General features: G+C 45.4%; 2 protein-coding genes across 3 annotated transcripts; both read right to left on the bottom strand.

Annotated features, from left to right (window-relative positions):
* Positions 1 to 15,585: 15,585 nt before the first annotated feature.
* LOC119939000 (interleukin-8-like) lies at positions 15,586 to 30,478 on the bottom strand. The gene is made up of 4 exons (XM_038758783.1): positions 30,418 to 30,478; positions 26,724 to 26,853; positions 23,268 to 23,351; positions 15,586 to 15,637 (listed from the first exon to the last, which is right to left on the bottom strand). Exons 1-4 carry the CDS (start codon positions 30,476 to 30,478, stop codon positions 15,586 to 15,588), a joined length of 327 nt encoding a protein of 108 aa, XP_038614711.1.
* A 7,861-nt stretch (positions 30,479 to 38,339) lies between these two features.
* On the bottom strand, positions 38,340 to 42,602 carry LOC119939424 (permeability factor 2-like). 2 transcript variants are annotated; one of them, XM_038759438.1, is made up of 4 exons: positions 42,427 to 42,602; positions 41,223 to 41,358; positions 39,622 to 39,705; positions 38,340 to 38,674 (listed from the first exon to the last, which is right to left on the bottom strand). In XM_038759438.1, the coding sequence occupies exons 1-4, from the start codon at positions 42,548 to 42,550 to the stop codon at positions 38,668 to 38,670; spliced, it is 351 nt and encodes a 116-aa protein (XP_038615366.1). In that variant the 5' UTR covers positions 42,551 to 42,602; the 3' UTR covers positions 38,340 to 38,667. The 2 variants fall into 2 exon arrangements, with proteins under 2 accessions (XP_038615366.1, XP_038615367.1); XM_038759439.1 differs by lacking the exon at positions 38,340 to 38,674 and having other exon boundaries at positions 39,618 to 39,705.
* Positions 42,603 to 72,089: the final 29,487 nt, after the last annotated feature.

Raw genomic sequence — 72,089 nt, 5'->3', positions numbered from 1 at the left:
AAAAGACTGTACTAACCACTTGGGAGAGTAATAATAATGATTGTGGTATTTGTTAAGTGCTTACTGTGTACAGGCACTGTACAAATGCTGGGGTAGATACAAGCAAATTCAGTTGGACACCGTCCCTGTACCATAGGGGGTTCAGTCTCAATCCCATTTGACAGATGAGGTGAAAGGTATCGTTTCACAGAAGTGCGGTGTTCCTCTTTCCGTGACGCGACAGGATACAGATCCGCGTGTTATGTTTCTCCCAGATCCATATCAGTCAATCAATTGTATTTACTGAGTGCTTGTTGTGTGCAAAAGACTGTACTAACCACTTGGGAGAGTGATAATAATGATTGTGGTATTTGTTAAGTGCTTACTGTGTACAGGCACTGTATAAATGCCGGGGGAGATACAAGCAAATTCAGTTGGACACAGTCCCTGTACCATAGGGGGCTCAGTCTCAATCCCATTTTACAGATGAGGTAGCTGAGGCCCAGAGAAGTGAAGTGACCTGCCCAGCATCACACAACAGACAAGTGACAGAGTTGGTAGATACATTTCCAGCCCACAGCGAGCTCCATGCCGACTCTTCTTAGCAGACACGAAGGTTTTTTTTTTTAAATGGTATTTGTTAAGTGCTTACTATGTACAAGACACTGTACTAAGCGCTGGAGTACATAGTACATACAGGCTAATCAGATTGGACACATTGCAGGTTCCACATGGGGCTCCCAATCTTAATCCTCGTTTCACAGAGGAGGTAACTGAGGCACAGAACAGTGAAGTGACTTGTCCAAGGTCATACAGTGGACAAGTAGAGAAGCAGCGTTGCTCAGTGGAAAGAGCCCGGGCTTTGGAGTCAGAGGTCATGGGTTCAAATCCCGGCTCCACCAATTGTCAGCTGTGTGACTTTGGGCAAGTCACTTAATCAATCAATCAATCGTATTTATTGAGCGCTTACTATGTGCAGAACTTCTCTGGGCCTCAGTTCCCTCATCTGGAAAGTGGGGATTAAGACTGTGAGCCCCCCATGGGACAACCTGATCACCTTGTATCCCCCCAGTGCTTAGAACAGTGCTTTGCACATAGTAGGTGCTTAACAAATACCATTATTATTATTATTATTATTAAGTGGCAGAGCCGGGATTAGAACTCAGGCCCTGCTGATTCCCATCCTGTGCTCTTTCCACCAGGTCATGCTTCTTCTCCAGGGTGAATGGTTTCCTAGGTCTGGGTTTGCTACGTGTGCTTGGCTCCCCTTTAATAATAACCGTGCTATTTTTTAAGTGCCTGACATATGTTGGAGAAGAAGCGTGGCTCAGTCGAAAGAGCTCGGGCTTTGGAGTCAGAGATCATAGGTTCGAATCCTGGTTCCGTCACAAGCCTGCTGTGTGACCTTGGGTAAGTCACTTAACTTTTCTGAGCCTCAGTTTCCTCATCTGTAAAATGGTGATTAAGACTGTGAGCCCCACATGGGACAACCTCATTACCTTGTTTCCCCTCCCCAGCGCTTAGAACAGTGCTTTGCACATAGTAAGCACTTAACAAATGCCATTATTATTATTATTATTATTATTATTATTATTATTATTATTATGTGTCAAACACTGTATTAAGTGCTGGACTAGGTATAAGATTATCAGGTGGGGTATGGTCCTTATCCCCCATGGGTGCACAATCTAATGGAGAAGGAGAACAGGAGTTTAACCCCCATTTTACAGATGAGAAAACTGAGGTCCAGAGAAAATAAGCGAATTGTCCAAGGTCCCACAGCAGGCAAATGGCAGAGCCAGGATTAAAACCCAGGCATCCTGACCCCCAGGCCTGTAAGCTTTCCACTAAGTTGTGCTGCCCTTCTGACTGGTTAAAAAGGACGCTGTCCTTTCTTGCCAAATGCAACCCCCACTACAGAGTCAGGAAAAAAACAAAGTTTGGGCTCTGAGGAGCCCACGCTGGATTTGGGGTCTGGTCAGAGTCCAGAGGGAGAAACCGAACCCCACCGCGATCCGGGGGACGTAATTGCTCTGGACGGCGAGTGGCCCTGGCGGCAGCCCAGCTACCACTGGGTTTTCAACCAAAAGAGAAATATTTGCTCAAAATATTTGCTTTGGCTTTGAACCCCTCTCATTCAATTCCCCAGAAAAGGAGAAAATGAAAAGCATTGAGATAGGAATTCATGACCCTTCCTTCCCCTCAAAGCAACAAAACAGAGAAGCAGCGTGGCACAGTGGATGGAGCCCGGGCCTGAGAGGTAGAAGGTCATGGGTTCTAATCCTGGCTCCGCCGCTTGTCTGCCGTGCCACCTTGGGCAAGTCGCTTCACTTCTCTGGGCCTCAGTGACCTCATCTGTAAAATGGGGATTCAGACTTTGAGCCCCGAGTGGGACAGGGGCTGTGTCCAACCTGATTAGTTGGTGTCTACCCCAGTGCTTAGAACAGTGCTTGACAAGTGCTTAATAAATATCATCGTTATTAGAGGGGAGTTTCCAGTTGGGGGAGAAAAACCCCCAACTAATAGCTGGCTGGCACATTCCCTTTCTGCAGTCCATTCCCTCCCAATTCCTAATCCTTCTCCCACACCAAATCCCTGCTTCCTCTTTATCCCAATACTCAAAACGGAAGGATGCCACATATGTGCCTGACCAGCTGGCCCGGAGTTAAGAGCATGGTCCTGGGAATAACAGGAGCTGAGTTCTAATAATAATAATAATAATAATAATAATAATAATGGCATTTGTTAAACGCTTACTATGTGCAAAGCACTGTTCTAAGCACTGGGGAGGTTACAAGGTGATCAGACTGTTCCAAGGGGGGCTCACAGTCTTCATCCCCATTTTCCAAATGAGGGAACTAAGGCACAGAGAAGTTAAGTGACTTGCCCAAAGTCACACAGCTGACAGTTGGCGGAGTCAGGATTTGAACCCATGACCTCAGACTCCAAAGCCCGTGCTCTTTCCACTGAACCACGCTGCTTTTCCCAGTTCTCCCTCTTTTTGAAGGCACATCTCCTCCAAGAGGGCTGCCCTGACTAAACTCTCTTTGTAGAGAGGCAGCGTGGCTCAGTGGAAAGAGCCCGGGCTTGGGAGTCAGAGGTCATGGGTTCTAATCCCGGCTCCGCCACTCGTCAGCTGTGTGACTATGAGCAAGTCACTTCACTTCTCTGTGTCTTGGTTACCTCATCTGTAAAATGGGAATGAAGACTGTGAGCCCCACGTGGGACAACCTGATTACCATGTATGTCCCCCAGTGCTTAGAAAAGTGCTTGGCACTTGGTAAGCGCTTAACAAATACCGTTATTATTATTATTATTATTTTCCTTTTCTTCTACTCCCTATTGCATCACTTTGACTTGCTCCCTTTATTCATCCCCTCCCCCAGCCCCACAGCACTTACGTACATGTCTGTAATTTATTGATTCGTATTAATGTCTTCCCCTCTAGACAGTAAGCTCGTTGTGGGTGGGGAATGTGTCTGTTATAGTGTTATATTGTACTCTCTCGAGCGCTTAGTACAATGCTCTGCACACAGTAAGCGCTCAATAAATACGACTGACTGATTGCTGCTTCACAATTTCTCAGTACCTCAGTTTATTCATCTTTGGCATGAGGGTTCTCCCTCCTACTTAATAATAATGATAATAATAATGGCATTTGTTAAGCGCTTACTATGTGCAAAGCACTGTTCTAAGCACTGGGGGATACAAGGTGGTCAGGTTGTCCCGCACGGGGCTCACAGTCATCATCCCCATTTTACAGATGAGGTAACTGAGGCTCTGAGAAGTTAAGTGACTTGCCCAAGGTCACACAGCAGACATGTGGCGGAGCCGGGATTTGAACCCACGACCTACTTAGACTGTGAGTCCCCAAGTGGGACAGGGCTTGTGTCGGCCCTGACGATCCCGGTGTTTAGTGCGGTTCTTGGCACCTACTAAGCGTTTAACAAATGCCACAATTATTATTGTCATAAATCCTGGGTTACTTTGGGTGTTGCTTCTGGTGTTTGAATAGTGGGATTCCGAAAGCTGCTGCTGAATCAGTCAACCAATCAATCAGTGGTGTCAGTGGGGAAGCAGCGTGGCTCAGTGGAAAGAGCCCGGGCTTGGGAGTCAGAGGTCATGGGTTCTAATCCCGGCTCTGTCACTTCTCAGCTGTGTGACTTTGGGCAAGTCACTTCACTTCTCTGTGCCTCAGTTCCCTCATCTGTACAATGGGGATTAAGATTGTGAGCCCCACGTAGGACAACCTTGATTACCTTGCATCCCTCCAGTACTTAGAATAGTGCTTGGCACGTAGTAAGCGCTTAACAAATATCAACATTATTATTATTTATTGAGCAATGACTGTGTGCAGAGAACTGTATTCAGCACTTAGGAAAGTACAACAGAGTAAGTAGAGCCCGTATTGAACTCTGACACCCCCCACCCTGTGGACAATAAGGATGAAAAATGCTTACCTTGGTTGAACTCACACATACCAGGAAGAAAAACATAACCTCAACAAATCCAGTTTGGCGACCTTAACGGGGAGAAGCAAAAAGGGCCAGGACTCATGAACGTGCAGGATACACATTTCTTCCTTCGATCCAAGGCCAACGCTATCAATCATGATTTTTGCAGGCCAGCAAGCAGACTACATCGTCAGTGATCCTTCTGGCTTTTTCATCCTGTCGGCAGATTTGACGAAATCCTGAAGAGGCCATCCGGCTCCCATTGACCCTGATATTCGGTCAGTCGGATTTATTGAGCGCTTACTGTGTGCCTCGGTTACCTCATCTGTAAAATGGGGATTAAAAGCGTGAGCCCAAGCACTAAGCACCTGGGATATTAGAATACAACAATACACAGACACATTCCCTGCCCACAGTGAGCTTACAGTCTAAACGATCGGGGTAAAACACCACATCGGGTGAAACCAGCCCATAAATTCTCCCCCACTGGGTGGGTCTCCATTAGTTACAACGAATTGGAGAGGGTCTGAGGAACAGCAAGTGGCGTCGACCACCTCATCTTCTCATTCCATCAATCAGTCATATTTATTGAGCACTTAGTGCAGAGCACTCAGCTTAGTGAGTGCAGAGCACTGTACTAAACGCTTGGGGTGATTATGGTATTTGTTAAGTCCTTACTATGTGTAAAGCACTGTTCTAAAGACTGGGATAGACACAAGCTAATCAAGTAGGACAAAGTCCCTGTCCTATATCATCATCATCAATCGTATTTATTGAGCGCTTACTGTGTGCAGAGCACTGTACTAAGCGCTTGGGAAGTACAAATTGGGGGCTTACAGTCTAAAGAGGGTACAACACAATGGAGATGTTAGACATATTCCCCCTGAACCTTCTAGGCTGTGAAGCCCATTGTTGGGTAGGGACCGTCTCTACATGTTGTCGATTTGTACTTCCCAAGCGCTTACTACAGTGCTCTGCACACAGTAAGCGCTCAATAAATATGATTGAATGAATGAATGAATGTCCACAAGGAGCTTGCTGTCTAGAGATATTTCCAGTTAAGGACAGACTTAAGGTTCACGGCCCCGATCGTGAAAGCTCACCTTACTCTCACTAAGCAGCTTGGCTTAGTGGAAAGCACACAGGTTTAGGAGTCAGAGGACATGGGTTCTAATCCCGCCTCTGCCACTTGTCTGCTGTGTGACCTTGGGCAAGTCACTTCACTTCTCTGGGCCTTGGTTACCTCATCTGTAAAATTCATTCATTCATTCATTCATTCATTCATTCAATCGTATTTATGGAGCACTTACTGTGTGCAGAGCACTGGACTACGCACTTGGGAAGTACAAGTTGGCAACATATAGAGACGGTCCCTACCCAACAGCGGGCTCGCAGTCTAGAAGGGGGGGAGACAGACAACAAGACATATTAACAAAATAAAATAGATAGAATAAAATAAGAGTAAATAAAATAAATAGAATGGGGATTAAAATGGGGATTAAAAGTGTGAGCCCCAAGTGAGACAATGTGATTACCCTGTATCTACCCCAGTGCTTAGAACCGTATTCGGCACATGGTAAGTGCTTAGCAAATACCATAATTATTATTTATTATTGTTACCAACAGTAGCACTATCTTTAAAGAAAAGCAACTCAACTCCCAATTCTGGAGGCATTGTAAATCGCCCCCTTTAGAGTGTAAGCTCACTGTGGGCAGGGAATGTGTCTGCTTATTGGTATATTGTACTCTCCAAGCAACTAGTACAGTGTTCTGCACACAGTAAGTGCTTAATAAATACATTTGAATGAATGAACAGTCATCATCATCATTGTCATCATCACTGTCAACAATGGCATTGAGTGAGCAGTGGATAAATTATCCTAAGTGACTTTCAGTGCTGGAACCTGAATATTTTCCTAGACAACCAAGGTCTAAGGTGTTTGAAAACATAATGATGGCATTTATTAAGTGCTTACTATGTGCAAAGCACTGTTCTAAGCTCTGGGGAGGTTACAAAGTGATCAGGTCGTCCCATGTGGGGCTCAGAGTCTTAATCCCCATTTAACAGGTGAAGTAACTGAGGCCCAGAGAAGTTTAGTGACTTGCCCAAAGTCACACAGCTGACAGTTGGAGCCGGGATTTGAACCCATGACCTCTGATTCCAAAGCCCATGCACTTTCCACTGAGCCACGCTGCTTCTCTCCCACTGAAAAACATACCACTGATGTATTATGGACATGGGAGCCCGAGGACTTGGGTTCTAATCCCAGCTCTCCATTGGTCTGCTGTGTGAGGTTGGTCAAGTGAGTCAGTCAGTCAATCGTATTTATTGAGCGCTTACTGTTTGCAGAGCACTGTACTAAGCACTTGGGAAAGTACCATGTCACGGTATAACAGCCACATTCCCTGCCCACAATGAGCCTACAGTCAAGTCACTTATCTTCTCTATGCCTCAGTTTCCTCATCTGTAAGATTCATTCATTCATCCGTATTTATTGAGCGCTTACTGTGTGCAGAGCACTGGACTAAGCACTTGAGAAGTACAAGTCGGCAACATATAGAGACGGTCCCTACCCTACAACGGGCTCATAGTCTAGAAGGGGGAGTCAGACAACAAAACAAAACATAATATAGGGACTCAATACCTGTTCTCCCTCTAAAACTGAGATTCAAACATGGTACAGGGACTGTGTCCAACCTGTTTAACTTGTGTCTACCCCAACGCTTAGAACAATATTTAACGCATAGTAGGCGCTTAACAGATACCACAAATTATTAAAAGAGAAGCAGGGTGAAGCAGTGTGGCTTAATGGAAAGAGCCCGGGCTTGGAAGTCAGAGGTCATGGGTTCTAATTCCGGCTCCGCCAGTTATCAGCTGTGTGACTTTGGACAAGTCACTTCATTTCTCTGTGCCTCAGTTCCCTCATCTGTAAAATGGGGATTAAAACTGTGAACCCCACCTGGGACAACCTGATTACCTTGTACCAACCCCAGTGCTTAGAACAGTGCTTTGCACATAGTAAGCGCTTAACAAATGCCATTATTATTATTATTGCAAGTTTGTCCTGAAAAGAGAATCAGACTTAGGACGAATGGTACTTCAACCTAACAGTTCCTCTTGGTCTGTTTATTCTTATATTGTACTCTCCCAAGTGCTTAGTACAGTGCTCTGCACACAGTAAGCTCTCAATAAATACAGTTGAATGAATGAAAGGAATGCTTGGGTTGTCAAACCTTTGAAAACAGTGCACAAATGCTGGGAAAGAAAGGAAGGAGGGGTCAGTGTGGGAGAAGGTTATTGTGGTGGCAGGATGGGTAATGAGTGGGGATGGTCAGGAAAGTAGTAGTAGTTGTAGTAACAGTATTTACTGAGCACCCACTGAGTATAGTGCACTGTATTGAACACTTGGAAAAATACAAAAGAAGCATAAAACATGTTCCCTGCCCACAGGTTGAGTATATTCTAATGGGAGAGTTCATGAAGTTGATGGTAAAACCCCCTGTGGATGAGGCTGTTTTGGGAGAGAGACACAGAGAGAGCATGAGCGATGGCTTTGGGGAGGCTGGGAAAGCCACAGGGCTGGTAAATGCTCAACAGATTCCACAATTATTATTGTTATTGTTAGGAGAATGTTTCCTGGGCTTAAATAAATTAATGAATAAACTCATTCATTCATTCATTCAATCGTATTTATTGAGTGCTTACTGTGTGCAGAGCACTGTACTAAGCACTTGGGAAGTACAAGTTGGCAACATATAGAGATGGTCCCTACCCAACAACGGGCTCACATTCATTCATTCATTCAATCGTATTTATTGAGCGCTTACTGTGTGCAGAGCACTGTACTAAGCACTTGGGAAGTACAAGTCGGCAACATCTAGAGATGGTCCCTACCCAACAATGGGCTCACAGTCTAGAAGGGGGAGACAGACGGCAAAATAAAACATGGAGACAGGTGTCAAAATCATCAGAACAAATAGAATTAAAGCTGTATGCACATCATTAACAAAATAAATAGAATAGTAAATATGTACAAGGAAAATAAATAGAGGAATAAATCTGTACTAATATATATACAAGTGCTGTGGGGAAGGGAAGGAGGTAGGGCGGGGGGATTGGAAAGGCAGAGAGGAAAAAGGGGGCTCAGTCTGGGAAGGCCTCTTGGAGGAGGTGAGCTCTCAGTAGGGCTTTGAAGGGAGGAAGAGAGCTAACTTGGCGGATGTGTGGAGGGAGGGCATTCCAGGCCAGAGGTAGGACGTGGGCCGGGGGTCGACGGCGGGACAGGCAAGAACGAGGTACAGTGAGGAGGTTAGCGGCGGCAGAGGAGCAGAGTGTGCAGGCTGGGCTGGAGAAGGAGAGAAGGGACGCGAGGTATTCCCATCTCTGTTGACGGCACTACCATCCTTCCCATCTCACAAGCCCGCAACCTTGGTGTCATCCTCGACTCCGCTCTCTCATTCACCCCTCACATCCAAGCCGTCACCAAAACCTGCCGGTCTCAGCTCCGCAACATTGCCAAGATCCGCCCTTTCCTCTCCATCCAAACCGCTACCCTGCTCATTCAAGCTCTCATCCTATCCCGTCTGGACTACTGCACCAACCTTCTCTCTGATCTCCCATCCTCGTGTCTCTCTCCACTTCAATCCATACTTCATGCTGCTGCCTGGATTATCTTTGTCCAGAAACGCTCTGGGCATATTACTCCCCTCCTCAAAAATCTCCAGTGGCTACCAATCAATCTGCGCATCAGGCAGAAACTCCTCACCCTGGGCTTCAAGGCTGTCCATCACCTACCCCCTCCTACCTCACCTCCCTTCTGTCCTTCTCCAGCCCAGCCCGCACCCTCTGCTCCTCCGCCGCTAATCTCCTCACGGTAATCTCCTCACGGTACCTCGTTCTCGCCTGTCCCGCCATCGACCCCCGGCCCACGTCCTCCCCCGGGCCTGGAATGCCCCCAATCCCTCTGCCTATCCGCCAAGCTAGCTCTCTTCCTCCCTTCAAGGCCCTGCTGAGAGCTCACCTCCTCCAAGAGGCCTTCCCAGACTGAGCCCCTTCCTTCCTCTCCCCCTCCTTCCCTTCCCCATCCCCACCGCCTTACCTCCTTCCCTTCCCCACAGCACCTGTATATATGTATATATGTTTGTACATATTTATTACTCTATTTATTTATTTATTTATTTATTTTACTTGTACATATCTATTCTATTTATTTTATTTTGTTAGTATGTTTGGTTTTGTTCTCTGTCTCCCCCTTTTAGACTGTGAGCCCACTGTTGGGTAGGGACTGTCTCTATATGTTGCCAATTTGTGCTTCCCAAGCGCTTAGTACAGTGCTCTGCACACAATAAGCGCTCAATAAATACGATTGATTGATTGATTGATTGAGGGGGCGAGGTGATGGACAGGCTTGAAGCTGAGGGTGAGGAGTTTTCGCTTGATGCATAGGTTGACAGGCAGCCATTGGAGATTTTTGAGGAGGGGAGTAACATGCCCAGAGCATTTCTGCACAAAGATGATCAGGGCAGCAGATTGAAGTATAGACTGAAGTGGGGAGAGACAGGAGGATGAGAGATCAGAGAGGAGGCTGATGCAGTAATTAATTAGTGAACAAACACATGAATGATTAATGATTAATTCATAATAATTGTGATATTTGTTAAGCACTTACTGTGTGCCAGGCACCATACTAAGCGCTGGGGTGGATACAAGCAAATCAGATTGGACACAGTCCCTGTCCCACATAGGGCTCACAGTCTCAATCCCTATTTTACAGATGAGGCCCAGAGAGGTGACATGATTTGCCCAAGGTGACACGGCAGACAAGTGGTCGAGCTGGAATTAGAACCCACAGTCTCCTGACTCCCATATTCCGTGTTCTACCCATTATGCCACGCTGCTAATCAACCAACCCTCGGGGTTGCAATCGTGGTGGAGTGGATTATTTTGCTGTAAAAGAGCATATTCTAAATGATCTCAAATTGGGGGTCGTTCTGGTCTACCCAGGAGCACGGAAAATCTTCTGCCCACAGTCTCCATGGTTCTACTCATCTACTCAACTGGCCACTTAAAACCTGGTCCGCACTAGCAAAAGGAATTGGAGAACTAAGGCAATTTTGTAATGTGACCTACGAGCCTGGAAGTCAGAGGACCTTGGTTCTAACCCTGCTCCGCTACTTTCATTCATTCAATCCCATTTATTGAGCACTTACTGTGTTCAGAGCACTATACTAAAAGAGCTTGGGACAGTACAATATAACAATAAATGCTTAGAACAGTGCTTTGCACATAGTAAGTGCTTAACAAATATCATCATTATTAATAAACAGATTATGTCACCTTGGGCAAATCACTTACCTCCTCTCTGTCTCAATTCCTCATCTGGAAAATGGGGATTTAATAAGAATAATGGCATTTGTTAAGTGCTTACTATGTGCAAAGCACTGTTCTAAGCCCTGGGGGAGATACAAGGTAATCAGGTTGTCCCACGTGGGGCTCACAGTCTTAATCCCCATTTTACAGATGAGGTAACTGAGGCTCAGAGAAGTTAAGTTACTTGCCCAAGGTCACACAGCAGACATGTGGCGGAGTCAGGATTCGAACCCATGACCGCTGACTCCCAAGCCCGGGCTCTTTCCACTGAGCCAGGCTGCTTCTCGTGTCTGACCTGATTAGCATGTATCTACTCCAGCACTTACTACAGTCCTTGTGCATAGTAAGTGCTTAGCAAATACCACTATTGTTTGAACAATCCACATATGAATTTTGGTTTAGTTGCCTGGATGTTTCAGTACATTTAATGTTGGAAATGAACAGGGTATTACCTCTTTTTTCTTCTAGGGGAGTCAGGCCATGGGGTGAATTACTTTTGATCACTTAAGTTTCCAAGAGCAGAGTAGAAAATATATCCCAGGATGGCTCTAATGGGTGCGAATTCCATTATTATTATTATTATTATTATTATCGTTTTCATATTTGAGGAAAGAAATCACACATTTATTTTCAGCCAGTTTTATTTTCCACTGACAAGAATAAGAAAATAACGATTCCAAGATTTCCTAAAATCAATCCAAATAAACCCATCCTTATCCTTAGATTCAGAAAAAGCCTGATTTTGGGCTTAGGACATCATAGGAGTAATGTGTTTCAGTAACTGAGATATCTCTAGATCAAGCCCTTTGAAAAGATATGCATTAGGACAGACCCAGAGTTTAAAAGTAGGAAAGCAATGAGCAATTTTCAGCAGGATCTAAATGATAGCCGCAATAGCTTGGGTTTAGGAGTCAGAGAACATGGGTTCTAATCCTACCTCTGCCACATGTGTGCTGTTTGACCTTGGACAAGTCACTTCTCTGAGCCTCAGTTACCTCATCTGTAAAATGGGGATGAAGACTATGAGCCTCATGTGGAGCAGGGACCGTGTCCGACCTGATTAATTTGTATTTACCCCAGGGCTTAGAACAGTGCTTGGCACATAGCAAGTGCTTAACTAATGCCTCAATCACTATTATTATTATTATTATTCAAGAAAGGTTGGGATAAATTCATTAGATGTCTTAATTGGTCCATCTCTAAGTTTGGAGCATGGATGGTTAGGAAGGCAGTCATTTTATAATTCCTCCCAGCATCTTATGGCCACTACTAGACACAGAATGCTGGAGAGTTCCTTGGTCTAAATCCACTCATGATTTTGGTCAAGGTCTAACATATATTACCCGAAACCACTGCGTTATTGCTCTCACCTATGCATAGACTCAAGGAGCACTTAATCCAGTGGTTTGCACACAGTAAGCACTCCATAAATATGTTCAAATGAATGAAAGGGTCATTCTAAAATATTGTTGCCAAATTATACGCGACTGCATTCGTAATTAAAATCCCGATCCGAATATTCTACACTTGTATTTTGTTCAATATTACATTTTTTCAACGGACAAAATTTCAAAGCTTTAAAATAAGGAAGGAAGAATATCGTCCTGGAAATCCTGATAACAATAACACTGTGAATAATAATAACAATAAATAATAAGAACAATAACAATAATAATGACAAAATCTCATACTAGTCACTTTCCAGCCCCTCAACATTATTACTGTACTCTCCCAAGTGCTTAGTACAGTGCTCTGCATGCTGTAAGCTCTCAATAAATACCGCTGATTGATTATTAAAGAGGAAGGAGTCACGTCTCTAGAGAGGCTATGAAGCTAGTGGGAGAGGAAGGTTGGAAGAGGAAGAACAGGGGAACATAAATCAATCAATCGTATTTATTGAGCGCTTACTGTGTGCAGAGCACTGTACTAAGCACTTGAAGAGACTCAGTGCCAGTTTTCCTGGTATTTGAGCCTGTTTCCCCTTGCCATTTCCTGAAATATAAGCTTGCTCCCTTTATTCACACCTATCCCCATAGCGCTCATGTACACCTACGTAATTTATTTATTTATGTTACCGTCTGTCTCTCCCTCTAAACTATCAGCTCATTGTGAGCAGGGAATGTGTCCGTTATATTATTCACTCATTCATTTAATCGTATTTATTGAGCGCTTACTGTGTGCAGAGCACTGTACTAAGCGCTTGGGAAGTACAAGTTGGCAACATATAGAGACGGTCTCTACCCAACATTATTGTGTTGTACTCTCCCAAGTGCTTAGTACAGCTTCCTGCATACAGTAAGCATTCGGTAAATACGATTGATTAATTGACTGATTTGTGTATACCATAATCTGCAACTGGGAAAGAGTGAGAATAAATGTTCTATGTGGCTTTTTTCCCGTGTGCCCTGCTCAACTGTACCTTCACCTCTCCAAGGTTGGAGGGAGAGAATTTCCAGGTGGGAGGGATTGAGTCCCAAAGGGATTGGGGCCCGTCACAAGCTCCCCCAAAGAGGAGAACTGGGGTTCCTCTCTGCAGGTCCCATCTCAGCCTGAAGATTGCTTCGGTCCCAGCCCCAAACCTGGAACTCTCACAAGCTGCACGAACTCTGGGTTACAAGGAGAAGCAAAGGCAACAAGGAAGCGAGAAATGGTTGTTTTCTTCACTGCTGAGCTGAATTCCTAATCCTATCGTTGATATGGTGTGAATAGTGGAGGTGTCAACTGGAAGCTCTTGGAGACTCGCCGGGTGCAGGGACCATCGTCTGGCGGTGTTGGTTGGCGAGATGGAGGTGGATTTTGGCACCTGAGGACGTCAGTCAGAGGAATTACGATGCCACTGTTACAACCCACTAAGAAATCAATCAATCAATCATATTTATTGAGCGCTTACTGTGTGCAGAGCACTGGAGTAAGCACTTGGGAAGTACAAGTTGGCAACACATAGAGACGGTCCCTACCCAACAGTGGGAAGAAAGAAAGAAAGAAAGAAAGAAAGAAAGAAAGAAAGAAAGAAAGAAGGAAGGAAAGAAAGAAAGAAAGAAAGAAAGAGAAAGAGAGAAAGAAAGAAAGAAAGAAAGAAAGAAAGAAAGAAAGAGAAAGAGAAAGAGAGAAAGAAAGAAAGAAAGAAAGAAAGAAAGAGAAAGAGAGAAAGAAAGAAAGAGAGAGAGAGAGAAAGAAAGAGAGAGAGAAAGAGAGAAAGAAAGAAAAAGAGAGAAAAAGAGAGAGAGAGAGAGAAAGAAAGAAAGAAGAGAGAGAGAAAGAGAGAGAGAAAGAGAGAGAGAAAGAAAGGAAGAAAGGAAGAAAGAAAGAAAGAAAGAAAGAAAGAAAGAAAGAAAGAAAGAAAGAAAGAAAGAAAAAGAAAGAAAGAAAGAAAGAAAGAAAGAAAGAAAGAAATGTGGCCAGCTGCGGGCCTGACTTCCAGGGACCAGGTTTGCATTTTTGGCAGCCCTGGTAATCAATCACTCAACGATACTTATTGAGCCCTCTCTGAGTACCAAGTGCTTGGGGGAGTAAAAGACAACAAGACAATGGAGAAGCAGTGTGGCCTACTGGATAGATCACGGGCCTGGGAGATAGAAGGACCTGGGTTCTAATCCCAGCTCCACCACTGGTCTGCTGTGTGACCTTGGGTAAGTCACTTCTCTGTGTTTCACTTACCTCCTCAGTAAATGGGGATTAGGATTACGAGCCTTATGAAGGATAGGGATTGTGACCAACCTGATTAGCTTGTATCTACCTCAGTAGAGAAGCAGCGTGGCTCAGTGGAAAGAGCCCGGGTTTTGAAGTCAGAGGTCATGGGTTCAAATCCCAGCTCTGCCAACTCTCAGCTGTGTGACTTTGGGTAAGTCACTTCACTTCTCTGTGCCCCAGTTCCCTTATCTGTAAAATGGGGATTAAGACTGTCAGCCCCCCGTGGGACAACCTGATCACCTTGTTACCTCCCAAGTGCTTAGAACAGTGCTTTGCACATAGTAAGCACTTAATAAATGCCATTATTATTATTGTTATTAATATTACAGTGCCTGGTGCATAGTAAGCGCTTAACAAATACCGTAAAAAAAAGTTGATAGACAGGCCCCCTTCCCGCAAAGACCTTACGACCCAGTGGGGGAGAGAGACATTTAAATCACCAAAGGTCCACATCTTCTTCAAGAGACCTTCCCCCAATTAATCTCTCTTCACACTCTCCCCCTCCCTTCTGCACCATCTTTGTACTTGGATCTGTGACCTCTAGGCATTTGATATTTGCCTCAAGGCACTTACGTACATATCTTTAAATTATATATTATAAATTATTTATTCATATTAATGTTGGTCTCCTTCTCTAGACTGTAAGATCATTATATACCTGCGTATATGTATATATGTTTGTATGTATTTATTACTCTATTCTATTTGTACATATTTATTCTATTTATTTTATTTTGTTAATATGTTTTGTTTTGTTCTCTGTCTCCCCCTTCTAGACTGTGAGCCCCTGTTGGGTAGGGACCGTCTCTATGTGTTGCCAACTTGTACTTCCCAAGCGCTTAGTAAAGTGCTCGGCACACAGTAAGCGCTCAATAAATATGATTGAAAGAATGAAATTATGGACAAGGAACCTGTCTGCTAATTAGGTTGTAGCTTCCTCTCCCAAGCGCTTATTACAGTGCTCTGCATATAGTGAGTACTTAATAAATACTATTGATTGATTGATTGATTGATTTAAATCATTTACAGATAGGGGACATGATACTTCTGGTCTTGGCTGTTTATCTTCTTGGAACTTATTCCTTAGGGAATTTAGGGGTCTTGTATTTTGTGTTTTCCGTCAGGCTCGTCATCTTGATTCTTGCTGTTTCAGTCATGAAAATAAATTAAAAAAAATATTAGTTTTACAAGTGTTAGAGTGTGAGGCCTAGACTGCAGGCTCATTATAGGCAGGGAATATTATATTGTTATAACAATATCCTTGAGGACTCTCCCAAGGGCTTAGTACAGTGCTCTGCACACAGTAAGTGCTCAATAAATATGATTGATTGATTGATTGATAAGCTCCTTCTGGGCAAGAAATGGGTCACTTCTTTAAGTTGTGCTTCCCAAACACTTGGCACAGTAATAATAATGACTGTGGTATTTGTTAAGCACTTACTGTGTGCCAGGCACTCTTTTAAGCACTGTAGTGGATACAAGTAAATTGGGTTGGAGACAGTCCCTGTCCCACAATGGGCTCAGAATCTCAAACCTCATTTTACAGATGAGTTAACTGAGGCACAGAGAAGTGAATTGACTTCCCCAAGGTCACACAGCAGACAAGCAGCAGTGCCGGGATTAGAACCCATGACCTTCTGAGTCCCAGGCCCGGATTCTAGCCACTGCCCATGCTGTTTCTCAATCTAGTGGTTGCTCAGTGAATCCATCGATCAATCAATTATTGAGCGCAGAGCACTGTACCAAGCCCTTGGGAGAGCCCAGTACAATAGGGTTGGTAAGTACGTCTCCTGCCCACAGGTAGCTTACAATCTAGAGGGGGAGAGAGTCATTAAAATAAATTATAGATCGGCACTTAAATTATAGATCGGTGCCATGAGGCTGAAGGGGCTGTGAATATCAGGTGCTGCAAAGGGATGGTTCAAGTGCATAGGTGATGCAAATGGGAGAGGGAATCAGGAAAGTGAGGGCTTAGTTAGGAAGGCCTCTTGGAGGAAATGTGATTTTAGGAGGGTTTTAAAGATGGGGATAAATACTACTATTCACTAATTCATTCAGTCGTATTTATTGAGCGCTTACTGTGTGCAGAGCACTGTACTAAGCGCTTGGGAAGAACAAGTTGGTAACATATAGAGACGGTCCCTACCCAACAGTGGGCTCACAGTCTAGAATATTACTACTATTGCTACTACTACTATTGCTATGACTTGATACGAATCAACACTTTTGCGGATACTGACAACAATGCCACCGCACATTCAAAAATATTGAAGCAGCATTGGGAAGCAGCGTGGCTCGGTGGCAGGAGCCCGGGCTTGGGAGTCAGAGGTCATGGGTTCTAATCCCGGTTCCACCACTTGTCAGCTGTGTGACTTCGGGGAAGTCACTTCACTTCTCTGTGCCTCAGTACCTCATCTGTCAAATGGGGATGAAGACTGTGAGCCCCACGTGGGACAACCTGATTACCTTGTAACCTCCCCGGTGCTCAGAACAGTGCTTGGCACATAGTAAGCGCTTAACAAATACCAATATTATCATTACTGTTATTGCTGTTTTAAAATGCAAATTTTATCGGGATCATCTTGTCTCAGAGACAGAGTCTGGCAGCTGGAGGGTTTTGGCATTGGATCTCTTTGACACTGTCGAGGGAAAGTTGTTGACTTTAATACTTTGAGAAATAGTGCAACCCTAGGTGACCCATTTTATCTGTAGCTAATATCTTCAATGATTCACTGTTGACATCACTACCATCCTTCCCATCTCACAAGCCCGCAACCTTGGTGTCATCCTCAACTCCTCTCTCTCGTTCATCCCTCACATCCAAGCCGTCACCAAAACCTGCCGTTCTCAGCTCCACAACATTGCCAAGATCCACCCCTTTCTCTCCATCCAAACCGCTACCCTCCTCGTTCAAGCTCTCATCCTATCCCGTCTGGACTACTGTATCAGCCTCTTTTCCGATCTCCCATCCTCTTGTCTCTCCCCACTTCAATCCATACTTCACGTCGCTGCCCGGATTGTCTTTGTCCAGAAACGCTCTGGGCATGTTACTCCCCTCCTCAAAAATCTCCAGTGGCTACCAATCAACCTAGGCATCAGGCAGAAACTCCTCACCCTGGGCTTCCAGGCTGTCCATCCATCCCCTCACCCCCTCCTGCCTCACCTCCCTTCTGTCCTTCTCCAGCCCAGCCCGCACCCTCTGCTCCTCTGCCGCTAATCTCCTCACCGGGCCTCATTCTTGCCTGTCCTGCCGTCGACCCCTGGCCCACGTCCTCCCCCTGGCCTGGAATGCCCTCCCTCCAAACATCCGCCAAGCTAGCTCTCTTCCTCCCTTCAAGACCCTACTGAGAGCTCACCTCCTCCAGGAGGCCTTCCCAGACTGAGCCCCCTCCTTCCTCTCCCCCTCCTCCCCCTCTCTGTCCCCCCCACCTTACCTCCTTCCCTTCCCCACAGCACCTGTATATATGTATATATTTGTTGGTATTTATTACTCTATTTATTCATTTTACTTGTACATATCTATTCTATTTATTTTATTTTGTTAATATGTTTTGTTTTGTTCTCTGTCTCCCCCTTCTAGACTGTGAGCCTACTGTTGGGTAGGGACCATCTCTATATGTTGCCAACTTGGACTTCCCAAGCGCTTAGTACAGTGCTCTGCACACAGTAAGCACTCAATAAATATGATTGATTGATTGATTGATTTAGGTGCTTTCCCCTCAGCATAATCAGCAGACAATGGGTATAAAATTCCCTGTGGGTCATGAAATCCCTGCTAGCCAGATTTCTGTATCAGGCTGTAGCTACTGAGGTTTCATAGTTTGCCGGCTCTCAGCCAACCAGTGGCATTTATTGAGCACTTACTATGTGCATAGCCCTGTAACAAATGCTTGGGAGAGTACTACAGACTTAACAGATACATTCTCTTCTCCTAATGAGCTTACAGTCTAGAGGACTGAACAATTTGATACTGTTTGTTTGTTTCCATGATTTCTGCCTAGGCAGGTGAAGTGCAGATTTGGGAAAGTAAAGAAGCAGCTTGGCCTAGTGGGTAGAACAGGGGCCCTTGAGTCAGAGTGATCTGGGCTCTGCCGCTTGTCTAATGTATGACCTTGGACAAGACACTTTGCTCTTTTCTGCCTCAGTTACCTCATCTGTCCAATGGGGATTAAGACTGTGAGCCCCGTATGGGACATGGACTGTGTCCACTTTGATTAGCTTTGATTAGCTTCAGTGCCGGGCGCATAGTAAGTGCTTAACGAATACCATAAAAAATTATCTAGTAATAACAATAATAATGATGATGGTATTTGTTAGGTGCTTACTATGTGCAAAGCACCGTTCTAAGCAATGGGGAGGTTACAAGGTGATCAGATTGTCCCACGTGGGGCTCACAGTTTTAATCCCCATCTTACAGATGAGGTAACTGAGGCCCAGAGAAGTTAGGTGGCTTGCCCAAAGTCACACAGCTGACAATTGGTGGAGCTGGGATTTGAACCCGTGACCTCTGACTCCAAAGCCCGTGCTCTTTCCACTGAGCCACACTGCTTCTCCAATCTAGGGAATTTCATTTCCTCTAACCATCCCCAGACAAGTCTCTCCTCTGCGTCACCCTTTCAGCACTTGATATTTACCTCATCCTCAGCCCCTCAGTACTTATGTATATATCATAATTCATTATAATGTTTGTCTTCCCCTAACCCCTCTAGACTATAAGCTCCCCAGACTCCTCAAGAAACTCCAGCGGTTGCCCATCCACCTCCGCATCAACCAGAAACTCCTCACCATTGGCTTTGAAACACTTAATCACCTCACCCCCTCCTACCTCACCCCACTTTTCTCCTTTGACAACCCAGCTCACACAATTCCCTCTTCTTATGCCAACCTTCTCACTGTACGTCGATCTCATCTATTTCTCTGCCTACCTCTCGTCCACGTCCTGCCTCTGGCCTGGAATGCCCTCCCTCCTTATATCTGACAAAGACTCTGCCCCCCTTCAAAGCCTTACTGCAGGCCCATCTCCTCCAAGAGGCCTTCCCTGACTAAGCCCTCCTTTCCTCTTCTCCTACTCCCTTCTGCGTCACCCCGACTTGCTCCCTTTATTCATTTCGCCCTCCCAACAGCAGAGCCCTTATGTCCGTATCTGTCATTTATTTATTTATATTAGTGTCTGTCTCCCTCTCTTGGCTGTAAGCTTGTTGTGGGCAGGAAATGTGTTTAATTTTTTTATTGTGGGCTCCCAGGTGCTCAGTACACTGCTCTGCACACTAGTGCTCACTAGATAGGATTGATTGACTGACAATATGGCCCGGGAATGTGTCTACCACCTCAGTTGTTTGGTAATAATAATAATAATAATAATAATAATAGCATTTATTAAGTGCTTACTATGTGCAAAGCACTGTTCTAAGCCCTGGGGAGTTTATAAGGTGATCAGGGTGTCCCATTGGGGGCTCACAGTCTTAATCCCCATTTTACAGATGAGGTCACTGAGGCACAGAGAAGTTAAGTGATTTGCCCAAAGTCACACAGCTGACAATTGGCGGAGCTAGGATTTGATCCCGTGACTTCTGACTCCAAAGCCTGTGTTCTTTCCACTGAGCCACGCTGCTTCTCTGGTACCAGCCACACTGGTACTTTCCCAACCACTTAGTACAGTGCTCTGCACACCATAAGCACTCAGTAAATACGATTGATTGATCGATTGGTAGACATAAGCTCACTGTGGGCATGGAAAAAGTCTACCAACTGTATTGTATGGGACTCTCCAAAGTGCTTAGTACAGTGCTCTGCATGCAATAAGCACTCAACGAATCCGATAACTGATGTCAAGCTCAAGAGAGGTCCCCTGGCCCAGTTGACTCCAGGTTTTGCATCATCACCAAAATACGCCCTGGCTTTACTTTGCCCTGGTCGACTCATCTCACCTCATCCTCACGGTAGCAAATTTTGGGAGAGAAATCAGCATGGCCCTCTGAGAATAACAATAATAACGATGGTATTTATTAAGCGCTTACTATGAGCCGAGCACTGTTCTAAGTGCTGGGATACATACTAGGTCATCAGGTTGTCCCATGTGAGGCTCACAGTCTTCATCCCCATTTGACAGATGAGGTAACTGAGGCCCGGAGACGTTTAAGTGACTTGCCCAAAGTCACACAGCAGACAAGTGGCAGAGTCAGGATTAGAACCCACAACCTCTGACTCCCAAGCCCGGGTTCTTTCCACTAAGCCAACACTGCTTCTCTGTTTGAGAAGAATGCAGACTTGGGAGTTGGGAGATCTAGGTTTTGATCTCAACTTTGCCATTCGCCCACTGTTGGGTAGGGACTGTCTCTATATGTTGCCAACTTGTACTTCCCAAGTGCTTAGTCCAGTGCTCTGCACACAGTAAGCGCTCAATAAATACGATTGATTGATTGATTGATTGATTCACTTGCTGTGTGACCTCTGGCAAGTCACCTCACAAGCAGCATGGTGCAGTGGCTAGAGAATGGGCTGGGAGGAATGAGGTCATGAGTTCTAATTCTGGCTCTGCCACTTGTCTGCTGTGTGAGCTTAGGTAAGTCACTTCACTTCTCAGTTGCCTCAGTTATCTCATCTTAAAATGGGGATTGAGACTCTGAGCTCCACATGGGACAGGGACTGAGTCCAACCCACTTTGCTTGTATCCATTCCAGTGCTTAGTACAGTGCATGACACATGGTAAATGCTTAGCAAATACCAACATTATGAATATTTTTATTATTATTAGCAATTACCACCATTATTATTGGTGAGCTCCTAGGGTCAAGAATTCTGGCTTCACAGTTAGAGCTGGGCTACCAAATTATTCAGATAATTGGAAAAGCAGCATGGCTCAGTGGAAAGAGCACGGGCTTTGGAGTAAGAGGTCATAGGTTCGAATCCCAGCTCTGCCACTTCAATCAATCAATCAATCAATCGTATTTATTGAGCGCTTACTGTGTGCAGAGCACTGTACTAAGCACTTGGGAAGTACAAGTTGGCAACATATAGAGACAGTCCCTACCCAACAGTGGGCTCACAGTCTAGAAGGGGGAGACAGAGAACAAAACCAAACATACTAACAAAATAAAATAAGTAGAATAGATATGTACAAGTAAAATAAATAAATAGAGTAATAAATATGTACAAACATATATACATATATGCCAGTTGTCAACTGTGTGACTTTGGACAAGTCACTTCATTACTCTGTGCCTCAGTGACCTCATCTGGAAAATGGGGATTAAGACCGTGAGCCTCCTGTGGGACAACCTGATCACCTTGTAACCTCCCCAGCACTTAGAACAGTGATTTGCACATAGTAAGCACTTAATAAATGCCATTATTATAGAAAAGCAGCGTGGCTCAGTGGCAAGAGCCCGGGCTTGGGAATCAGAAGTAATGGGTTCTAATTCTGGCTCTGCCACGTCATCATCAATTGTATCTTTTGAGCGCTTACTGTGTGCAGAGCACTGTACTAAGCGCTTGGGAAGTACAAGTTGGCAACATATAGAGACAGTCCCTACCCAATAGTGGGCTCACAGTCTAAAAGGGGGAGACAGAGAACAAAACCAAACATACTAACAAAATAAAATAAATAGAATAGATATGTACAAGTAAAATAAATAAATAGAGTAATAAATATGTACGAACATATATACATATATACAGGTGCTGTGGGGAAGGGAAGGAGGTAAGATGTGGGGGATGGAGAGGGGGACGAGGGGGAGAGGAAGGAAGGGGCCCAGTCTGGGAAGGCCTCCTGGAGGAGGTGAGCTCTCAGTAGGGCCTTGAAGGGAGGAAGAGAGCTAGCTTGGCGGCCACTTGTCTGCTGTGTGACCTTGGGTGAGTCACTTTACTTCTCTGCCTCAGTTACCTCATCTGGAAACTGGGGATGAAGACTATGAGCCTCATGGGGGACAACCTAATTACCTTGTATCTTCCCCAGCGCTTAGAACAGTGCTGGGCACATAGTAAGCGCTTAACAAATACCATCATCATCATCATGAATGTGCAAAAGAAAAAGAAAATATTGTGAGCTCAATTATCTAGCAGCGAGGCTCAGCCTACTTCATCTCAGATATCCACAGCCACTGAGACCCTCAAAGCCCAGGAATCCAGGCATTTGTGAGAAATAGTAATAAATGTGGCTTATTCTCAAGCGCTTAGTACAGTGCTCTGCACACAGTAAGCACTCAGTCAATGCAATCAATTGATTCTTCTAGAATGTTTCCACGGTTTTTCGATATCCAGAAATCATCTAAAGTGGGAACCATAGCAACATCAACTCTCAAATAACCAGAGTCCTGAGAATTTGGTGCCTTCTCTATGTTGGCGAAACATAATAATAATAATAATGGCATTTATTAAGCACTTACTATGTGCAAAGCACTATTCTAAGCACTGGGGAGGTACAAGGTGATCAGATTGTCCCATGGGGGGCTCACAGTCTTAATCCCCATTTTACAGATGAGGTAACCGAGGCCAAGAGAAGTGAAGTGACTTGCCCAGAGTCACACAGCTGACAATTGGCGGAGCTGGAATTTGAACCCATGACCTCTGACTCCAAAGCCCGGACTCTTTCCACTGAGCCACGCTGCTTGCCAGGAGCTGACGTGAATTGGAACTGATTTTGTATCTATCCCAGAATTAACTGCGCAATGATCTCACGGTCCAAGGTTTTCCCCACATTTGAAAAAAACAAGAGGCATCATGTGATTCGAAAGTGTTTAAAGTGTAGGAACGAGAATCTTCGGCATATACTGCACCTGCTCAAAATCTTTTGGATTATAGCCTTCACCCATTTGGCTTCAGGATCCAAACACACTTCTTTTCCTGTTTTCATCTCTGCTCTGAAATAGAAAGAGACTAGCGGTTGAAAAGAGATTGGAATATTATATCTTGTGAGGGTTGAAAGTTTAGAGGATCTTACACATTTAATTCAACATGCTTTGTAAATATACAAAATACAGCATATGTATAATTGAACCAATAACTCCAACTGCACTAAATATATGGAATATCAGGACAGTGGGTAACTGAATTAATCATAATTCAAAACACTGCCCTTGGTCCTTTCCAATCTATTGTTTATTGTTATATTGTACTTCCCCAAGTGCTTAGTACAGTGTTCAGACTGTGAGCTTTTTGTTGGGTGGGGACCGTCTCTATATATTGCCAACTTGTACTTTCCAAGCGCTTAGCACAGTGCTCTGCACACAGTAAGCGCTCAATAAATATGACTGAATGAATGAATGAATAGGGTAGAGACTGTCTCTATATGTTGCCAATTTGTACTTCCCAAGCGCTTAGTACAGTGCTCTGCACACAGTAAGCACTCAATAAATACGATTGATGATGATGATAAGTTCTCAATAAATAAGACTGACTGACTGAATAAACGAATATCAATTCTGCAACTGGTGATCCCAAATGCTGGCTGGATTTGTTAGATTATAAATTCCTCAAGGGTAGAATTTATGCCTTAGACCTCTACTGAGTTCTCACAAGTGCTTAGCAGGGTGTTGTGCACACAAAATGTACACAATAAGTATTCTTGATTGATTTGTTTCTCCTACTCTACAGGGACTGGTCTCAAGAGTGGAACAAGGATGGACTTGGGAGTCAGAGGTCATGGGTTCTAATCCCGGCTCCGTCACTTGTCAGCTGGGTGACTTTGGGCAAGTCACTTAAATTCTCTTTGCCTCAGTTATCTCATCTGTAAAATGGGAATTAAGATGGTATTTGGGACAATCTGATAACCTTGTATCTATCCCAGCACTTCATGCTCAACACATAGTACGTGCTTAACAAATACCATTATTAGTATTATTATTAATAAGCTGCGTGTGTTCAATCTCATGCTAATTTTTAAAAATTTCAAGAACAACAGTATTCAGTTCCTTTAATCAAAAGGCAAACCATTTGCTCAGTTTAGGAGCAAGTTGATGTTATTTGCCTTTCGCAAAACAATTCCTCTCTTAAAATGGCTTAGGGAGGACCCAGATATTCCAACATCTGGAGTGGTCAAATCGCCAGAGTAGCTTCCAATAGGGACTCCCAATCAAATTCGTTCCTCTCTGGGTTCCCCTATCATTCATTCAATTGTATATATTGAGTGCTTATTATGTGCAGAACACTGTACTAAGCACTTATCCCAAAGGGCTTGATTCTGTTCCATTTAGACTAGATCCTGTGCTGGAGTCTGCCCTCTGTATCTACTGGCTGGTGTGTATGTGTGTATGTGTCTGCTAGTTTCTCTGTGGACCTAACGGCTATCTGGGCTTCTTTCTCCAGGCCTAAAGTCTCACCCAATTCATGCTCTTCGTGGTTCTCATTCTCATTCTTCACTGCCTTCTTTACTGGGAATTACCATTCAATCAATAATAATAATAATAATGGCATTTATTAAGCGCTTACTATGTGCAAAGCACTGTTCTGAGAGCTGGGGAGGTTACAAGGTGATCAGGTTGTCCTACGGGGGGCTCACAGTTTTAATCCCCATTTTACAGATGAGGGAACAGAGAAGTGAAGTGACTTGCCCAAAGTTACACAGCTGACACCTGGTGGAGACAGGATTTGAACCCATGACCTCTGACTCCAAAGCCCAGGCTCTTTCCACTGAGCCACGCTGCTTCTCAATCAGAGGTATTTATTATTATTATTATTGTATTTGTTAAGCACTTACTATATTATTATTATTATTATTATTATTATTATTGTATTTGTTAAGCGCTTACTATATTCTAGGCACTGTACTAGGAGCTGGGATGGATACAAGCCAATCCGGTTGGACACAGTCCCTGTCCCACATGGGGTTCACAGTCTCAATCCCCATTTTACAGGTGTGGCAACTGAAGCCCAGAGAAGTGAAGTGTCTTGCCCAAGGTCACACAGCAAGATAAGCGTCAGAACAGGGATTAGAACCCATGACTTTTTGACTCCCACGTCCACGCGTCTACTATGCCATGCTGCTTATTGAGCGCTTACTATTTCATTCATTCATTCAATCATATTTATTAAGCGCTTACTGTGTGCAGAGCACTGTACTAAGTGCTTGGGAAGTACAAGTTGGCAACATATAGAGACGGTTCCTACTCAAAAGTGGGCTCACAGTCTACTATGTGCAGAGCACTGTACAAAATGCTTGGGAGATTACAATATAACAGAATTAGGGACACGTTCCCTGCCCTTAATAAGTTTACCATCTAGACGAGGAGAGAGACATTAATACAAATAAGGAAGAAATGTATTACACACAATTCAACATAATATATTACAATTTAAAATATGATATAGAATAACAAGACATCGACACAATATAATACATAGGAGCACGGGCTTTGGATTCAGAGGTCGTGGTTTCTGATCCCAGCTCCGCCGCTTGTCAGCTGTGTGACTTTGGGCAAGCCACTTAACTTCTCTGGCCTCAGTTATCTCATCTGTAAAATGGGAATGAAGACTGTGAGCCCCACGTGGGACAACCTGATTACCCTGTATCTACCCCAGTGCTTAGAACAGTGCTTGGTACATAGTAAGTGCTTAACAAATACCATTATTTGTATTATTATTATTTGTCCATCCCCCCATCTTACCTCCTTCCCTTCCCCACAGGACCTGCATATATGTATATATGTTTGTACATATTTATTACTCTATTTATTTATTTATTTTACTTGTACATATCTATTCTATTTATTTTATTTTGTTAATATGTTTGGTTTTGTTCTCTGTCTCCCCCTTCTAGACTGTGAGCCCACTATTGGGTAGGGACTGTCTTTATATGTTGCCAACTTGTACTTCCCAAGCACTTAGTACAGTGCTCTGCACACAGTAAGTGCTAAATAAATACGATTGATTGATTGATTGATTATTATTATTATTCTAAACTGTGAGCCCGTTCTTGGGTAAGGACCGTCTCTATATGTGGCTGATTTGTACTTCCCAAGTGCTTAGTACAGTGCTCTGAAAACAGTAAGCGCTCAATAAACACAATTGAATGGATTATTAGTTCCAGAAGAGAGCTTTCCGGGCCACTAGAATGAGTCTTTTTTGGGCCACGTGTGAATCAACACAAAATGGCCTTCCCCATGGGGTTCAGCTGGGAAATTTAAGGCATTGTTCTCCACCACTCGGTGATCCCAAAACTTACCATGAGCTGGAAGCTCAGATGTGGGAAGCCGAACGCGGAGACGAGGCATACAATGTTTGTTTTTTTCACTTACATGACTTCAGGTGTACTGCAGTGTGGACCCTCAGGAATATACTGGATGTTAGCAATGAATTTGGGATGAATGAAGTCCGAATGGGTTGTAGTACACTGGCAGCGCAGTTCTAGCCCCTCGGAGGATTTTGCTTTGGAAGAAAAAGAAAGCAGAGCCTGCAGTCAGTCAGTCAATAATATTAGGGTTAGGGTTAGAGAAGCAGCGTGGCTCAGTGGAAAGAGCACGGGCTTTGGAGTCAGAGGTCATGGGTTCAAATCCTGGCTCCGCCAAATGTCAGCTGTGTGACTTTGGGCAAGTCACTTCACTTCTCTGGGCCTCAGTTACCTCATCTGTAAAATGGGGATTAAGACTGTGAGCCCGCTGTGGGACAACCTGATCACCCTGTAACCTCCCCAGTGCTTACAACAGTGCTTCGCACATAGTAAGTGCTTAATAAATGCCATTATTATTATTCTTAGAGGTAGGGTTAGATTTAGTGAGTGCTTGCTGTGTGCAGAACACTGTACTAAGCTCTTGGGAGACTACACTTCAACAATAAAAAGATACATACCCTGTCCACAATGAGCTTATAGCCTAGAGGAGAAGACAGTCATTAATATAAATAAATAACTGGCAGATATGGACATAAGTGCTGTGGGCCTGGGATGGGGGGGTGAATAAAGGGAGCAAGTCAGGGCGATGTGGGAGAAGTGGAAAGGAGGGCTTTGTCAGGGAAGACCTCTTGGAGGAGATGTGCCTTCAACAAGGCTGCGAAGGGGACGGGGGAGAGTCATCGTCTGTCAGATTTGAGGAGGGAGGGGCAGGATGCGGGTAAGAGGTCGACGGCGAGATAGATAAGCATGAGGTACAGCGAGAAATAATAATAATAATAATTTTGGTATTTGTTAAGTGCTTACTATGTGCAAAGCACTGTTCTAAGCGCTGGGGAGGATACAAGGTGATCAGGTTGTCCCATGTGGGGCTCACAATCTTAATCCCCATTTTACAGATGAGGGAACTGAGGCCCAGAGAAGTGAAGTGACTTGCCCAAAGTCACACAGCTGACAGTTGGCGGAGCCATGATTTGAACCCATGACCTCTGACTCCAAAGCCCGGGCTCTTTCCACTGAGCCACGCTGCTTCTCTAGCAGCGTTTAGAAGTTTAGCAGTAGTGTCCACCTGTCTACATGCTTTGTTTTGTTGTCTGTCTCCCCCTTCTAGACTGTGAGACCGTTGTTGGGTAGGGACCGTCTCTATCTGTTGCCGACTTGTGCTTCCCAAGAGCTTAGTCCAGTGCCCTGCACACAGTAAGCGCTCAATAAGTACGATTCAAGGAATGAATGAATGAATAGTAGAGCAGAGTGTGCGGTCTGGCGACGCAACCTTTACCGCACCTTTCCACTGTCCGTCTTTCTCCCATTTCTCTGCCTCTCACATGAGAAAAGAAGCAATTCGGAATTCAGTGATGCACCCATTTGCTGGAAGATCTTGGGAAGTGCCTCAGTGAGGAGCCACCTAGGCAGCCCATGCTTCTTTCAGGCCGTTCCTTCAAGGAAGACCAGTGAAGGCCTCCTTCAAAAGTATTCCCTGCTGTATCACAAGCTGAGAATTGCAGCTTCTACTCAAAACTGACCAAACTCCCATTTCTGAATAATAATGAAGGCATTTATTAAGCACTTACTATATGCAAAGTGCTGTTCTCAGCGCCGGGGAGGTTACCAGGCGATCAGGTTGTCCCACGGGGGGCTCACAATCTTAATCCCCATTTTACAGATGAGGTAACGGAGGCACAGAGAAGTTAAGTGACTTGCCCAAGGTCACACAGCTGACAAGCACTGTGCTAAGGACTGAGATTGATACAAAATAATCAGATTGGGTACAAGTCATCTACACGCGCTGCCTCAAATTGTTCTGATCTAGACTGTGAGCCCACTGTTGGGTAGGGACCGCCTCTATATGTTGCCAACTTGTACTTCCCAAGCGCTTAGTACAGTGCTGTGCACACAGTAAGTGCTCAATAAATATGATTGATTGATTGATTGAGGCACAGAGAAGTTAAGTGACTTGCCCAAAGTCACACAGCTGACAATTGGTGCAGTCGGGGCTTGAGCCCATGACCTCTGACTCCAAAGCTCTAATATTTCTTAGTATTCATTCAATTGTATTTATTGAGTGCTTACTGTGTGCAAAGCATTGTACTAAGCACTTGACATCCTACATATAGACTGTAGGATGCAAACTACAGGAAGCTCATTGTGTAGCTTACTAAATGTGTCTACCCACTCTGTTATATCCCACTCTCTCAAGTGCCTAGTACAGTCATAATAATAGTGATAATAATAATAATAATTGTGGTATTTGTTGAGCACTCAATATGTGCTAAGTGTTGTACTAAACACTGGGGTACAAGCCAATCGGGTTGGACACAGTCCCTGTCCCACAGCCTCAATCCCCATTTTACAGATGAGGTGACTAAGGCACAGAATAGTGAAGCGATTTGCCCGGGATCACACAGCAGACAAGCTGTGGAGCTGGGATTAGAACCCATGACCTCCTAATTTCCTGGACCGTGATCTAAACATTACACCATGCCGCTTCTCACCATGCTGTGTTGATTGCATGATAAGCGCTCAATAAATACCCTCGATGATGATGACAGCCCATCTGTCTTAAGCCAACCTATTCACCATTGTTTCATAGCATTCAGGAAGTCACTTAACTGCTCTGTACCTCAGTTTCCTCCTTTGTAAAATGGGAGTTAAATACCTGTTCTTCCTCCCCCTTAGACTGTGAGTCTATTGAGGGAGAGGGACTGTGTTTGATCTGATTGTATTCTATCTACCCCAGTGCTTTGCACAATGCCTGACACAGAACGAGTGTTTGACAAATAACATTATCATTATTATTATCAATAATAAAAATAATAATAGTCGTAGTCATAGTAGCCATAGTGGTATCTCTTAAGCATTTAATCTGTGCAAAGAACTGGGCAAGTCACTTAACTTCTCTGGGCCTCAGTTACCTCATCTGTCAAATGGGGATTGAGACTGCGAGCCCCACGAGGGACAAGGGAATGTGTCCAACCCAATTTGCTTGTAAAATAATAATAATAATAATAATAATAATAATAATGGCATTTATTAAGCGCTTACTATGTGCAAAGCACTGTTCTAAGCACTGGGGAGGTTACAAGGTGATCAGGTTGTCCTGCACGGGGCTCACAATCTTAATCCCCATTTTACAGATGAGGGAACTGAGGCACAGAGAAGTGAAGTGACTTACCCAAAGTCACATAGCTGATAACTGGCGGAGCCGGGATTCGAACCCATGACCTCTGACTCCACGTGCTCTTTCCACTGAGCCACGCCCACCCCAGTGCTTAGTTCATTGCCTGGAACATAGTAAGCGCTTAAAAAATACCACTATTATTATTATTAATAATAAGAACTGGGGTGAAGGAAAATCCTAAAGCCACGGGACCGAAGCTCCTTCATCACACGCCTGTGGGAGAGACACATCCAATTCTACCCAGTTCCATCCAATCCAAATGCGATTCTCTCCGAAATTTTCCATTTTGGACACCGACTTCAGGCCTGTTTCGTTTGGCTGACCTGCTCTCGCCTGTATCAAATACCTTTTCGCAGTTCACGTCCCAGTTGATCTCCATTTCCCTCTGAAATCGGGGGGAGATGACCCAAAGTCATTGTTTGCTTACCAGAGAAAATCAGGAACAGGATGAAAAGCAGCAGCCCTGTGGGTGAGAGCTTGTCGGCCATGGTTTATCTGAGTCTTGCTCAAAAATAGATCAGCCTCACGGCCACCAAGTGGGGCTCCTTTATACCCAGTGGGCCCGCCCCCCTTCCCCCACACCCTTCTACCCCACTGAAAAATGGAAGGAGGAGTTTTAATGATCAAAAGCATACCACAAAGGTGCGAGCCAATAAGGAAACTGATTCTATTTATCAGGAATTTTCTCTTGGGTAAAGGGTTGGGCCTCCAGAAAATTAACTTTGTCCTGTGACTTTCTGGGTGCTGGTCAGCTTCGCTTTGATGAGCCTTTTCTGGGCAACGACTGGAAGTGGTTTGCTCTGCATCCTGAGAAAATCTTGACTTCTTGAGTTCTTTCAAAGGTGGCTTGGCCAACGTTGTACGGGTGAAGGTTTGTTTCGGCACGTATTGGCTTTCACGCTCCGGTGTCTCTATTCAAAAGTTGTCCAACATGCAATAGTCTTTTAGACTGTGAGCCCACTATTGGGTAGGGACTGTCTCTATATGTTGCCAACTTGTACTTCCCAAGCTCTTAGTACAGTGCTCTGCACACAGTAAGCGCTCAATAAATACGATTGATTGATTGATTGATTGATTGAATAGTAGTTGGCCAGATTACCAGTCCATTTCCTCCCAGTCTTGCCAGGGGTAACCAGCCAGTGGCTCAGCACTCTGCAAGAAATTGAGGCAGTGCACTAATCTCACCTCTCCCTCTAATCTGCTGGGTGACCTTGAGCAAGTCACTTTCTCATCTCCCAATAATAATAATAATAATAATAGTATTTGTTAAGTGCTTACTATGTGCAAATCACAGTTCTAAGCACTTGGGAGGTTACAAGGTGATCAGGTTGTCCCACGGGGGGCTCACAGTTTTAATCCCCATTTTACAGATGAGGTAACTGAGGCACAGAGAAGTTACGTGACTTGCCCAAAGTCACACAGCTGAAAGTTGGCACAGCTGGGATTTGAACCCATGACCTCTGACTCCAAAGTCCATGCTCTTTCCACTGACCCACTCTCCCAAATGGGGCATACAGTGCGCTGCCGATCGCAGTGCTTTTGCGGGAAGTAGCAATATGTGCTCAGTTTGGGCAGGGAACATGCCTACCCACAGTGAGCGCTCAATAAATACCACTGATCAATTGACAATAGATCTAGAGAAAAGGTAAGATGAGGCACCAATCCCTTCCTTCCCAGAACACACTGGGACAGCCTCCTTCCTCGCAGCTGGCAGGGACAGGGGACGTGTCTGCCGACTCTTCTCCCAAGTGCTTAGTACACTGCTCTGCGAATAGTAAGCGCTCCATAAATATTATCGAGGATGGTGATTTTGACGTTCAAGTGAGGATAATGTGGTCTGCCAATTCGATGCAGGCTACAGAAGCCCTGCAGAGAGTCACCATTGGCTGGAACTAACAATTTCTGGAGACGCCAGCAATAATAATAATAATGACATTTGTACAGCACTTACTATGTGCAAAGCACTGTTCTAAGCCCTGGGGGGGGGGATACAAGATGATCAGGTTGTCCCACATGGGGCTCACCATCTTAATCCCCATTTTACAGATGAGGTAACAGAGGCTCAGAGAAGTTAAGTGACTTGCCCAAGGTCACACAGGAGACATGTGGCGGAGCCAGGATTCGAACCCATAACCTCTGACTCCCAAGCCCGTGCTCTTTCCACTGAGCCACGCTGCTTCTGCTTCTCAGTAACCACTAGCAGCATGGCCTAGTGGGTAGAGCACCGGCCTGTGAATCAGAAGGACCTGGGTTCTAATCCCGGCTCCGCCACTTGTCTGCTGGGTGACCTTAGGCAAGTCACTCCACTTCTCTGGGCCTCAGTTACCTCATCTGTAAAATGAGGATTAAGAGGGTGAGCCCCATGTGGGACAGGAATGCATCCGACTCTATTAGCTTGTATCTACCCCAGCTCCTAGAACAGTGCTTGTCGCATAGTAAGGCTTAATGAGTACCATCATTAAGCAAGAATTTAATAGCAGAGATCATTGATTGCATTTACTTTATCATCAAAGTATTAATGCAAGAAAGTTAGTAATAAAGTTGGTTCTCCTGCTCTTACTGTGTGTCAAGGAATGCATTAGAACAAGATAATCAGCTGTGATTTAGCTTCCAGGACTAAAAGAGAGGGAGAGCAGAGGGCAGATATCTTATCCCACTTCTATAGTTGAGGAAACTGATGCACAGAAGAGTTAAATGAGTAACCCCAGGTCACCTAGCAGGCAACTGGCCGAGCCAGAACTAGAACTCAGATCCCTTGACTCCCAATTCCGTGATCAATCAATGGTATTTACTGAGCACTTATTCATTCATTCACTCGGATTTATTGAGCGCTTACTGTGTGCAGAGCACTGTACTAAGTGCTTGGGAAATACAAGTTGGCTGTGTGCACAGCATGTACTAAGCTCTTGGGAGAGCGGAATATAACAGAGTGGGTAAACATCCTTGGAGTAGGCCACACTGCCTTTGTGTAGGGGGATAATCAGCCCAACGAACAGAGCAACACAGCAAAGTACAATCGTCGTGTGTGCCCATTCATTCAGTGGTATTTATTGAGTGCTTACTGTGTGTAGTACACTGTTATGTTGCCAACTTGTACTTCCCAAGCGCTTAGTACAGTGCTCTGCACACAGTTAGCACTCAATAAATACAATTGATTGATTGTACTAAGCGCTTAGGAAGTTGGAATTGTGCATCCCCCAATGGCTTTTTCAACGACACAGACTCATAGATGAATTTAATCATCGGCGGCATCGTCTTAAAACACAATGGACGACGATATCAGAGATTGCGACACATCAAAAACTCCCCCGGCTCAGTTTCTCATCAGCCACACTGCCCCAAGTAAACTTTCTCTAGCCACCTTCTTCATCGTTCCCCAGCCCCTCCTTGTCCCTTCGTCCAAGGATCTCTGGCTACTTTATTACATATATTTATGTAATATTACTTAATACTTAATATTATTCAATATTTTCGTGTAATAATATGGGATGGATGGGATCTGGACAACTATAGATGGCAACATGGCCTAATGCAAAGAGCTAGGTTTCCTGAGTCAGGAGACCCAGGTTCTAGGTTTATCCTTGTCCCTGACCTGCTGTGTGACTTTGGGAGAGCCGCTTAACCTCTCTGGGCTACGTTTCTTCATCAGCAAAATGGGATAAAATACCTCCTCTTCCTACCTCTTAGACTGTGGGTCCTAGGTGGGATGAAGATTGTCTGGACCTAGGGAAAGCAGCGTGGACACAGTCGGGTCTGGGAGTTATAAGGTCATGGGTTCAATTCTTGGCTCTGCCACTTGTCTGTTGTGTGACCTTGGGTAGGTCACTTCATTTCTCTGGGCCTCAGTTACCTCATCTGTAAAAGGGGGATTGAGACTGTGAGACCCACCTTGGACAGGGTCTGTGTCCAAACCAATTAACTTGTATCCACCCCAGCTCTTAGTACAATGCCTGTCACATAGTAAGTGCTTAACAATTACCACAATTATTATTATCACCCCAGCACCAAGTATTCACTCATTCAGTCAGTCATTCGATCATATTTACGATGTGCAGAGCACTGTACTAAGCACTTGGGAAGTACAAATTGGCAACATATAGAGACGGTCCCTACCCGACAACGGGCTCACAGTCTAGAAATGAGAGACAGACAATAAAACAAAACAAGTAGACAGGTGTCAATACCATCAGAATAAATAGAGTTATAGCTATATAAACATCATCAATTAATAAAATAAATATAGTAAATATGTACAAATAAAATAGAGTAATAAATATGTACAAATATATACAAGTGCTGTGGGGAGGGGAAGGGGGTTGGGCAGAGGGAGGGAGGGGGTGATGGGAGGGGAGGAGGAGGAGGAGAAGAAAAAGGGGGGCTCAGTTTGGGAAGGCTTCCTGGAGGAGATGAGCTTTCAATAGGGCTTTGAAGGGAGGAAGAGAGCTAGTTTTGGCAGATGTGTGGAGGGAGGGCATTCCAGGCCAGGGGAAGGACGGGGGCTGGGGATCAATGGCAGGATAGGTGAGAAGGAGGCCCAGTGAGGAGGTTAGCGGCAGCAGAGGAGCGGAGGGTGCGGGCTGGGCTGGAGAAGGAGAGAAGTGGGGTGAGGTAGGAGGGGGGCGAGGTGATGGAAAGCCTTGAAGCCGAGAGTGAGGAGTTGGGAGCACGGAACACTGAGCATGGGACTGGCACCTCACAAATAATATGCAGCTTGGGTGAAAAAGAACAGAATCTGTTCTTATCAGGGCTGACCAATCCAACCCTCTCTCTCCCTGGGAATTTCCAGAGGGCAATTCCAGATACTCCCACATCCTGAGGAAAGTGGCCACTTAATCAAAAATACTTCAAAAAGGTTAAAGGGCCTCCCCACTTCCCCTTCCACCTTCACTCACCGCTGTGCCTGCAGGTGGCTGGAAGAGCCTTGGCATTAATCTAAAGCCTTGCTTCATTCCTCCCATGGGGCAGATCTCAATACTTCCTCCTTGCTCTTGTGTTAAAGGAGAACCTGAGAGATAAGATTCAGCCTACACCTGCAGAGTTGGCATGATGTTAACAGATGGTTAACAGATTGAGAAGTCCAAGAGCAACAATCACACATTCCTGGAAGTGCCCCAATCAGTGCCCTGCCCATTCCTTCCTGGAAATGACCCTTGGAGGCCCTAAGCGGAGGGGACATAGAACAGTCCTGGTCAGTCCATTCCTGGCCTGAACCTAGCTGGATCTTTCTTTGGCCCTTTCCAACGCAGCCTTCCCGGGCAGACCATCTCAGGCCCCAAAGACCATCTCGTCTTATGCCGTCAAGTCGTCTCCATCCCGTAGCGATTCCACGAACACATCTCTCCCAGATGCCCCACCTCAATAAATACGACTGGCCAACTGACCAGTCACTGTGCCCAGATGAACTCCCTCACCCCAAAAGGTGCCCCAGGACCCCCTCAGGCATGGGCAGGTTTTCAATTTACTTAAAGCTCTCCATCCCAGGGTTTAGCTTGGCTTGGGCTCACCAGGGCTGATAAAAACTGGCCGTGGTTATTGAAACCTACGTACAAAGCCTTCATGCAAACATATGGTACTCGCAGAGACTGTCTTCTGGTGTACCATCATTTGCCTTTGTAGTCCTTGGTGCCGTTTTCACTTTGCTTCCTTGTTTAGCCAACCCCTTGAACCATCTGCTCGAAAAGAGTCACTCTTTTGTGGATTGTGGCATACTGTGCTGATCCTTCTGCCGTCACGGTCTCCGGGTTCACAGCTGAGATGCGGCGTTGGTCTGAGCCACTGTTTCACTGCAACCTGAAGTTGTTGGAACCGTGCTCTCTCCCTTCTGCATCACCCTTACCCGTTGGAGAGGAAGAGACATCTTGGCTCTCCAGCCTGAAGGCTGAGTAAATCAATAGATCGTATTTATTGAGCTCTAACTGTGTGCAGGGCACTGTACTAAACTCTTGGGAGAGTACAAGACACCTCCCCCATCCCCGAGTACAATATGACAACAGAACAGACACATTCTCTGCCCACAACCACCTTGCAGTCCTAGAGGCTGAGTGGAAGGGGGCACTTCTGATTGTCTCCAGGTTCTTTTTATAATGGTATTTGGTAAGCGCTTACTATGTGCCAAGCACTGTTCTAGACACCGGGTGGGGGGGGATACAAGGGAATCAGTTTGTCCCACGTGGGGCTCAACGTCTTCATCCCCGTTTTACAGATGAGATAACTGAGGCTCAGAGAAGTGACTTGCCCAAGGTCACACAGCAAAGTGGCAGAGCCGGGATTAGAACCCACGACCTCTGACTCCCAAGCCCGGGCTCTTTCCACTGAGTCACGCTGCTTCTCCAGCCACCTGATGGGGAGAGTCCAGGGCCGGGATAGGGCCTGAGGTCCGGAGGGGTAGGGCGATGGGGCCAGGTGGTCCACTGAGGCCGGATGGGGGCAAGGTTGGCGAAGTGAGAAAGTCAACCTCGTCTTTGCTTTCAAATGACTCCTCGCACCTGCATATCATCAATCGTATTTATTGAGTGCTTACTATGTGCAGAGCACTGTACTAAGCGCTTGGGAAGTACAAATTGGACCTGATATCCAGGCATATGACCTGATTTTCAGAATCAACTAGGCACTCTGAATTGACCCCTAGCCTGAAGGTGGCCAGAGACCAAACCCTGTGGTGTAGTGGCTAGAGCCAGAAGGTCGTGGGCTCTAATCCCAGCTCTGCCAAGTGTCTGTTGTGTGACCTTGGGCAAGTCACTTCACTTCTCTGGGTCTCAGGTACCTGATCTGTATAAATGAGGATTGAGGCTGTGAGCCCCCCATAATAATAATAATGATGGCATTTATTAAGCACTTACTATGTGCAAAGCACTGCTCTAAGTGCTGGGGAGGTTACAAGGTGATCAGGTTGTCCCACGGGGGGCTCACAGTCTTCATCCCTATTTTACAGATGAGGTAACTGAGGCCTGGAGAAGTTAAGTGACTTGCCCAAAGTCACACAGCTAATTGGCAGAGCCAGGATTTGAACCCATGATTTCTGACTCCAAAGCCCGGGCTCTTTCCACTGAGCCACGCTGCTTCTCCTACATGGGACAGGGACTGTGAGCCCCACATGGGACAGGGACTTTGTCCAACCTGATTAGCTTGTATCCACCCCAATGCTTATAGTACAGTGACTGGCACGTTGTAAGCACTTAACAAAAACCACAGTTATTATTATTATCATTCAGACGCCCCTGCCACAGAAGGAGGAGCAGAAGCAGAGACTTGCAGAGGGTAATGGATACAAGAGAGATGCTGTCTCAAGTGCCCATTTAACCTCCTCTACTTTTTTCCCATCCTTTCCTTCTTCGTTTCCTCCCCCATCTCTTCTTGCTGGACATAATTCTAGCAATAAGCAATTCTAGAAGCAGTGTGGCTCAGTGGAAAGAGCACAGGCTTGGGAGTCAGAGGTCATGGGTTCCAATCCCGGCTCCGCCAACTGTCAGCTGTGTGACTTTGGGCAAGTCACTTAACTTCTCTGTGCCTTAGTTACCTCATCCGTAAAATGGGGATTAAGACTGTGAGCCCCACCTGGGACAATCTGATTACCTTGTATCTATCCCAGCTCTTAGAACAGTGCTTGGCACATTGTAAGTGCTTAACAAATGCCATTATTATTATTATTACACTTGTTATTAGCAGGGAATACATCCTAATCCAAGTGCTTAGTACAGTTCTCCCCCTTTTAGACTGTGAACCCGTTGTTGGGTAGGGACAGTGTCTATATATTGCCGAATTGTGCTTCCAAGTGCTTACTACAGTGCTCTGCACACAGTAAACGCTCAATAAATACGATTGAATGAATGAATGAATGCTCTGCACATAGCAAGCACTCAATAAATATCATTGATTGATTGATAATTCGTGTATGGTCAACATAATAGCCACACCCCTCTCTTAACGGTGGAAAAAAACAGGAAGAAATTATGCAAGTAATTGTGCAATTAAAAACAGTGGGGCTTGGAAAGTTCTCAGTACAAGTCCCCAGGAATATAGCTTTAGACATTCCCCTCAGCCAAATGACATTTTGGGGATCATTCCCAGAAAATCAATCGCATTGCCATTTTATTTTTAATTTAATTTAATTAGCTAAAGGCAGTCACAGGGGCGTCCAGTTAGCGTGCTCAGGAGTGCTGAAATAACACCACATTGACAAGATGGTGCCGGTTTTGGAGGAACTGAATAGGAAAGCAATCATAGGACCAGACGAAACATGGAGCATTTAAGGAAATCTTTTATTGCATTAGAACTATGACAATTTCTTTACAATAAATACTAAGACATCATTGTGTCTTTCACACAGAAATGACAGTATGCCATACAAGGTAGACATAAAATGTCCATATGTTATTAGAACAATACAGTTCTTAAGATTTCATAATAAATAGCAATGATTTAGAAAATAGAAATAAGTTATCCCTTCAATAAATATTTAAACCCCGTGATTCTCATACATATATTTCTTTAAAAAACATTTCATACTTTATCTTGAAAGCAATAGAACACACCCCTTGTAAAGGATAAATAACATAAATAAAAGCATTGCCGAAGTTCAGTTTTCACACTTTCCCTCCGGTTCCCTTTTCTCTTTCTGTCTGGCACCTTCTGAATGATGGATTCTTGTTCTCCCTCTTCTCCCTCAGCAGGCCATTGTTCAGTTTCTGGAAGAAGAAAGTGATTTTCATTAAAAGCCAAATCAGGAAAACCGTCCTCATCGTATCCACCCACCCACATGCCAGTGGCCAGTGGTCTTCCCCGGGAACAATATGGCTAGCCAGGTTGTGTGTGGTGGTGGTGGTGGGGGGTCTGAATCAATCAATCAATCGTATTTATTGAGCGCTGACTGGGTGCAGAGCACTGTACTAAGCACTTGGGAAGTACAAGTTGGCAACATATACAGACAGTCCAAAAATAGTCGTTTCAGCTTTGATTAGGTCTTGGGAGGAAAAACAGAAACTTCAGAGAGGCGTTTGCATTTCAGAAATATTTAGCGCCTTCCATAAGTGCTTAGAACAGCGCTCTGCACCTCGTAAGAGCTCAACCAATACCACTGATTGCTAAAAGGCAGCTTCTACCATGAGTAATAATAATAATAATGACATTTATTAAGCGCCTACTATGTGCAAAGCACTGTTCCAAGCGCTGGGGAGGTTACAAGGTTGAATGTGGCCTACTGTGTCAGGCGAGTGGCTGTTTGACAGCATTTCGACAAGCAACGTGACACAGAGAGCGGAGCCAATTCTCCAGATAATTCTGACAACCCACTATGCAATGAAGAAACAGAGGGATTCTTAATTGTGTTGGCCCCAAATGACCCAGATTGCCTGTTGGCACTTCTCAGATAATTATCTGATTGGCCTGCGTAGACAAATCTTTAGCAATCCCAGAGGCAACCTGGCTAGACGCTGCGCTTCATGCGTTACGCTGGCACGGAATGCTCCTGCAAAATGATCAGTTTTATGCTGGTTTTGATTCTGGTGTGGAGTTCGAAACGGTGGTCCGGGATGAGTGTGGCCCCGCGCCCCCGCAACTATCCCACCCCAGGGCCTGAAAATCCTCCCTGCAATTCTAGAGCAGGCAGGCCTCAGGCGCTGATTGAACTGCTTACTTGTTTAGGAGTCTATTGATGAGTTTCTTGACCAGGGGGGCTTGGGGGTTCAAGCAGACAATTTGTGAATTCTTCAGCGTGGCTCTGTGAAGAGGAGAGAGCAGACATAGGTGAGACAGCCGCCACTTGGATAACTTTTCCACCTCAATACTGCTGTGCTTGTAACTGTCAATAATGCTCCTGAATATACGGATTGACATTACTGCTAATACTATTTGAGCACTTGCTTTTCCACAAACCCTCCCTTCCGGCCGCCCCCCTCCCGCCCCCTTTTAATGGCATTTCTTAAGCACTTGATAATAATGATGGCACTTGTGAAGCCCTTACTATGTGTCAAGCACTTCTCTAAGCACTGGGGTAGGTACAAGCTAATCAACTTGAGCACAGTCCCTGCCCCACATGGGGCTACCAGTCTTCATTTCCATTTTTCAGATGAGGTCAACGAGGCCCAAAGAAGCGAAGCAATTTGCCCAAGGTCACACAGCAGATGGATGGAGGTTTAGAACCCAGGTCCTCCTGACTTCCAGCCTCCCACGCTCTATCCTTTAAGCCAGTTCCTCCTCCAAACTCTGTATTATTTAGAGATGGTCTCCCCCATTAGGTTGTAAAGCCTGAAGGGTGGGGAGTAGAATCTCCTACCCTACTGCAATAATAATAATGATGATAATAGAGAAGCAGCATGGCTCAGTGGAAAGAGCATGGGCTTTGGAGTCAGAGGTCATGGGTTCAAATCCCAGCTCCGCCAATTGTCAGCTGTGTGACTCTGGGCAAGTCACTTAACTTCTCTGGGCCTCAGTTACCTCATCTGTAAAATGGGGATTAAGACTGTGAGTCCCCCGTGGGACAACCTGATCACCTTGTAACCTCCCCAGCGCTTAGAACAGTGCTTTGCACATAGTAAGCACTTAATAAATGCCATTATTATTAATAATAATGGTATTTGTTAAGCACTTACTATGTGCCAGGCACTGTTCTAAGAGCTGGGGTAGACAAGGTAATCAGGTTGGACACACTCCCTGTCCCATGTGGGGCTCACAGTCTCAACCCCCATTCTACAGATGAGGTAACTGAGGCCTAGAGAAGTTAAGGGACTTGCCCAGGAGACTAAAATCCACTAAGCCACAGTAGAGAAGCAGCATTGCCTAGTGGCAACAGCAGGGCTTGGGAGCCAGAGGTCTTGGGTTCTAATCCTGACTCGGCCACTTGTCTGCCGTGTGACCTTGGGCAAGCCGCTTAACTTCTCTGTGCCTCAGTTCCCTCATCTGTAAAATGGGTATTAAGGCTGTGAGCCCCACATGGGACATCTTGATTACCTTGTATCTATCCAGCACTTAGGACAGTGCCTGGCACATAGTAAGCGCTGAACAAATGCCATCATTATTATTATTATCCCAGCACTTAGAACAGTGCTTAGCACATTGTAAACACTTAACAAATACCATCATCATCATTATTATTATTATCACTGTGTGTTGTCACCCTTTTGGATCACCACTCTACATCCAGTATAGTACTTAATAATGATGATGATGGATGGATGGGCCTGACTAGCTGTTAGGGGGCATGGGGGTGGTTGGGTGGGTGGGTGAGGGGGCACTTACACGACTTCGATGTCCGGGCAGTGGGGTCCGGCGGGGATGACCTCCACAGATTGAATTTTGGAGTGGTGGATCCCTTGCGTAACTTGAATACATCTGCAGCGCAGCTCCGAGAGTGAGAGGAGCTGTCGGGGGGCAGCTGTGAAGAGTGAACCCTGTTAGAGCATGTGCTCATTCATTCATTCTTTCATTCAATCGTATTTACTGTGTGCAGGGCACTGTACTAAGCGCTTGGCCTCTCTCAGCCCAGCCAGGCTTGCTCCCCCAAAGCCAGCTGCCCTGCTCCCCTCCCCCCCCCATCACCCCCCCCACCAAGTCCAGTCCCGGGGGTGAGGATGTTCCAACCCTAATTTTTCCAGAGCCTTCCCACCCTGTTCAGAGACACCACATGCCTCAGTGGAAAGAAGTTTGGGAGGCAGAGGATGTGGGTTCTAATCCCAGCTATGCCACTTGTCTGCTGTGTGATGTTGGGCAAGCCACTTGGCATCTCTGGGCCTCAGTTATCTCATCTGTAAAATGGGGATTGAGACTGTGAACCCTTCGTGGGACAACCCGATTAGCTTGTATCTACCCCAGCGTTTAGAATAGTGTCCGGCACATAGCAAGGGCTTAACAAATACCATTATTATTATTACTATTATAATTATTCCACACCATCCCCGTTCTGGCCTGTTCTCTCCCACCCAGCTCGGTTCCATTCTGTCCTGCTCCATCTCCGTTCTATAGTAATTATGATAATAATAAGCGCTTACTATGTGCCAAGCACTATTCTAAGCGCTGGGGGGATACAAGGTGATCAGGTTGTCCCACATTCACACTCTTAATCCTCATTTTACAGATGAGGTAACTGAGGCCCAGAGAAGTGAAGTGCCTTGCCCAAGGTCACACAGGTGACAAGTGGCGGAGCGGGGATTAGAACTCCCAAGCCCGGGCTCTCCTGCTTCATCCCACCCTGCTCTGTCCCCTTCCATCCCGCTCCATCCTGTGCTCCTCTGTCCTGCTCCATCCATCCATCCATCCATCCATCCATCCATCCATTCATCCATCCATCCATCCATCCCTTCCTTCCTCTCCATCCCGTGCCTCCCCCCTCTTCCCAACGGTGACCCCGCTGTGGGCAGGGATGGTCACCCTCTGCCCCTGACTTGCGGTGGCGGAGCGCTTAGGGCAGTGCTGTGCCCCCCGGGGGCTCCGGGCCGCTTCTCACCTTGGGTGCGCTGGGTGGACACGTGCAGCAGCAGCAGGAGCAGCAGGAGCAGCAGTTTTTGGGGGAGCCCCGGGGAGGAGGAGGAGGAGAAAGGGGAGCAGTGGAGGTCGAGGCCGCGGCTCATGACGGGCAGGGTGGTGGGTCTGTCTGATGGCAGGACTGGAGCTGCTGAATCTTGCAGGTCTGGGAGCTCTGGGCGATCTGGGCGTCTCTCCCAGCTCCCTGGACCTTTATGCGCGAGGCCGGGAAATTCCCAGGCCCGGGCGGGGCATCCTGGTTTTCTTGGCTGACTCAGCTCAGAGGGGTGAGGGGCGGGTTCCTGGGACGGGGAGGGGGATGGATTGAGGGAATTGAGAGTAGGGAGGGGGGAGGAAGGGGCCAGTGTTCCTGGCTTCCTTCCCAGTTTATTGCGTAAAGAACAGGTCCCGAGGGGTCGGGCCTTTCCCGCCCACTGGAAGATTCACGAAGTCACAAACCCAAGTAACTAACGGTGCCCCCACTTTACACACCCGGTCCTCGGACACGGGCTGCCTACAAAACTGCTGGTACAGAAGCCAGGGTGGGCAACCTGTACTTCCCAAGCGCTTAGTCCAGTGCTCCGCACACAGTAAGCGCTCAATAAACACGATTGAATGAATGGGCAGGGCCAGGTTTAGCCAAGGGAGCTCTTGGCCTGTTGGAAATGAGAGAAAGCGTTTCTGGATGTGTGCCTTTGCCTTGGGTGAATTTGTTCCTTCATTCATTCAAATGTATTTATTGAGCGCTTACTGTGTGCAGAGCACTGGACTAAGCGCGTGGGAAGTACAAGTCGGTAACAGATAGAGACGGTCCTTACCCAACAACGGGCTCACAGTCTAGAAGGGGGAGACAGACAACAAAACAAAACATGTAGACGGGTGTCAAAATCGTCAGAACAAATGGAATTAAAGGTATATGCACATCATTAACAAAATAAATAGAATAGTAAATATGTACAAGTAAAATGAATAGAGTAGTAAATCTGTACAAATACATACAAGTGCTGTGGGGAGGGGAAGGAGGTAGGGCAGAGAGGGGGGATGGGGAGGAGGAGAGGGAAAAGGGGGCTCAGTCTGGGAATATGTGGGTTTGCCCCGGGTGAATGAGAAGCGGAACTGTGTTGTGGACAGAGCCCGGGCCTGAAAAGCAGAAGGTCATGGGTTCTAATTCCGCTCCACCCCACTTGTCTGCTGTGTGACCTGGGGTAAATCACTTCAGTTTCTGGGCCTCCGTTACCTCACCTGGAAAAAATGGGGATTAAGAGTGGGAGCCCCATCTGGGACAGGGACTGTGTTCAACCTGATAATTTATATCTACCACAGCACTTAGAACAGTGCTTGGCACATAGTAATAATAATAATGATAATAATGATAATGGCATTTGTTAAGTGCTTACTATGTGCAAAACACTGTTCTAAACGCTGGGGGGGATACAAGGTGATCAGGTTGTCCCACATGGGGCTCACAGTTTTAATCCCCATTTGCCAGATGAGGTAGCTGAGGCTCAGAGAAGTTAAGTGACTTGCCCAAGGTCACACAGCAGACATGTGGTGGAGTCAGAATTCGAACCCATGACCTCTGACTCCAAAGCCTGTGCTTTTTCCACTGAGCCACACCATTTAACAGGTAATAATAATAATGGTATTTGTTAAGCACTTACTATGTGCCAAGCACTTTTCTAAGCACTGGAGTATATATAAGGTAAGCAAGTTGACCCACATGGGGCTCACAGTCTTAATCCCCATTTTACAGATGCGGTAACTGAGGCACAGAGAAGTGAAATGACTTGCCCAAAGTCACACAGCTGTCAAGTGGTGGAGCCGGGATTAGAACCCACACCCTCTGACTCCCAAGCCAGTGTTCTTACCACTAAGCCACGCTGCTTCTCAGGTACCATATTATTATTAAATGTGTTTGTGGGGATGACGATGGTGTTTGTTAGGCGCTTACTATGTGTCAAGCGCTGGGGGAGATATGAGCTAAGTGGGTTGGACACAGTCCCTGCCACACTTGAAGTTCACAATCTTAATCCCCATTTTACAGATAATTAAGGCACAGAGAAGTGAAGTGACTTGCCCAAGGTCACACAGCACACAAGTGGAAGAGGCGGGATTAGAATCCAGGTCCTTCTGACTCCCCAGGCAATGCTCTAACCATTAGGCCATGATGCGCTCCGGCCCCTCAGTGGTACAAAGGGGACCTGTGGTGGAACTGCCTTAGAAGTCAAATATGGGTCTGTAATAGGTCCAGACCTCAAACATAAAAAAATTGGACACTACAGTTGTCCAGCATGCCTTCAACCTCTCACCCGCCTTTGACACTATGGACCACACCCCTCTCCTTAAAATAATAATAATAATGGTATTTATTAAGCGCTTTCTTTGTGCCGAGCACTTTTCTAAGCGCTGGGATAGATACAAGGTGATCAGGTTGTCCTACGTGGGGCTCACAGTCTTAATCCCCATTTTACAGATGAGGGAACTGAGGCACAGAGAATTGAAATGACTTGCTTAAAACATCATCTAACCTTGGCTTTGCTGATATTGTCCTTTCCTGGTTTCCCTCCTATCTCTCTGGCCACTTTTTCTACCTCTTTCGTGGGCTCCTCCTCTACCTCCCACCCTCTAGCTGGCTCAGTCCTGGATCCCCTTCTAGTCTCTCTTTACACCCATTCCCTTAGAGAACTCATTTGTTACCCTGGGTTCAACTTCCATATCGACATAAATGATTCCCAAATCTACTTCTCTAGCCCTGCCCTCTCTCCTTCTCCTCACTTTCGCATTTCCTCCTGTCTCCAGGACATCTCTACTTGGAGGTCCCGCCGACTCCTCAGCATGCCCAAAATGTAACTCCTCATCTTCCCACCCAAACCGTGACCCCCGCCCACACACCAATTTTGCATGACTGTAGACAACACCTCCATCCTCCCTGTCTCACAAGCCTACTTAACCTTGGTATTACCCTTGACTCGTCTCTCTCAGTCAATCCACATATTTGATCTGTCTCCAAATCCTATAAGTTCTACCTTCATAACATTGCTAAAATCCATCCTTTTCTCCATCTAAACTGCTCAGTGGAAAGAGCACGGACTTTGGAGTCAGAGGTCCCGGCTCTGCCAATTGTCAGCTGTGTGACTTTGGGCAAGTCGCTTAACTTCTCTGTGCCTCAGTGACCTCATCTGTAAAATGGGGATAAAGATTGTGAGCCCCCCGTGGGACAACCTGATTACCTTGTAACCTCCCCAGCGCTTAGAACAGTGCTTTGCACATAGTAAGCGCTTAACAAATGCCATTATTATTATTATTATCCAAACACTTAACATATCCCTTCTTGACTACTACATCAGCCTCCTTTCTGAGCTCCCTGCCTCCTGTCTCTCCCCATTCCAGTCCACATTTTACTCCGCTCCTCAGATCATTTTTCTAAATTTTCTAAAACTTTTTTTCTAAAAAAAAATTCAGTCCATGTTTCCTCAAGAACGTTCAGTAGTTGTCCATCCACCCCCAAGCAAACAGAAACTACTTACTATTGGCTTTAATAATAATGATGGCATTTGTTAAGCACTTGCTATGTGTGAAGCATTGTTTTAAGCGCTGGAGGGGGATACAAGGTGATCAGGTTGTTGGGCTCACAGTCTTAATCCCCATTTTACAGATGAGGTAACTGAGGCCCAGAGAAGTGAAGTGACTTCCCCAAAGTCACACAGCTGACAAGTAGCTTGTCCAGGACCTCTGGCTCTCAAGCCCGTGCTCTTACTTTAAAGCATTCATTCATTCATTCAATCATATTTATTAAGCGCTTACTGTGTGCAAAGCACTGTACTAAGCACTTGGGAAGTACAAGTTGGCAACATATAGAGATGGTCCCTACCCAACAGCGGGCTCACAGTCTAGAAGGGGGAGACAGACAACAAAACAAAACATATTAACAAAATAAAATAAATAAAATAAAATAAATAAAAGCACTCAACCCACTTGCCCCCTCCTAACTAACTTCGCTGATTTCCTATGACAACCCAGACTGCTCACTTCATTTCTTTAATGTCGACCTATTCACTGTGTCTCAATCTTATCTAGCTGCCAACTCCTTTCCCACATCCTCCCTTTATGACAGACTTCCACTCTCCCTACCTTCAAAACCTTACTAAATCATATCTCCTCCAAAAGACCCCGATTCCCTCTCCCCTTCTGCATCATCTATGCATTTGGATCTGTATCTTTTAAGCGCTGATATTCACCTCCACTCTCAGCCCCACAGCATTTATATAAACATCTGTAATTTATTTTAATGTCAAGCTCCTACTCTATGCTATAAGTTCATTGTGGGCAGGGAAAATGTCCACAAATATGGTACTTTTCCAAACACTTAATCCAGTGATCTATACACAATAAGTGCTCAATAAATGCCATTGGTTGATTGATAATAATAATATTTGTTAAGCACTTACTATGTGCAAAGCACTGTTCCAAGCTCTGGGGAGGTTATAAGGTGATCAGGTTGTCCCACGGGGGGTTCACAGTTTTAATCCCCCTTTTACAGATGAGGTAACTGAGGCACAGAGAAGTGAAGTGACTTGTCCAAAGTCACACAGCTGACAGTTGGTGGAGCTGGGATTTGAACCCATGACCTCTGACTCCAAAGCCCATGCTCTTTCCACTGAGCCACGCTGCTTCTTAAGCACTTGATACCCAAGCACTTAGAACTGTGCTTGACATGTAGTAAGCATTTAAGAAATACCTAAAAAAAAATGCTTCTCATATCACATCTTCACCGGGTGGGACTTAAGAAGAGAATGAATGACAAGCAGGATACTCAAGCAACTGCTCTAGGGGGAGTTGACTGAACGGGCCGGCGAGTCAGAAGGTCATGGGTTCTAATCCCGGCTCTGCCACTTGCCTGCTGTGTGGCCTTGGGCAAGTCACTTCTCTTCTCTGTGCCGCAGTTCCCTCATCTGTGAAATGGGATTGAGACAGTGAGCCCCACGTGGGACAGAAACGCCTCCAACCCAATTAGCTTGTACCTATCCCAGTGCTTAGTACAATACCTGGCACATAGTAAAGTGCTTAACAAATGCCACAGTTATTATTATTATTGTAACCATAAAAAAGGATGGACCCTTAAAAGAAATAATGAAGCAAAACCTCAAACTCTGTGGTGTAACTGCGGGGAGCCGGACACAGCAGAAGACGGCTTTCAACCCTTGGGATTGGGATGAATCTCTTAGAAAATTGTGATGCTGAGAAACAAAAGCAGTGTCAGGACCCCATGGGCAACAAGTAAAACACTGCTGCATGAAATCATTGTCTGATAACTGTTGATCTTATCAGACACACCTACACACACTGCCAGGGGTATCATCTATGTGTGTATTTGTGCATGTGCAAGTGAGAGAGTGTGTCTGTGTCTTTTGTGTATCTGTGCCTTTTGAATCTTTTGCGTATGTGTGTTTAAAGCATGTATTGTGGAGCTATGTATATAATAATATTCAGCGTGGTATCTGTTATTTGCTTGCTATATACCAAGCAAATTACTTCATGCGCTGGGGTAGATGCAAGATAATCAGTTCCCACATGGGGCTCACAGTTTAAGTAGGAAGGAGAACAGGCATTGAACCCCCATTTTATGAATGAATCAGAGAAGTTAGGCGATTTGCCCAAAGTCACACAGCAGACAAGTGGCAGAGGCAGGATTAGAACCCAGATCCTCTGATTCCCAGGCCCGGGCTCTTCCTACTAGGCCATGCTGCTTCTGTGCTGCTGCTGTTTATGTAAATAAGTGACTATCCTTGTGTTACTTTGTATATTTGTGTGGCCCTATGTAACTGTGGGTGTTTCTCTATTCATATGTGTGTCTGTAGACCTTGAAGTGTGTGGCCAGACACCTAATCTTCTAGACTGTGAGCCCACTGTTGGGTAGGGACCATCTCTATATGTTGCCAACTTGTACTTCACAAGCACTTAGTACAGTGCTCTGCACACAGTAAGCGCTCAATAAATACGATTGAATGAATGAATAATTGTGTAAGTGTGTATGCGTCCATATGGTACGGATGAGTATGCGTGTGTGTGTTTATGCAAACACACAAACAGGTGAGTATATAGGTTTTCTTTGCCAATCTCAGTTTTCTTTGCCAATCAGCTTTGAATACCCAAGCTCAATTCTCAACAAACTTTACTTCACTTGTTTACAATAAAAGCTTACAATAAAGTTTACAATAGTTTGCAATGAATGCAATACAATACAATAGAAACAATTCAATAAAGCCCTCAGTGAAAGTTTACAATAAACTTTATTTTGCTTGTGCATGTTTACTACGCTATTTTATTAATGTTGTACATATAGCTATAATTCTATTTGTTATGACAGTTTTGACACCTGTCTACATATTTTGTTTTGTTGTCTGTCTCCCCCTTCTAGACTGTGAGCCCGCTCTTGGGTAGGGACCTGTCTACATGTTTTGTTTTGTTGTCTGTCTCCCCCTTCTAGACTGTGAGCCCGTTGTTGGGTAGGGACAGTCTCTATATGTTGCCGACTTGCACTTCCCAAGTGCTCAGTACAGTGCTCTGCACTCAGTAAGTGCTCAATAAATACGATTGAATGAATGAATAAACAGTTTGTCCCCCTGGAATATGGTTTTGATAAACCATGATTTTCTAATTTGGAATCTTTGCACACAGTAAGTGCTTAATAAATGTTATTATTATTATTATTATAATGCTTCTCAGCCACTCTGTCAGTAGTTTATTTGCATTACGGCGAACTGGAGCTGTTCTCAGTTTACCATTACCCTATGCTTCCTAAAAATACTCATTTCCAGTAAACCTAGTACCTGTGAACTTTAAACAGTTCCAGGATGAGCCTTGCAAAATGTGCTTGAACTGCATTTTCAGTCAACAACGGAGAAGCACTGGGTTATCTGAGAACTCAGCTGTTAATTGTGAACTAATCTTGAATTTCACTTGTTGTGATGGGAGTTAAACTGTGTGAGTCTTGACTCCCCGCTTTTGGTATTTTGAGAAGCAGTGCAGTCTTCCCAGACTGAGCCCCCGGTCCTTCCTCTCCCCCTCCCACTGCCCTACCTCCTTCCCCTCCCCACAGCACCTGTATATATAAGTTTGTACATATTTATTACTCTATTTATTTTACTGGTACATATTTATTCTATTTATTTTATTTTGTTAATATATTTTGTTTCGTTGTCTGTCTCCCCCTTCTAGACTGTGAGCCCATTGTTGGGTAGGGGCCGTCTCTATATGTTGCTGATTTGTACTTCTCAAGCACTTAGTCCAGTGCTCTGCACACAGTAAGTGCTCAATAAATATGGTTGATTGATTGATTGATTTTGGTATTTATGAAACATTTACTAGCTACCAGGTACTGTGCTAAGGATAATCAGATTGGATCACAGCCCCTGCTCTCGTGGAGCATGAATGAATGAATGAGGTCTAGTGGATACAGCACGAGAGTCACAGGGACCTGGGTTCTAATCCCAGTTTTGCCTCTTGTCTTCTGTGTGACCTTGGGCAAGTCACTTCCCTCCTCTGGGCCTCAGTTGCCTCATCTGTAAAATGGGGATTAAAACTGTGAGCTCCATATGGGACAGGGGCTGTGTTCAACCTGATTAGTTTGAATGAACCCTAGCACTTGGAAGAGTGCCTGGCATATAGTAAGTGCTTAACAAATACCATAAAAAAAGAACTTTCTTCCAGGAGGTTGGCAAGTGAAACCTGTCTTTATTCATGAGTTTGTCTTTGTGTGTGGGTGTGGGTATTTTTGTGTGTGTGAGAGAGACAGAGAGAGAGAGAAAGAACATGAGTGTGTTTATGTGTTGTTCTGTTCTGGTTGGTAAAATAGCCATGCATAACCAGTGTCAGAAACCTGAATTCAGTGTTTATTTAAAGGAGAAAAATGAAGTTCATTGGGGTTTCCCCTATCGGTAAGCCTGCAAACGTTCCTGGCTTTGAAATCCCGGAGTTTCCAGCCGAGAAATCACAACGTCTCGCATTTTGGCTGCATCCCCATATTAACTGGCTTTGGTCCTAACCCCGAGCCAGATCCCGGAAGCCATGAATCTAAATATCCTTGGGAGGTGAAGTGGCTGCCTTGAAGGAAACTCACTGGCCCAGACTCCTTCCCCTGTGTCTATCAGCCTGTCTCTGGCTTCAAACCATATGCCCAGGGCCGTGACATTTTTCTTCTGCCTCTCCTAACGGGCAGAAAGTCTTCTGGTATTTATGAAACATTTACTAGCTACCAGGTACTGTGCTAAGGATAATCAGATTGGATCACTGCCCCTGCTCTCGTGGAGTTCCCAGCCTCAGAGGGAGAGGACACTGCCTCTCTAGGAAAAAAAAAAAACCTGATCATATGCCAGTGGGCAGTGAGGTCATGGTGGATGGAGAGGAGAGGATGATGAGGTGAAAGCCCTCTGTGGGACAGGGACCGTGTCTGATCCAACTATTTCACATCTACCCCAGGATCTTCGAACTATGCTTGGCACATACTAAGCACCTAACAAGTTGTTAGAATTACTATCATCTCCCTACCCTATTTTCTTCATTACTGCATCCTGTTGCCTGATTTGTACTTCCCAAGTGCTTAGTACAGTGCTTTGCACACAGTAAGTGCTCAATAAATATGATTGAATGAATCCCCTGCACACTTGAGCCTTCCTTCCTAAAACCTTAGCTGCTCCCCCATCCCCTCCTTTGATTGAAATGTTAAAAAGGGCTTAATAAATACCAGATTTATTTTTATTATGGACTGATTTAAATTAGCCATGATGGTTACCGTCTCTTCCAGTTCAAATCTTTCGCTAAGGAAATACAATCTGCCCCTTTGTGTAACACCTCTCTTGTGCTCTCTTTTTTTTTCTCTCTCCCATTCTTTTAGCAAAAGTATTATTTAAAGGAACTTTACACTAACTAGCTCCTTTCCAGATGTCACAGCTGAGTTCCAAACTGCTATCCTGGTCCAGCAGCAGGTCTGAACCTCCAACAAATCCTATTTCCTCAGAAACAGAGCATGTCAGAGTTTTTTCACTTCACCTTGTTCCCTCACTGGGAGTTTTTTTTAGTGGTATTTGTTAAGCACTTATTATGTGCCGGGCACTGTACTAAGCGCTGGGGTTACTCCAAGTTAATCAGATTGGACACAGTCCCTGTCCCCCATAGGGCTCACAGTCTTAATCCCCATTTTACTGGTGAGATAACTGGGGCCCAGGGAAGTTAAATCAATCAATCAATCGTATTTAGTGAGCGTTTACTGTGTGCAGAGCACTGTACTAAGCACTTGGGAAGTACAAGTTAAATGACTTGCCCAAGGTCAAACAGCAGGCAGGCGGCGGAGTCGGGATTAGAACCCAGATCCTTCTGATTCCCAGACCCAGGCTCTATCCACTAGGCTACACTACTCTCCTACTCTTCACCACTCAGCTCTACGTGTGACTCCCAAGACGCCACATCTCGTTCTCGGAACTGAACGACATTCTGGGAGTCCATCCCAATCCGGTCCTGCGATGCGATCCCAGTCTGGGAATGCCAGATTCCTGTGCGGCCAGAGGACTACAGAAGCCCTGGGAAGGAAGGTTAAAGCAGGGATGACAGGGATGAGGGAAGAGCCGATTGGACAGTTGGGCAGCCAGACTCAATGTATATCAGAAAGACGGGATGTACCAACAGTGCAGTCGAGCTCAGTATACTTTCATTCAGTCATATTTATTGAGCACTTACTGTGTGCAGAGCACTGTACTAAGCGCTTGGGAAGTACAAGTTGGCAACATATGCTTCTGGCTGCAACTCAAAGCCGAGGCCACCATCCTGAAATGGACACAGTACTTCCCAAGCGACTTGTACTTCCCAAGTGCTTAGTACAGTGCTCTGCACACAGCAAGCGCTCAATAAATATGATTGAATGAATTCATCCAAAGATGATGATGATGATGATGGCATTTATTAAGTGCTTACTATGTGCAAAGCACTGTTCTAAGCGCTGGGGAGGTTACAAGGTAATCAGGGGGCTCACAGCTTTAATCCCCATTTTAAAGATGAGGTAACTGAGGCCCAGAGAAGTGAAGTGACTTGTCTAAAGTCACACAGCTGATCAGTGGCGGAGCCGGGATTAGAACCCATAACCTCTGACTCCCAAGCCCGGGCTCTTTCCACTATGTCACGGTGTTTCTCTAACAGACCAACTCTGTTATAGTGTCCTCTCCCAAGCACTTTGTACATTGCTCCACACACAGCAAGCCCTCAATAAATATGACTTTTTGGCATTTGTTTAAGTGCCTACTCTGTGCCAGACACTGAACTAAGCGCTAAGGTAGAGAGAACCCAAACAGTCCCTGTCCCACACGGGGCTCCCAGTCTTCATCCCCATTTTCCAGATGAGGGAAAGATCTGGGATGCCAAAAGGCAGCATCATAAGGAGAACAGGATGTCAGACCTAATCACAGAGTAGTGGTCCAGTTCCATTTTAGAATGCATTTACAGGATTTTTCCTTCCCCTGCTGACAATATTATGTCTGTAAAATGAATGGCTGGCTTCTGTTCAAGCTCGTTAATTTGATTTAAGCCCTGGGCTGGAACAGCTTGCCAGGGTGTTTAGGTGCGAGAACAAAATGTGACACTAGATTCTCATTTGGAATTCTGATTCTGGTTGAGAGGGCTTGAGGCCTAATGGAAAAGGCATGAGTCTGATAATAATAATAATAATAATGGTATTTGTTCAGTGCTTACTATGTGCCAAGCACTGTTCTAAGCGCTGTGGTAGCTACAAGATAATCAGGTTGTCCCACGTGGTGCGCACAATCTGAATCCCATTTTACAGATGAGGTAACTGAGGCACAGAGAAATTCAGTGACTTGACCAAAGTCACACAGCTGTCAAGAAGCAGAGCCGGGATTAGAACCCACGACCTCTGACTCCCAAGCCGGGGATCTTTCCACTGAGCCACGCTGAATTCTCAGGTGATGTATGTTCTAATCCCAGTCATTCATTCATTCATTCATTCATTCAATTGTATGTATTGAGCGCTCACTGTGTGCAGAGCACTGTACTAAGTGCTTGGGAAGTCCAAGTTGGCAACATATAGAGACAGTCCCTACCCAACAGCGGGCTCACAGTCTAGAAGGGGGAGGCAGACAACAAAACAAAACATATTAACAAAATAAAATAAATAGAATAAATATGTACAAGTAAAATAGAGTAATTTATAAATATGTACAAATATATATATATATATATATATAGGTGCTGTGAGGAGGGGAAGGAGGTAAGGCAGGGAGGATGGGGAGCGGAAGGAGGGGGAGAGGAAGGAGGGGGAGAGGAAGGAGGGGGCTCAATCTGGGAAGGCCTATTATTATTCTGCTGTGTTACCTTGGACAAGTCACTGAAACTCCCCGAGCCACTGCTTCCTCATATAAGCCTGCTGTGGACAGGGATTGTGTCTGTTTATTGTTGTACTGTACTCTTTCAAGTGCTTAGTACAGTGCTCTGCACATAGTAGGTGCTTAATGAATATGGCCGAATGAATAAAATGGGGTTAAAATACTTAATCTCACCCTTTAGATTGTGAGCTCTGGGTTTATTTGGGTTTTTTGGGGGGTATTTGGTAAGTGCTTACTAGGTGCCTGGAACTGTACTAAGCACTGGTGGAGTTCCAAGCTAATCAGGTTGTACACAGTCCCTGTCCCTGCCCCACATGGAGCTCTTAGTCTTAATCCCTATTTTACAGATGGGGTAACTGAGGCCCAGAGAAGTTAAGTGACTTGCCATAGGTCACATAGCAGACTGGTGGCAGAGCAGGGATTAGAACCCGGGTCATTCATTCAATTCATTCAATCATATTGAGCGCTTACTGTGTGCAGAGTACTGTACTAAGCGCTTGGGAAGTACAAATTAGGTGATTTTATATCGTGGAGGAAGGTTCCCCTAGAAACAAAACATCATCTTGAGTGGGCAGTGTGACCAGCCATCGCCATTTATTATCATGTGTCTGCAAAATAATGCCATATTTCCAACAGATTTTCAATTCTGATTTGGGGATCTCAAATGAGAAGATAAACATCATTTAGGAATCTGGGATGAAAGATAAACTCCCAGGCCTGTGCTCTAACCATTAAGCCACACTGCTTCTATCTCACCATGCTGGCTGAGACCAGCACTATCCAATCTGATGATCTATACCTCTCACAGTGCTTTGGTGTCTAGGAAGAGCTTTGTATAATCCCATAATGGATTATACAATGGGATTCCCCCTTCTAGACTGGGAGCCCACTGCTGGGTAGGGACCGTCTCTATATGTTACCAACTTGGACTTCCCAAGCGCTTAGTACAGTGCTCTGCACACAGTAAGTGCTCAATAAATACGATTGAATGAATAATGGCTTCTTTGTGGCTGAGCGGCAAAAAACTCAGAGAACAGAATCAAGTGAGAAACTATTTTTGGAGTATACTAGCCCAAATTCTTTCTAGTCAGTCAACTGTATTTACTGAGCGCATACTGTGTGTGGAGCACTGTACTAAGCGCTTGGGAGAGTACAATAGAGCGATTTAATACACTCCTTGTCCAAATCGAGCTTTCTTCATCTCCCACTCCCTTTTGCCTTGCCCTGACTTGTTCCCCATGCTCTTCCCTATGTTGTCCCATGTGGGACAACCTGATTACTTTGAATCTACCCCAGAGCTTAAAACAGTGCTTGGTACATAGTATGTGCTTAACAAATAAGCGCTTCCTCTCCCCCTCCTCCCCCTCCCCATCCCCCCCGCCTTACCTCCTTCACCTCCCCACAGCACCTGTATATATGTATATATATGTTTGTACATAGTTATTACTCTATTTATTGTACTTGTACATATTTATTCTACTTATTTTATTTTGTTAATATGTTTTGTTTTGTTGTCTGTCTTCCTCTTCTAGACTGTGAGCCCGCTGTTGGATAGGAACTGCCTCTAGATGTTGCCAACTTGTACTTCCCAAGCGCTTAGTACAGTGCTCCGCACACAGTAAGCGCTCAGTAAATACGATTGAATGAATGAATGAATAAGTGAATTCAAATTGATTGTTTAATTGATTCAAACCCTCTTTCTTCTTCCCCCTGCAGCCAAATGTGGTTATGGAAAGCGGGTCTCTCTGGACTTTGGGATCCCGCTCTGAAAAGGGAGCAGCATGGCCTAGTGGATAGAGCACCAGCCTGGGAATCAGACAGTCATGGGTTCTAATCCTGGCTCCACCACTTGTCTGCTGTGTGACCCTGGGCAAGTCATTTCACTTCTCTGGGTCTCAGTTACCTCATCTGTAAAATGGGGATTGAGACTGTGAGCCCCACGTGGGACAGGGACTGTGTCCGACTCGATCCGCTTGTATCCACCCCAGTGCTAAGTACCATGGCGGGCACACGGTAAGCGCTTAATCGTATAATAGCATTTGTTAAGCACTTACTATGTGCAAAGCACTGTTCTAAGCGCTGGGGAGGATACAAGATGATTAGGTTGTCCCACGTGGGGCTCACAGTCTTAATCCCCATTTTACAGATGAGGTAACTGAGGCACAGAGAAGGCTTAACAAATTACCATCATTCCGTTTCCATTCCCTCTTCGATTAGGAGCTCTGTATGGGTCAGAGACGGATGATCTTCTGTCCACCTTAATATTCATTCATTCATTCATTCAATCGTATTTATTGAGCGCTTACTGTGTGCAGAGCACTGTGCTAAGCGCTTGGGAAGTACAAGTTGGCAACATATAGAGACAGTCCCTACCCAACAGTGGGCTCACAGTCTAGAAGGGGGAGACAGACAACAAAACAAAATATATTAACAAAATAAAATAAATAGAATAAATATGTACAAATAAATGGAGTAATTAATCTGTACAAACATATATACATATATACAGCTGGTGTGGGGAAGGGAAGGAGGTAAGGCGGGGGGGATGAGGAGGGGGAGGAGGGGGAAAGGAAGGAGGGGCTGAGTGTGGGAAGGCCTGCTGGAGGAGGTGAGCTCTCAGTAGGGCTTTGAAGGGAGGAAGAGAGCTAGTTTGGCAGATGTGCGGAGGGAGGGCATTCTGGGCAAGGGGGATGACGTGGGCCGGGGGTCGACGGCAGGACAGGCGAGAACGAGGCCCGGTGAGGAGATAGAAAGAATGGGAAGCACCGAGGTCTATTGGAAAGAGCACGGGTCTGCCAGCTGTCTACTATGTGGCCTTGGGCAAGTCACTTCACTTCTCTGGGCCTCTGTTCCCTCCTCTGCAGAATGGGAATTCAATACCTGTTCTCCTTCCTGCTTAGACTGAGAGCATCACATAAAACCTGATGATTTTGTATCTACCCCAGCATTTAGTACAGAGTAGTGGATAGAGCATGAGCTTGGGAGTCTCAGAAGGGCATGGGTTCTAATCCTGACTCAGCCACTTGTCTGCTGTGTGACCTTGGGCATTTCTCTGGGTCTCCGTTACCTCCACCTGTAAAATGGGGGTTGAGACTGTGAGCCCCACGAGGGACAGGGACCGTGTCCAACCCGATTTGCTCATATCCGTCCAGGCACTTAATACAGTGCCTGGCACATAGTAAGCGCTTAACAAAAACCATAATTATTATTACGGTGCTTGGCACGTAGTAAGTGCTTAATGAAGGCCAAAATTATTATTATTTCTCTTGCTTCTCTAGGCTCACTGCTAAAGAGAGGTAGTCCTGCTTCCCACTGACCCTCACTGTCCAGGCCGGGGTAAAGACCACCCAATCCAGTCAGCACCCTTTATCAGGAACTCTTTATCATCATCTTTTAAAGATGCCATCGTTTCAAACTTGTGCGTTTTCCCATTTCCTCTCTTCATTGAGAAGAGATACGTCAGAGCCTGGGCCTGTTGCTAAGTCGACCAGAGAGCAGTTGATAAACCTCATGGCTGTTTTGTTTATTTAACTGTCAGCAGCGGATTTGCCAGGGTGGTGTACTGTTAATCCTCATGGTGACCTCTTCCCCCTTATACCGACTTTGGGCTGTCTCAGCTCTCCGTTGCGGTCCTCAAGAGGAATGATGTTGCAGTTGTCTCACGTGCTATTAATGAGCTGATTAATAGCCGGAGCATCCCGGCTGTGACTTTTTGTAATCCATCTAGGATGAAATGCGCCGTTTAACTGGAAGCCAAGAAGCAAACAGAAGTGGGAGCTGCATTTTCCCTTCTGGTATTTGTTAAGCACTTACTATGGGTCAGACAGTGTTCCAAGCCCTGGAGTAGATGCAAGATAATCAGGTCGAACAAAGTCCCTGTCCCACATGGGGCTCATAGCTTTACAGCTTTACCCCACTGTACAGATGAGGTAACTGAGGCACAGAAAAATAAAGTGACTTGTCCGAGGTCACCCAGCAGACAAGTGGTAAAGTCAACCTTCGAACTCATGTCTTCTGACTCTCAGGCCAGTAATCTTTCCACTAAACGATGCTGCCTTTCATTCCCACTCTGGAATCTAAGAGCCTTGAGAGGAGGGATTGTCTCTACCAACTCTATTGCACTATCCTCTCCCAGGTGCTTAGTACACTGCCCGGCCCTCAGTAAGTGCTCAACAAATATAATTGATTAATTGATTGTATTGGTATATATAAGGGGAAGGGAGTTCTCATTAATCCTCCTGGTTATCGGCCACTTCCTCCTGCTAAACAGAAACTCCTCACTGTCGGCTTTAAAGCGGTCCTCCACCTTGCCCCCTCCTACCTCACCTCGCTTCTCTCCAATCAATCAATCAATCGTATTTATTGAGCGCTTACTGTGTGCAGAGCACTGTACTAAGCGCTTAGCACTGTTCTCTCCAACTACAACCCAGTCCGAACATTTTGCTCCTCTGGTGCCAACCTTCTCACTGTGCTTCCATCTTGCCTGTCTCACCACCAATCGATCCCTCGCCCATATTCTGCCTCTGGTCTGGAATGCCCTCCCTTTTCAAATCTAAGAGACAACAACTCTCCCCACCATCAAAACCTTACTGAAGGCCCATCTCCTCCAAGAGGCCTTCCCAGACTAAACCCCACCGGTCCTCATCTCCCCTGACTCGCTCCCTTCGCTCTTCCCCATCCCGGCCCCACAGCACTTATGTCCGTATCTGTCATTTTATTTATTTGTATTGACATCTGTCTCCCCCCATCTAGACTGTCAGCTCGTTGTGGACAGGGAATGTGTCAGTTTATTGTTGTACTGTCCTCTCCCAAGTGCTTAGTACAGTGCTCTGCACACTGTAAGCGCTCAATAAATACGATTGGATGAATGAATGGATAAGTGCCCCACCATAATCCCTCCAAACGGCGAATGGCCCCCTCTTTTACTTCTAGACTGTGAGCCTTGAATGAACCTAGGCTGCACAGAAAGCCAGGAGCAGAAGTCAAGGGGAGGGCTACCGTGGTTAGGGGCTTCATTCATTCATTCATTCATTCAATCGTATTTATTGAGCACCTACTGTGTGCAGAGCACTGTACTAAGCACTTGGGAAGTACAAGTCGGCAACATATAGAGAAGGTCTCTACCTAACAATGGGCTCACAGTCTAGAAGGGGGACAGGCAACAAAACAAAACAAGTAGACAGGTGTCAATGCCATCAGAATAAATGGAATTATAGCTATATACACATCATTAATACAATAAATAGGGAAATAAATATGTATTAATAACACATACTGAGCCCCCGACTGAGTACTTCCGACTTGTACTTCCCAAGCGCTTAGTACAATGCTCCGCACACAATAAGCACTCAATAAATAGAGAAGCAGCGTGGCTCAGTGGAAAGATTCCGGGCTTTGGAGTCAGAGGTCATGGGTTCAAATCCTGGCTCCGCCAATTGTCAGGTGTGTGACTTTGGGCAAGTCACTTCACTTCTCTGTGCCTCAGTTACCTCATCTGTAAAATGGGGATTAGGACTGTGAGCCCCCCGTGGGACAACCTGATCACCTCGTAACTATGTGCAGAGCACTGTTCTAAGCGTGGGGAGGTTACAAGGTGATCAGGTTGTCCCATGGGGGGCTCAGTCTTCACCCCCATTTTACAGATGAGGGTACTGAGGCCCAGAGAAGTGAAGTGACTTGCCCAAAGTCACACGGCTGATAATTGGCGGAGCCGGAATTTGAACCCATGACCTCTGACTGCAAACCCCGTGCTCTTTCCACTGAGCCATGCTGCTTCTCTAACCTAAATCGGGTTGGACACAGTCCCTGTCCCACGTGGGGCTCAAAGTCTCAGTCCCCATTTTCCAGATGAGGTAACTGAGGCCCAGCAAAGTGAAGCCACTTGTCCAAGGTCACACAGCAGAAAGGTGGTTTAGAACCCATTACCTTCTAACTCCCAGGCCTCTGCTTTATCCAATACGCCATGCTGCTTCTTACCTGGCCCACATGGGGCTTACAACCTTAGTCCCTATTTTAAAGATGAGGCATAGAGAAGATCTCAACAAATACCATTGATTGATTGTTTGAATGGCATTTATTGAGTGCTTACTGTGCCTCCTATCCCTTTCCCTGTCTAAACTTTCATCTCCCCATCTTATAATAATAATGATGACATTTATTAAGTGCTTACTATGTGCAAAGCACTGTTCTAAGCGCTGGGGAGGTTACAAAGTGATCAGGTTGTTCCACGTGGGGCTCCCAGTCTTAATTCCCATTTTACAGATGAGGGAAATGAGGCACAGAGAAGTGAAGTGACTTGCCCAAACTCACACAGCTGACAATTGGTGGAGCTGGGATTTGAACCCCCGACCTCTGACTCCAAAGCCCGGGCTCTTTCCACTGAGCCACGCTGCTTCTCTGCATAATAATGATGATATTTGTTAAGCTCTTATTACGTACAAAGCACTGTTCTAAGCACTGGAGGAATACAGGGTGATCAGGTTGTCCCACACGGGGCTCACAGTCTTAATCCCCATTTTACAGATGAGGGAACTGAGACACTGAGAAGTTAAGTGACCATGACCTCTGACTCCAAAGCCCGGGCTCTTTCCACTGAGCCACGCTGCTTCTCTATATTCTCTATTTCTTTATTTTACCTCCCTGCTGCATCACCCATATTCAGTCATTCATTCACTCAATCGTATTTATTGAGCGCTTACTGTGTGCAGAGCACTGTACTAAGCGATTGGGAAGTACAAGTTGGCAACATATAGAGACGGTCCCTACCCAACAATGGGCTCACAGTCCATATGACTGAGTCCTCACCCACTAAGCTCCACAACCCAAAATCCTCAGCGCTGACCTGTAATTCATTTCAGCGTCTGTCTTCCCTGTTCGACTGTAAGCTTCTGCCCCTTCCTAACTCAACTCACTTCTCTCCTACTCATCATCATCATCATCAATCGTATTTATTGAGCGCTTACTATGTGCAGAGCACTGAACTAAGCACTTGAGAAGTACAAATTGGCAACATATAGAGACAGTCCCTACCCAACAGTGGGCTCACAGTCTAAAAGGCAATCCACCCCTCACACTTGGCTCCTCTAATGCTGACCTTCTCCCTGTACCTCAATCTCATCTATCTCGCTGCCAACCTCTCACCCACATCCTGGAAAGTCCTTCCTTCTCAAACCGGGCAGATAATTACTCTCCCCCACTTCAAAGCTTTATTGAAAGCTCCTCTCCTCCAAGAAGCTTTCCCTGATTAAACCCTCCTCCCCTCTTCTCCCACTCCCTTCTGCGTCACCCTGCCTTGCTCCTCTCATTCATCCTCCTGTCCAGCCCCACAGCACATATGCATATAAGTATAAAAATATCTGCTATTTATTTATATATTTATTTATTTATGTAAGCAACATGGCTGCCCTTCGTCCTACCTCCCCACCACAGTCCCTCCAGCCTCTGGAGAGGCAAATCTATCTAATTGAGAAGCAGCGTGGCTCAGTGGAAAGAGCCCAGGTTTGGGAGTCAGAGATCGTGGGTTCTAATCCCGTCTCTCCCACTTGTTTGCTGTGTGACTTTGGGTAGATGTCCTCCCTCCGCACATCTGCCAAGCTAGCTCTCTTCCTCCATTCAAAGCCTTACGGAGAGCTCACCTCCTCCAGGAGGCCTTCCCACACTGAGCCCCCTTTTTCCTCTCCTCCTCCCCATCCCCCCGCCCTACCTCCTTCCCTTCCCCACTGCACCTGTATATATGTTTATACAGATTTATTACTCCATTTATTTTACTTGTACATATTTACTATTCTATTTATTTTGTTAATGATGTGCATCTAGCTTTACTTCTATTTATTCTGATGACTTGACACCTGTCCACATGTTTTGTTTTGTTTCTTTCCCCCTTCTAGACTGTGAGCCCATTGTTGGGTAGGGACCGTCTCTATGTTGCTGACTTGTACTTCCCAAGTGCTTAGTGCAGTGCTCTGCACACAGTAAGCACTCAATAAATACGATTGAATGAATAAGTCACTGAACTTCTCTGTGCCTCAGTTACCTCATCTGGAAAATGGGGATTAAGACTGTGAGCCCCACGTGGGACAACCTGATGACCTCGTATCTACCCAAGCGCTTAGAACAGTGCTTGGCATATAGTAAGAGCTGAACAGATTCCATCATTATTATTATTATTATTCAATCGTATTTACTGAGCGCTCGCTCTGTATATTGTCTGTCACCCCCTCAAGACTGTGAGCTTATTGTAGGGAGGGAATGTGTGTGTTTGTTGTATTGTACTCTCCCAAGTGCTTAGTGCAGTGTTTTGCCCTAGTAAGTGCTCAATAAATACGACTTAATGAATGAAGTTCTTTGAGGGCAAGGATCGTGTTTACTTCTTCTATTGTACACTCACAAGTGGTTAGTACAGTGCTCCACACCCAATAAGTGTTCAACCAATACCGTAATTGATTAATTTTTTTTAAATGGCATTTATTAAGTGCTTACTAAGTGCAAAGCACTGTTCTAAGCGCTGGGAAGGTTACAAGGTGATCAGGTTGTCCCACGTGGGGCTCACAGTCTTAATCCCCATTTTCCAGAGGAGGGAACTGAGGCCCAGAGAAGTGAAGTGACTTGCCCAAAGTCACACAGCTGACAAGTGGCGGAACCGGGATTTGAACCCTTGATCTCCGACTCCAAAGCTCATGCTCTTTCCACTGAGCCACACTGCTTCTCAATTTGATAGATTTGCCTCTCCAGAGGCTGGAGGGACCGTGGTGGGGAGGTAGGACGAAGAGCAGGTTGACATCAGGGACATTCTGTCCAAACAAGCCGGAGTCACGGATGCGTCAGAAATGAGAGCGAAGTAAATCGTTCCATTTTTTGGGGTCTGGGGGAGGGAGGCTGGATGCTCAACGAAGGAAATGGGGACAGAGCCCCGGCACATTTTGCCAGCCTGTGGGCTGGGTGGGTGGTTAGCTTGTTGTGGGCAGGGGGTGTGTCTGTTTATTGTCAGACTGTACTAAGCACTTGGGAGAGTGCAACGTAGCAATAAACAGACAGATTTAAATCCGGGTTTTAGTCCCTGCTCTGCAGGGAAGAGAACTAACATCGGAACTAGGATACCAGTGGGGAAGGTTTCTGACCCAAAAAAGCAGCCAGGTTCCACCGTGAGATGGAAAGGCCCGGTTTGGGATGCAGAAAAATAGCTGGCTAATGTAGGAAGTGAAGTCCACAGTGGCTACCATCAATCCATCAATCAATCAATCAATCAATCAAAGGTATTTATTGAGCACTTGAAGGAGCGTGGCTCAATGGAAAGAGCCCGGGCTTGGGAGTCAGAGGTCTTGGGTTCAAATTCTGGCTCTACCAACTGTCAGCTGTGTGACTTTGGGCAAGTCACTTAACTTCTCTGGGCCTCAGTTCCCTCATCTGGAAAATGGGGATTAAAACTGTAAGCCCCCCCGTGGGACAACTTGATTACCTTGTAACCTCCCCAGTGCTTAGAACAGTGCTTTGCACATAGTAAGCGCTTAACAAATATCATTATTATTATTATTATTATTAACTGTGCAGAGCACCATACTGAAGCAGCGTAGCTCAGTGGAAAGAGCACGGGCTTTGGAGTCAGAGGTCATGGGTTCAAATCCAGGCTCCACCAACTGTCAGCTGTGTGACTTTGGGCAAGTCACTTCACTTCTCTGGGCCTCAGTTACCTCATCCGTAAAATGGGGATTAAAACTGTGAGCCACCCGTGGGACAACCTGATCACCTTGTAACCTCCCCAGCACTTAGAACAGTGCTTTGCACGTAGTAAGTGCTTAACAAATACCATCATTATTATTATTATTATTATTATTATTATACTGAGAGCTTGAGAGAGTACAACAGAATGAGAAGACATGTTTCCTGCCCGTAAGGAGCAGGAGGGGAATCTAGTGAAAAACGCATGGGACTGGGATTCAGGAACTCCTGGCTTTTTCCTGCTGGGTCATCTTGGCCAAGTCATTTAAGTTCTCTGGGCTTCGATTTCCTCATTTTACAGATGAGGAAGCTGAGACCCAGAGAAATTAAATGACTTGCCCATTTTATCCCTGTAAAATGGAGATAGAATACTTGTTCTTCTCTGTCTCCCCCTTTCAGACTGTGAGCCCACTGTTGGACAGGGACTGTCTCTATATGTTGCCAACTTGTACTTCCCAAGCGCTTAGTACAGTGCTCTGCACACAGCAAGCGCTCAATAAATACGACTGATTGATTGATTCTTCCTTCCTCTTAGACTGGAATCCTCATGTGGGACAGGGACTGTGTCAGATCTGATTATTTTGTATCTACCCCAGTGCTTAGTGTTTGGCATGTAGTGAGCAATTAATAAATACCATCATTAGTAGTATTATTAAAAGACAATCAACTGGTGAATTTAACCCTGAAGGGCCCGCCCGTGAAAATAGAGACCTGATTGTTTCCAGGACAAATACACTAGTCCCCGAAGACCTGCCACTAGTATTGACCCCAGTGGGGTCTTCCCCTTCTTTTTTTATGGTATTTTTTATGTGCCAGGCACTGTTCAAAGCACTGGGTTAAATACAGGCCAAACAGGTCAGACACAGATAACGTCCTACAAGGGGCTCACAGTCTTAATCTACTAGACTGTAAGCTCGTTGTGGGCAGGGAATGTCACTGTTTATTGTTGTATTGGACTTTCCCAAGAGCTTAGCACAATGCTCTGCACACGTTAAACACTCAATAAATACGATTGGATGAATGAATGAATGAATGAATGAATGTTTCTCAAAGCTGTGTTTTTTCTCCTGAACTAACAGCAGGCCTGTGCCTTGAATAAAGATAATGATGACATTTATTAAGTGCTTACTATGTGCAAAGCACTGTTCTAAACGCTGGGGAGGTTACAAGGTGATCAGGTCATTCATTCATTTATTCAATCATATTTATTGAGCACTTACTGTGTGCAGAGCACTGTACTAAGCGCTTGGGAAGTACAAGTTGGCAACATATAGGGGCAGTTCCTACCCAACAGTGAGCTCACAGTCTAGAAGGGGGAGACAGAGAACAAAACAAAACATATTAACAAAATAAAATAAGTAGAATAACTATGTACAAGTCGTCCCATGAGGGGCTCACAGTCTTAATCCCCATTTTACAGATGAGGTAACTGAGGCCCAGAGAAGTTAAGTGACTTGCCCGAAGTCACACAGCTGACAATTGGTGGAGCCGGGATTTGAACCCATGACTTCTGACTCCAAAGCCCCTGCTCTTTCCACTGAGCCACACTGCTTTGAACAAAGCAGCTTCAAATGGTACCCTAAAGGAACACATGAGTTTGTGATTTTTATATCATTTTAAGCTGATGCTACCCTCTGGGCATCCCAGATCGGGATGAGTGAGACCACATCTGCTGAGACCCCAAATTATCATGAGCCATCATCAAATGAAACCCCCCCCCCCCCCCCAGTGAACATGTTAGTTGAAAGCAGGGTGTCATGAACAACCTCTTGAACTGAAGTTCTGTCAATCAGGCAGTCAATTGTATTTATTTGGCGCTTACTGCGTGCAGAGCATTGTTCTAAGCACTTGGGAGAGTATAATGCAACAATGTAAAAGACACATTCCCCTCCCACAACAAACAGTTTAGAGGGGGAGGTTGCACCCTTCCTTTTTTTTTTTAAGTATTTGTTAAGCACTTACTCTATATAGGCACTGTACTAAGCACTGTGGTAGATACAAGACAATCAGGTTGGACGTAGTCCCTGTCCCACATGGGGCTCACAGTCTTCATCCCCATTTTACAGATGAGATAACCGAGGCATAGAGAAGTTGAGTGACATGCCCGAGGTCACGGTGCAGACAAGTGGCAGAGACAGGACTAGAACTCAATTTCCTTTCCATTTTTAAGATGATTTCCAGGACATGCTAAGAGGTGATGAAACAAAACAAATGGCTATTTTGCCGGGGCTTAACCAAAAGCATTTATGTTGGACTCACTGAATCTGTGTTTACAAAACAGCTCCTTAAGTGACCTTGAAGAACCCATGAAATTTTCCAGAAGTCTCTTAAATCCTGGAAAACTTGGGGGCAGTATGTGAGAAGCAGCGTGTTGTAGCTGAGAGAGCACGGGCCCGAGAGTCGGAAGCTCATTGGCAATAATCCTGGCTCCACCACTTAACTGAAGCAGCGTGGCTTAGTGGAAAGAGGCTGAGCTTGGGAGTCACTGGTCATGAGTTCTAATCCCAGCTCTGCCACTTGTCAGCTGTGTGACTCTGGGCAAGTCACTGAACTTCTCTGGGCCTCAGATACCTCATTGGTAAAATGGGGATTAAGACTATGAGCCCCGGGTGGGGCAACCTGATGACCTTGTATCCCCCACAGCGCTTAGAACAGGGGTTCGCATATAGTAAGTGCTTAATCAATCAATCATATTTATTGAGAGCTTACTGTGTGCAGAGCACTGTACTAAGCGCTTGGGAAGTACAAGTTGGTAACATATAGAGACAGTCCGTACCCAACAGTGGGCTCACAGTCTAAAACAAATACCATTATTATTATTATTATTATCATTATTATTATTATTATCATTATTATTGTTAACTGCTGTGGGACCTGGGCAAATCTCTTCACTTCTCTGTGACTCGATTCCCTGATCTGTGAAATGGTGATTGAGACTGTGAGCCCCACATGGGACAGGGACTGTGTCCGACTTAATTTGCTTGCATCCACCCTAACGCTTAAAACAGTGCCTGGCACATAGTAAACACTTCTCAAATACTATTATTATTATTATTATTATTATTGGTAGATCATTAATTCATCTTGGTGGGTTGCATCTTCTCTCTGCTAAACAGAGGCTTGAGGTAGCTGCTGGAAGCACTCAGGGGGAGAAAAGGCTTTTCCTGAAAAACAATGATGGCATTTATTAAGTGCTTACTATGTGCAAAGCACTGTTCTAAGCGCTGAATGGTAGGAAGGTAGGAACCCTCTAGACTTCTCTCCTCTAGACTAAACCCCCCTTTTCCTCAGCTCCCCATCACCCCAACTCTCTCTACCCCGCCACCCCACAGCACTTGTGTATATATGTTCATATCTATATTTCTATTCATTAATATTGATGCCTATTTACTTGTCTTGGGGAGTATATATATCTATAATTCTATTTATTTATATTGATGCCATTGATGCCTGTTTACTTGTTTTGAAGTCTGTCTCCCCCCTTCTAAACTGTAAGCCCATTGTGGGCAGGGATTGTCTCTCTTTATGGACGAATTGTGCTTTTTAAGTGCTTAGTCCAGTGCTCTGCACACAGTAAGCACTCAGTAAATACGATTGAATGAATGAGTGAATGAAACCTCGAGCAGAACAGTAGAACATGGCTCCAGGATGAGTTTGCAGTGTTGAAAAAAAATCTACAAAACAGACTTTGCAAAAATCCAGAAGAGATGTTCACTGCCTTAGTTCAATTTAGTGAGGTTTGATGGACTAACTGTGGATTTTTGGGGGGTTGTGTGTATGCAGCTAGGTTTTATCTACATTGAAAGTGTCTGATTATGCGCAGATGGAGCTGAAAAGAGAAGTTCATAATCAATCAGTGGTATTTATTGAGCCCTTTCTGCATGCAGAGAACTGTTCTGGGCAGTCGGGAGAGTATAATAGAGTAAGTAGACAGGATCCCTGCCCTCCAGAAGCTCACTGTTTAGCAATCTCTTACACATTGGGTGACACAATATATTGGTGAGTGTGTCTATGTGCGTGAGTGTTTGTTGTAGGGTGACACCCATACACCAGCAATGAGTGCATTCTCCCCTTCGAGGGGTGATTAATAACTGTGGTATTTGTAAGCACTTACTATGCACCAAGCACTGTTCTAAACGCAGGGGTAGATCCAAAGTAATTGGGTTGGACACAGTTCCTGTCCCGCATGGGGCTCACAGTCTTAATCCCCATTTTGCAGAAGAGGTAACTGAGGCCCAGAGAAGTGAAGCGACTTGCCCAAAGTCACACAGCACACAGGTAGTCACACAGCAGACAAGTGGCGGAGCCGGGATTAGAACCCACATCCTCTGACTGACTTCCAGGTTCCTGCTGTTTCCAGCATGGCTCAGTGGAAAGGGCATTGGCATTGGAGTCAGAGGTCATGGGTTCAAATCCAGGCTCCACCAATTGTCAGTTGTGTGACTTTGGGTAAGTCACTTCACTTCTCTGTGTCTCAGTTCCCTCATCTGGAAAATGGGGATTAAGGCTGTGAGCCTCCTGTGGGACAACGTGATCACCTTGTAACCTCCCCAGCACTTAGATCAGTGCTTTGCATATAGTAAGTGCTTAATAAATGCCATCATTATTATTATTTCCACTAGACCATGCTGCTTCTCAGTTCTTGTCTCCCTTCCTTCCCCAACCCTGTTTCTCCTCTGCCAGACAGAAATTCAGAGGAATGCGAGGCACACCCTCACCGGGCAGGCTCCTAGTCACCCGTTCCCTCTTTATAGCCACTTACAACTTCTGCTTAAAGTGCCCCAGGATTTAACTTGGCCCCAAACCCCGCGGCCTCCTTCCACGCTGTTGGACAAGCCGGCTGGTCGTTGCTTGCTTATTGCTGGCCGTGATGACTAGCCTGGAGGCAGCGGTTATTTAGACAGCCCTCTCGGGAACACAAGTTGTGACAAATCCTCTGCATGACCTTGCAAGTTGAAATCACCAGGAACATGTAAGCTTATTTCTCAATCGGTAAGACTGGCAAACGCAGCTGTACGAATCTTGCCTAGGGGAAGACCACAAATCCTGGAGCAGTTAGAGTAACTGAGTGGTAACAGATATAAGTAAGGTCTGACGCATTGACCACAATTACACTGGAAAAAGCACTGTCACTTTAGAAAAAAAAATTAGCATTCAATCGCATTTATTGGGCACTTACTGTGTACAGAGCACTGTACTAAGATCTTGGAAAGTACAAATCGGCAACCTATAGGGACGGTCTCTTCCCAACAATGGGCTCACAGTCTAGAAGGGAGAGACAGACAACAAAACAAAACAAGTAGACAGACGGGGAAAATAGCCCTAACAAGGCCTGCATATGAGCCAACTGTCCTAGTTACAATTCAGATCAGGGAGACAGGCGAGAATTAGGCTGAGGCGGGTCCCGACAGGGTCGGTTTTCAGGAAATGATCTGTTCTCGTCGATCTCCTCACCAAGTTGCCAGCCCCTAGGACTCTGGGGGTGGGGGGATTTTTGGGGTCTCTTGGGGTTGTATGGGGGTGAGAGAACAGGGCACAGTGGATGTGAAAGCTTGAAATACTGTCTCTTAGGGTTCCTGGAGGGGGTTATGGAGTCAGATGGGTGGTCGGTGGCTTTGAAAATTTTCACACCCTTTCTCCCTAGGGCAATCTCTGCTTGATTGGGGCTGAATGTTAGGGTTGCATCAGTGCTGGCTAATCTGAGCTAGCTTAAATGGGGACTGACAGATCAAATCAGTGAAAATCCAAGTTGCTAAACTTTCTCCTCCAATTCTGAGCATTTTCAGTAGTGGAACCATCCTGACTGGTTCATTGTGGCTAATAAGGGTTTTGATGATGAATATTTGTTTTAAGGGCTTAGTACGTGTCAAGCACTGTAATGAATACATGAGAAGCAGTGTGGCTCAGTGGATAGAGCACAGGTCTGCGAGTCAGAAGATCAAGGGTTCTAAACCCAGTTTTGCCACGTGTCTGCTGTGTGACCTTGGGTAAGTCACTTATCTTCCCTATGCCTCAGTTACCTCATCTGTAAAATGGGGATTGAGACTGTGAGCCCCATGAGGGACAGGTTCAGTATCCAGTCCAATTTGCTTGTATCCACCCTGGCGCTTACTACAGTTCCTGGCACATAGTAAGTGCTTAACAAGTAATATAATAATAAGCACTGGGACAGATATGATTTAATCAGATCATTCTCAGTCCTTGTCCCACATAGGTCACACGGTAAAAGAGATGGGGTGGACAGATGTTTTACCCCCATTTTGCAGATGAGGAAACTGTGGCAAAGAGAACTTGGGGCTTACACAAATTCCCAAAGCAGGCAGTTGCTTATCCACTGGTCATGTTAATAATAACATTATTAATTTTGGTATTTGTTAAGCCCTTTCTATGTGCACTGTACTAAGCGCTGGAGTGGAATCAAGAAAATCGGGGTGGACCCAGTTCCTGTCCCACAAGGGGCTCAGAGTCTTAATCCCTATGGGACAGATGAAGAAACCGAGCCCAGAGAAGTAACGTGACTTATCCAAGGTCATACAGCAGATGAGTGGCAGAGCCGGGATTAGAACCCAGGTCCTTCTGACTCCCAGGCTTGTGTTCTATCCACTAGGCCACGCTGCTTATTGACCCAGGGTCAGTGAATGAGGAAAAAAGAAAAGTAACAAAAAACAAAAACCGAGGCTGCTGAGAACTGGAAAATGGAGCCAGCACATGTTCATTTCCATTGCCAAATACATTTGCTACTTCCAAGGCTGCATCTGCAAGGCTTGAGAAGAATCTTCTGAGAAGGAGGGCAACCCAGCAGTTAGTTCTAGTTGTACAATTCAGGAATAAGGGGTTTTCTTTTGAATTTCAAAACTAAAAACATTAAAAACTGACTGTAGCTCACTACTCTCTGCAAGCACCCTGAATTCTGGGCCAGAAATTGACCAGAAGAGCAGAGGAAGCCTGAACCAGTCGGTATTAGCGCCCAAGATGGGACGGAACCAACCCAACTGAATAATAACAATAATAATGGCATTTGTTAAGCGCTTACTATGTGCCAAGCACTGTTCTAAGTGCTGGGAGGATACGAGGTGATCAGGTTGTCCCTCGTGGGGCTCACAGTCTTAATCCCCATTTTACAGATGAGGTAACTGAGGCACAGAGAAGTGAAGTGACTTGCCCAAAGTCACACAGCTGACAAGTGGTGGAGCCAAGATTAGAACCCATGACCTTTGTCTCTCAAGCCCGGGCTCTTTCCACTGAGCCACGCTGCTTCTCGAACCCCTCTACTAACTGAACTGGCTTCGAATCTCAAACCCTAGAGCCACCACACTGGTATCTTCAACCTTCAGTCTTCACAGCAGCGCTAAAACCCGCTCTTGCCTCTCCATCTAAACTGCTACCATGTTAAACCAAGCACTTATCCTATCCCACCTTGATTACCGTATCTGCCTCATTGCTGACCATCCTGCCTTCTGTCTTCCCCCACTCCGGTCCCTACTACACTCTGCTGCCTGGATTATTGTTCTACAAAAACGTTCAGTCCATTTCCCCACTCCTCAAGAACTTCCAGTGGTGCCCATCCACCTCAGCATCAAAGAGAAACTCCATACCACCAACTTTAAAGTGCTCCATCTCTCCACCAACCTCTTGCCCACATCCTGCCTCTGTCCTGGAACATTTGTCCCACTCCATATATCAGACAGACAATTACTCTCTCCACCTTCAAAGCCTCTTTGAAGGCACACCTCCTTCAAAGGGCCTTCCCTAAGCCCTCATTTCCTCTTCTCCCACTCCCTTCTGCATCACCCTGATTTGCTCCCTTTATTCATCCTCCTTCCCAGCCCCACAGTACTTATGAACATAACCGTAATTGATATAATTGTCTGCCTCCCCCGCTAGACTGCAAGCTTGTTGAGGGCAGGGAATGTGCCTATTAACTCTGTTGTTCTATTGTACTCTCCCAAACGCTTAGGACAATGCTTTCCACACAGTAAGTAAATACGATTGATTGATTCATTCATTCAATCGTATTTATTGAGCACTTACTGTGTGCAGAGCACTGTACTAAGCGCTTGGGAAGTCCAAGTTGGCAACATGTAGAGATGGTCCCTCCCCAACAGTGGGCTCACAGTCTAGAAGGGGGAGACAGGGAACAAAACAAAACATATGAACAAAATAAAATAAATAGAATAAATATGTACAAGTAAAATAAATAGAGTAATAAATACATACAAACATATATCCATATATACAGGTGCTGTGGGGAGGGGAAGGAGGTAAGGCGGGGGGGATGGAGAGGTGGAGGAGGGGGAGAGGAAGGAGGGGGGTCAGTCTGGGAAGGCCTCCTGGAGGAGGTGAGCTCTCAGTAGGGCTTTGAAGGGAGGAAGAGAGGTTCTCACAGATGCAACAGGATGAATATTTCAACATTGGTCTGGGCTTCTGATTATTACTAGAATTAGACTGTATAAGCAACCTCAATTAAGCAGCGTGGCTCAGTGGAAAGAGCAGAGGCTTTGGAGTCAGAAGTCATGGGTTCAAATCCCGGCTCTGCCAATTGCCA

Source organism: Tachyglossus aculeatus, chromosome 17 (genome assembly GCF_015852505.1).
Source record: "Tachyglossus aculeatus isolate mTacAcu1 chromosome 17, mTacAcu1.pri, whole genome shotgun sequence".
NCBI classification, from domain to species: Eukaryota; Metazoa; Chordata; class Mammalia; order Monotremata; family Tachyglossidae; genus Tachyglossus; species Tachyglossus aculeatus.
This window is presented reverse-complemented; position numbering and strand designations above follow the sequence as displayed.

Coding starts and splice junctions, on each gene's coding strand:
- LOC119939000 (XM_038758783.1), bottom strand. CDS start 30,478: ATGGCCGACAAGCTCTCACCCACAGGGCTGCTGCTTTTCATCCTGTTC. Junction 26,854..30,417: donor CCTGTTCCTGATTTTCTCTG/GTAAGCAAACAA, acceptor TTTCTTCCAAAG/CAAAATCCTCCGAGGGGCTA. Junction 23,352..26,723: donor TGCAGTACACCTGAAGTCAT/GTAAGTGAAAAA, acceptor TTTCTATTTCAG/AGCAGAGATGAAAACAGGAA.
- LOC119939424 (XM_038759438.1), bottom strand. CDS start 42,550: ATGAGCCGCGGCCTCGACCTCCACTGCTCCCCTTTCTCCTCCTCCTCC. Junction 41,359..42,426: donor GTCCACCCAGCGCACCCAAG/GTGAGAAGCGGC, acceptor CACTCTTCACAG/CTGCCCCCCGACAGCTCCTC. Junction 39,706..41,222: donor TGCCCGGACATCGAAGTCGT/GTAAGTGCCCCC, acceptor TCCTCTTCACAG/AGCCACGCTGAAGAATTCAC.